Source organism: Arachis stenosperma, chromosome 1, assembly GCF_014773155.1.
Source record: "Arachis stenosperma cultivar V10309 chromosome 1, arast.V10309.gnm1.PFL2, whole genome shotgun sequence".
In the NCBI taxonomy this organism is placed as follows: Eukaryota; Viridiplantae; Streptophyta; class Magnoliopsida; order Fabales; family Fabaceae; genus Arachis; species Arachis stenosperma.
In genome coordinates this window covers 15,398,646-15,470,734 of record NC_080377.1, presented here as the reverse complement: position 1 = coordinate 15,470,734, position 72,089 = coordinate 15,398,646, and the positions used below count along the sequence as shown (strand labels likewise).

Genomic DNA, 72,089 nt, shown 5'->3' with positions numbered 1-72,089 from the left:
AGCGGCAGTAGCGGTTAGTAGAATAGTAGAGAATAGAAGGTGGTTAAGGTAGTAGCAATGGAAGTGTTTGAGATTTGGAAAAGAAGAGAGGAGGGGTTAAAGATAAAGGATGGGGTAATTCTGGAATTTTATTAAAAAGTCAACATAAATTTAGAATTTGCGTACTTTTGTCGTACGAAATTCATCTTTGATGGATACAACGTTAGTTTCCTTGTTTAATGGGTACTTTTGTCAGCGTTCGTAAAGTTCACGGGTACAAATGGTTATTTTTTCAAACTAAAATATTCTAAAATACTAATAACTCTAAATTAGAATTACACAAACAAACTCGTGGATGAATATGAAAAACTAAATCGTAGCATTTTGTTTTTAACATCTTTTATATTTTTTCTCAAGAATTTTTTTCATGTTTTTCTCTTGTTACAATTGTTATCTTTATTATCTTTATGAGCCTAGTTATCAGAATCGAATCAGTGATTAAATTAATTAAACTATTGGTCTGTTTTTCTCTTGTTACAATTGTTATCTTTATTAGCCTAGTTATCAGAATTGAATCGGTGATTGAATTAATTAAACTATTGGTTCATTGATTTATTGATTCAACCGATTCAGCCTTACGTAAATAAAAAAATATAAAATAATTAAAAATATAATTTTATTATTAAAGAAGTATGTAAAATATAAAAAAATAAGTATATAAAATTTTAATATTTTTTATAATAAAAATTTTTTAATTCTATTTTTATATTAAAATAATTATTTTTTATTTTAATAATTAACTAATTAATTTATATTTATTATATTGTTATATTTTTTATTTTTTAAGATATTTGAAATATTTAACACGCTGACACGCTGATATTATTTTATATATATTTCACATGAAGGCACGTGCAAATGATATCAGAATGCAGATACAAATGATATCAGAAAGAGAAGAAGTGGTGTGAGCTGAGAGTCTCGATAAACTATGGTATGACATGTTGATTGGAGTTCATAGTGGATGTGAATTGAGAATCCCAAATAATTATAGAATGACATATTAAAGTATTCTAAAATATCAATATTAACTCTAAAATAGAATTACATAAATAAACTCGTGGATGAATATAAAAAACTAAAACTTAGCTTTTTATTTTTAACATCTTTTTTATTTTTTTTCAAGAATTTTTTTTATATGTTTTTCTCTCATTACAATTGTTATCTTTATGAGCTTAGTTATCAGAATCAAATTGGTGATTGAACCAATTAAATTATTGGTTCATTGATTTATTTGTTCAATCAATAAGTCATGGGTTGAATTGGTAAAATTAACTTTATATAAATAAAAAATATAAAATAATTAAAAATCTAATTTTATTATTAAAAATAAGTATATAAAATAGTAAAAAAATATATAAAATTTTAATATTTTTTATAATAAAATTTTTTTAATTTGATTTTTATTTTAAAATAATTATTTTTTATTTTAATAATTAACTAATTAATTTATATTTATTATAATGTTATATTTTTATTTTTTAAGATATTTGAAATATTTAACACGCTGACACGCTTATATTTTTTTAGAGTAAAGGAAACAAGTTCTTGACCTTTTTTTTCGCGGATATTTTTGTCCTCAACGAAGGAAAAATACATTCAAGTCCCTCACCTCCGAAAAACGTGGACATTTCAATCCTTCCGTTGAGTTCAGGCATTTGGATTGGACGGAAAAGTCTGACCTGGCAGAGGTGGCGCTGACCTGGCCGTTACGGAGGCCATGTGGCAAGATTAATTCGAAACAGGACATATAAGTGCCCGTAACGAAAACAACGCCGTTTTTGTAACCTCCCCCAATCTTTCAAATTTCTCTGCCCTTTTCTTCTTCCTTCGTCTTTTTTCCCTTCCGTTCTTCTTCCTCGGCCCTTGCCTCCATTACCGCCGTACAGTCGTGCCTCCGTCAGCCACCATCAACACCGACGACCTCCTCCTTCCTCTCTTTTGAGTAGCTGTTGGCCCTGTGAGCGATTCTCAGGAGTATCCATCTCATCCAACATGTCATCCCATCCTCTGTCTTGGCCCTTGATGTTCCTGTAACGTCAATCCATACGACGCTCCAGCTGGTGTAGTCGGGCCATAAGCTTGAGCCCTAGCTCTTGAGTCATGAGACCTTGAAAATCGGAAGGTGGTGTAGTTGGTAATGAGTTAAGAGGCTGTGGTGCTGTGGTGGTAGGCTGCCCCTCAGATGTCGAGAAGTTAGATGTGTCCTCTGTCGGAACTCCCATGTCGGGATCAGAGAAGAGACCAGTGCTCTCTTTAGCTGGTTGTTTCCCTTTTCCAGTTGATTTCTTTCCTTTGGCAGGTCACAAGCAGCTCACAAGCAGGACTTCTACACAATTCACACTCATACAATGCAGCCATTCAAAACTATACAGTGGTGGAATTGAATGAAGAATGAGTGATGCACATTGACAGAAAAACTGAAGTTGATAAACCTCAAGTAAAAATTTGAATATACATGTGGCCATTCATGTAATTTACATTGCAAAAAGAGGTTAAATGAAGAAGTACACATCAAACATCAAAGCATCACACAAACACTCTTCAAAGATGAGTGGAAATAAGGAATATGAAGCAGCTTAGTGAAATATAAGAATGGGAAATCTCAACTAAACAGAGAAATGACAAGCCAAGGTAGTGATTAATTGGCCTTGACAACATTCAAAGCGAAAAACGTGCATACCATGTCAATTAATCAAAGTGAAGATTGAGTTTTGAAAACAAAACTTTTCTAAAATTCGGCAGCATCTCTGTAGTACATAGTACATTTCTCAAAGTCAAACAAATAATGAATTTAACAGCCAAATTATAGGTGGAGAGTGTAGATCAAATAATCAAGTCTCACTGAATCAAAATTGAAGTTCAATATGCATTAAGAACTCAGCATCACTAAGCAAGAACAAAAATAAGTAACATGAACCATAATCAAGCATAGTGAAAACTAAGTAGCACAATCAACATAAGTACAACACAATGGCTTGAAATAGAACACAGAGAACAAAAGCACCATATTCAAGCAGCAATTCTCATAGAATTCAACAATTATATCAAAAGTAAGCTACATGAAACCTAACAAAAGTGCATTATTGAATCAAAGGAATTAGCTCATTTTGAAACAGAGATGTGGCATCAGACAGCAAAATGAGCACATAAGAGTTCATTGTTAACCAAAACAGGCAATGAGAATTTACACAGCAATAGTGTAAAACATCAGTCCCAACAATTTTCATTAACCAACCATAATCCTAACAACTCAAGAAAAATTGAACAAACTAAATATAATGAACTACAAACAGTGATTGCACAGACAGCAGCATTAAGCAAGCAAGACCTAATCCACTATCCATGCCAGATTCTCTAACAACCTAATGTAACTAACTAATCTAACCTAATTAAAATTAGCTAAACAAAACTAACTAAACAATATTAATTAACTAATTGCAATAACAGAGTGAATTAAACAGAGAGAAAGAAGACCTGGGAAGCACATGGGTGGTAATGAGAGAGAGAGAGAGAGAGAAAATGATGGTTGGGCCCTATTAGCGATGGTGGTGCGCCAGTAGAGAGGCGGAGGCACGGCGGCAGTGGGTTGCCGAGAAGGTTGTCGCGGACGAACGGTGGGTGGAAGGAGGGTGAGAAGAGAGAGAGACTAATGGGAGTAAGGGAGTGAGAAAGGGAAGAAGACATGAAAAGAGAGGAAGAAGGAGGTCGTCGGCATTGATGGTGGCTGACGGAGGTGCGGCTGTGTGGCGGTGATGGAGGCAGGGGCCGAAGAAGAAGAATGGAAGGGAAAAAGGAAGAAGGAAGAAGAAAATGGCAGAGAAATTTGAAAGATTGGGGGAGGTTACAAAAACGGCGTCTTTTTCGTTACGGGGACTTATATGTCCTGTTTCAAATTAAACCCTGCCACGTGGCCTCTATAACGGCTAGATCAGCGCCACCTCTGCCAGGTCAGACTTTTCCGTCCAGTTCAAACGCCTGAACTCAACGGAAGGATTGAAATGTGCATATTTTTCGGGAGTGAGGGACTTGAATGTATTTTTCATTCATTGAGGATGAAAATATTCGCAAAAAAAGGTCAGGGACCTATTTGTCATTTATTCATTTTTTTATATATATTTCACATGAAGGCACATGCAAATGATATCAGAAAGAGAGGAAGTGGGTGTAAGCTGAGAGTCCCGATAAACTATGGTATAACATGTTGATTGGAATCCGTAGTGGATGTGAATTGAGAATTCCAAATAATTATGGAATGACATATTAAAATATTCTAAAATATTAATATTAACTCTAAATTAGAATTACATAAACAAACTCGTGGATGAATATGACAAACTAAAACTTAGCTTTTTGTTTTTAACATCTTTTTTATTTTTTTTCAAGAATTTTTTTATATTTTTCTCTCGTTACAATTGTTATCTTTATGAGCCCAGTTGTTAGAATCGAATTGGTGATTGAACATAGGGATGTCAATAGGGCAGGGCGGGGATGGGGATGCCTCCCTGCTCCCCATCCCCACCCCCAGATTTACTCCCCGTCCCCGCCCCCGTTTCTCGCCGTGGGGGAATATTGCTCCCCATCCCCATTTTTCAGAGGGCCCTATTCTCCGCGGGGGACCCCATTCCCCATCTATCTGATAGATCTAACTAATTATTAATTTCTATATGAATAGAGGTGTAAGTATCCATTCTATAAAAAAATAACAAGATTTTATACAAAAAGTCTAAACAACAAGATGGTGACTTCTTTCGAAATGACGCAATGGGGGATGCAACGGCAAGCTAGAGGATAGAGAAGTGGACAAGGTGGAAGATGCGGTAACAAAGAGGAGAATGGACATGACAACAAAGTTACGGGAAGGAATACCGCAAATAGAGAGTACGATGCGGTGAGGATCATGGCACGGTGAAGTGTGACGATGCGGTGAGAAGGGAGAGCGGCAAGAGGGTGGCTGCAGAGAGGTTGGATGGAGTATGGATAATGTTAGAGATTTCTGAATTGAAGAAGAGTTATGCAAATGAGGATTAGGAGTTTTGGGTTTCTATATATGTGTATGTGTGTGTGTGTGTGAAATGACTAAAAAACATATATAAGAAATAAACTATTAAGGACAATTCAATAAATTTATAAACTTCGGGGATTAGCGGGGATAGGGCGGGGATCCCGGCTCGGGTCCCCGCGTCTGCCTCGGGAGAATTTTGTCCCCCGTCTCCATCCCCACGGAAAAAATTCCCCACAATCAGATCTCTATTCGGGGCAGTCCCCGCAGGGATCCCCTCATCTCGGGGAATTTTACCATCCCTAATCGAACCAATTAAATTATTGGTTCATTGATTTATTTGTTCAATCAATGAGTGATGGGTTGAATCGGTAAAATTAACTTTATATAAATAAAAAATATAAAATAATTAAAAATCTAATTTTATTATTAAAAATAAGTATATAAAATAGTAAAAAAGTATAAAATTTTAATATTTTTTATAATAAAATTTATTTTATTTTATTTTTATATTAAAATAACTATTTTTTTATTTTAATAAATAACTAATTAATTTATATTTATTATATTGTTATATTTTTAATTTTTAAGATATTTAACATATTGACACGCCGATATTTTTTATATACATTTCACATGAATGCACGTACAAATGATATTAAAAAGGGAGGAAGTGGATAAATTATGGTATGACATATTAATTAGAATCAATAATGGATGTGAAGTGAGAATCCCAAAAAATTATAGAATGACATTTAACTGGAGTCGATAGTGAGATTTTATTTACAAATTATCGGCCGTTGTTCCAAACCGCTGCAGCTTCGTTAAATTGATGCGGTTCCTAGTGCGTAATTAAGCCCCGCTCCAATTGTTCTGACCTGAGACGGTTTTGGGCATTCACCGCATCAAATAACCCTGGGAGAAGAGGGTTTTTGTTTCCCTAAGATATACTCAAAGAAAAATTCTCAGTAACAATAACACTTCAGTCTTTGGCGCGAGAACCCCAGCAGCGCAAAAGTGAGTCAAGCACTGGTCTCCTCCTCCGCCGTCGTGGCTCTTCCCCCTGTCAGTTCCAGCTTGCACGTCCGCTTCATCGTTCTTCCCGGTCACCAGTCTCCTCCCTCAGCCGTGTAGCTCCCATGCGTGAAGGTAAAGTGAAAGGGGTCCGAATCTTCTCCTTCTGCCGTGCATGTTCGTGACGTCGTCGGCGTCCTCCCCAGCCATCCGTCCCTGTGTCATCATCGGCAGCCTTCTCCTCTTGCCCTGTTGTGCGTTGCCGATCGCAAGAGACTCCCCTCTCAGTCGTATGTTCTCCTCCATTCTCCCAATTTAATTTTGGTGGCTGTTGGTAAATTAATCTTGCATCTGATCCTTGTGACTTCTGATTTAATTTGTCCCCAATTTAATTTTGGTGGCTGTTGGCCAAATTTTTCTTCCCCAATTTAACATTCAGATTCAATTTGTCCCTAATTTCTGAACCCCACTCTTGATATGTTTGTGTTTACTGCTTCAGCTCATTTCACTAAAAACCCAAATGTTTCCCATCTCAGTTTTAATAAGAAAAAAGAGAATATGGGGGGATGCTGTAGGGTTTAATTCCCAAGTGTGTGTGTATCACTGATAAACTGATGTTGTCTTACGTTGGAAACTATGGCAGGAAGAGAAGAGAAAAATGGTTCACATCAAGTAATGAATTTGTGTCTTTAGTCATAAATTTATTCATAACTAATTTCTTTAGCTCAAGTGTCATTCATCTTTGTTACTTTGCAATTTGATATTGGAATCCATTTTTTGCACTTTCGATTTGGCTTAAACTAATGTACTTCTTGCATGACTGTGTGGTTGAATAAATTTAGTAGAATCCACTTTTATATTGCAAGAATATTAGGTGTTCTATCAAAATATTTATGAACTGTATGTTCTCTTATTCCTGGTTTGTTTTCCATCCATTCAATTCAAGCAAGTCTTTATACATAATCCTGTCTATTTTTAATGCTAAAATTTAAATGGTTTAAGTCTGCTTTTGTTCTTTGGATTTTTCTAATGACATATTGTAACTTTGGACAATGTCACCAGGTGTGAATAGTGTAAGAAGTAAAGCATATAGAATGCTAATTATTACCAAATTTGGATGAAAGTGAAATTATGTGTGTGCTTTGTAATGCTCTTCAAAAGTTCTTTTACATATTCAGCATTATGACTATAAAATTATGCAGCTCTGCCTGTGTCTCCTCATCATTTAATTTGGAACATACATTTTTGAAAGGAATAAATGGGCCTTTATTTTCATGAGCAGTCTATGTTTTTTACTTCACATGTGCTCATCTGTCTGAAGCGTGAAGTAAAGCGTCTTGTTGATCCCACTGCTGAGGAGACTTCTGATTTGTGGCTCACTGCGCAAAAAATTGGGAACCAGCTTGAGAGCTACCATAAGGCTTCATCACTTACATTTGCTATCCAAGTAATACTTATTTTTTTATTTTTTGAACATATTTTTATTTTTCAGATTGCTAATTCAGTTATATTTTTGCACTTTGGTTATGCTCTCACTTTTTATATTTAACTGGATAAGATTTCAGATATGAGATTGCTGGCCTATTTTTTCCTCCATGTCATTCTTTCAAATTGTTCACCATTTTCTCTTTGCTATTACCGACTCTCATTACACACTCTTGCTAGTTGCTATCATGTGAACAGTATGTTGAAATTTTAAAATAGTTGTTCTCTTCATTATTTGAAATTTCAAAATAGTTGTTCTCTTTATTATTTGATGTTAAGAAATTTTACTATTGATAAGATGATAAGATGATAAAATACTAAGACACACCACCTTCATTGCTAAAGGATAAGTGTTAGTTTTGCCATTTTGAGCTGTGTGTTAAGTTAACATGTTTCATATTTAAGCTAATAAGTTAGTTTGGTCATTCGTTTTTATGGTTAAATCATTCCAACAAACAAATGGTTCTGATTAGAACCTTTGCAAGTATCCTTCATTCTTCTGCTGCATAAGCATAGATTTTTTAGTTGTGGACCTTCACATTTAATTAATTAAATGAATGTTGCTTGCATAGCAGGTTTGCACCTTAATTTTATTTAATTAAATTAAGTGTTCCACAATTTGAATAAGACAATAAACCTATAGAAAAGTACACATTTTGTTGGTAACCATGCATATATAAATTTATCTGCTTCAAGTGCACGTGAAAGCTAGTTAATTAACTTAATCCCTTTATATATTAGCCCTTTTTTATTTATCTAACTATAACAATTTTAATCTCTTTATTTTGCTTTTAGACTTGATTGTTTACTTCTTTAATCTGATATATTTGTATTGCTTGAATATTCATCTAACAGGTCTATCAAAACAAAAAGGGTCACTAGAATTGAGTTGAACAAGAGACTTAGGCACAAAGAAAAAAAAGCAGAAGCTAAGAAATTGGAGGAATTGTCGAAAGAAATTAACAGGTAGTATGTTCATTTACTATGTTTTCAAACACGACAAAGCAATTTTTATTATTTGTTCAAATAGCATATCCTTTCTGCTACAAAATTTGATTTTTCAAGGTTCCTACCATTGAAACGTGAGACACATAGGACATAGTTGTCCTTTTTTTCTTATTTTTACATCTTAATCAGTTCAGATGCATAGTTGTTCTAATTCTTGGTAGACTAATGATACAAACACTTCTCAATTCTCACATACTCCCCGATGATATGATGCAAAAGCTTTGTCTAAACTTCAAGCTGAACAGTCTAGGTGTGTTGACGTGATAAACTGACTTACTGTTATAATAATAATAAATATTTTGTGCAACTATGATTATTATATTGTTAAAAGATTTCATGTAATTTTTCCCTTAGGCTTGAAAAATGGGTCAATAAGAAAGTAATGGCAATGTTTAAGAAGGCAGAAGATGAGTACAATGATTTAATGTCAGAGAAAGACATAATTGAGGTTTCTTTTTGCCCATCTATTTCAATAATTTGTCACATTTCTTGCATAACTGGTTATTCTATCCTTGTGTTATGTAGAATGACAAGTCTAAAATTAAGAAAGTGATCAAAGAACTGGATGAGAAAAAGGAGACACTAAATTTGACCTGGGTCAAAGTAAACAAGTCAGTTTTTTCCACCACTTCATATATGCCCTTTACTCCATCTATTTTACATGCTTTTCAATTTGGCAATGCCTTTTTTTTTTCCAGTGATTTTGGATCCATATCTTCTACAGTACTACCAGATACGATGGCTAAGTTAGAACCTCCAGAAGGATGCAGTTTTCTTGATGGTCTTGAGGTTCGGGTTGCATTTGGAGGTGTTTGGAAATAGTCATTGTCTGAATTAAGTGGAGGTCAACGATCCCTTGAGGTTTATATTTGTCAGTCATGACTTTTAAAGGGGCTTCAATATTTAGGATTTTTCTAAGGTTTTTACCACCTTAGTTTTGTTTATCCCCTATATATATATATATATATATATATATATATATATATATATATATATATATATGCTAGTATGTGCACAAGTAGTGCTCGAATATCATGTTTTTTTATTTTAAAAATAAGGTTTTTTTTAGTTAACATTTTGAATTTATCTATGAGTTTAATATTGTTTATTTAGTGTTTTTTATATTAATATCTCAAGTTTAATAAATATGATGTAAAGAAAATAGGTTATAGTAAAGAAAAATGGTATAAATTAATATAATTGATTAGTTTTTTTTAAGCTTGTTTAAGAAATTGTGGCGGTTTTGAACCGTCTTAACTTTTAAAAAAAACCACCCATAATTTTGTGGCGGTTTTGTAACCGCTGCAATTTTTTTTAAATCCAATCACTGAAATTGCGGCGGTTTTAAACCGCTGCTAAATCAAATGACGCTAATCCTTGGTTTTGCTGCGGTTGTGCCAGCGGTTTTTCGAAACCGCCGCAAAATCAAATTTCCACCCCCTAATAGACGACGCTTCTAGAACCGTTGGAATTTCGTTTTGCGGCGGTTTTTAACCGTCGCAAATTCCCAAAAAAACCGCCGCAAATTCCAGTTCCTCTTGTAGTGAAAAAAAATAATTTATAGTGCTCAATCTTATTATATAAGTATTTGAACTAGTGTAATTTATGAGTGAATAACTTTTAAACATCATCCATTTGTATATGTTGAGTCAGATTATACTCTATTTCATAACTAATAATAAAGGTAGCAAAATTTATTAACCTCAATGGCACAATTTATTAGTATTGTAAAGTATCTCATATTGTGCAGTTAAATTATTGGTACTTTTTCAATGAATGAAAATATTAATACCAAATTGACCTTTCATAAAATTAATTTTATAAATTTTATTTTGATTAAAAGTGAATTAAATGTAGTTTATGTTTAATAATTTTTAATATTAAAATAAATTATAATAAGTTAAATATTATTTTGATTATATTATTTAAAACTATTTTTGATAAAAATTATTTAAAAGAATATAATTTTAAATAATTATTTTATATTATTTTATTATTTTATTTTAAATATTTAAATAAATTTTAATATTTTTTTAAGTACTCTCAGTAATTTTTAATATTTTTATTTATAAATTTTATTATTTATGATTCTAATATTACTTTTATGTTAGTTTTTTATTTAATTTGGTTGTTTAGCAAGGTTAAAAAACTCATTAACAAGAAATAACAAAACTTCCATAGAAAAATAATAACATACATGAGAAAGAATTAGAGAAAAAATATTATAAAAATAAAATAAAATTCATCACATGAACAATAAGATCAAATATTTAATTATAAATTTATTTTTTGTATTATTCTCAAATATAAAAACATGGAGTGTTAGACTGAAAAATAATGGAATCATCCTTCTCACGTTGTTAACTAGAAGGATTTTACCATTTTTTTTATTTTAAAAAAAATTTGTGGAGTAAGAATGTTTATTATTTTTTTGTAAATGGATAATTAGGCATTTCTGATCCTTCGTATACTGCAAGAGTTCCCTTTATCAGATTAAATTGACTATCTCAATTTCTCATTTTGTGTAAAAAAAATTAATAATTGAATATTATTTCAAATAAAATTTTACTGTTTTGTAAAAAAAATAATTAAAAAATTAGTTTTTATTTTAGTATAAATAAATTAACCTCATAGAAGTGAATCACACCTTCATTCACTTTTTTTCTACTTTCATATTCTTACTTCTAATTTTTCTTCAAGTTTTAGAACATTCACTTTTTTTTTTTATACCTTCACATACTTACTTGTGATTTCTACTTGTGTTCTTATTTGTAATTTTTATTGAAGTTTTAGAATGTAAGAGTATTAGAGATATGAAATTTTTTTAGAAACAATAAAAATTAATGTGTATTTGTTACTATTTTTAATGGTAAAATTATACTATATACAAATAAAGGTGTGAAATTTATCTGTACGATTCCAACATATTTTATTATTCCTTGTACGATGTTGTTTGTAGAATTATAAAGTATATTATGCCAACACATATATGATATTTTTTCAAAGAGAGTTAATAGTATTTTATACAGACAGCCCATATTAGTTTTTCGTAGTGTAATACAGTTTCAAGTAATGAATGTGACCGATGAAAGCCACCATGCTAGAGATGTTAATGATCTATCGATAGAATCAAGCTCATGTGTCGATAATCGAGTTGTATGTTGAATTCGAAGAGTTGGCTATTAGTCATGAAGTGAACGAATCCTTCGTAAATGAAGGGGATAACACATACTGTAAAAAGGAAAGAAACAGTGATAGTGATGAAGAGTTCTTAACCAATAATGACATGTTGGGAGGAAACGATGAAAAAAATGAGAGCATGAATATGGAAGTTCAGACTGTAATAAACACAATAGCAAACCAACATCCTTTTGATTTGTCATAGTTTATGTGAAGTTATGAACGTACGAAAATTTCTGAGTTGGCAAACTTAGATATGTCATTATTTTATTTTTCGTTATAATAATTTTACTTTTAATCTTTAAATTACGATTATACGTTTTAAATTTAGATATTGAATTATTTAAAATATATTTGTTGAAAGTACATATTTTATAAATTTAGTTAAAGTACCAATTAAATACAACTAAATATACTTTTATACAACTTAAAAAGTTGATATTCTTCATATACAAGTATTCCTTCTGTGCAAGATAGTGAGTTTGCTATTGGAATAGAATTCAATTCTAAGAGAGCTGTAGTCATGGCAATTAGGAATTACACAATTTCTAAGGGAGTCGATTATAAGGTCTTTTGAGTTTGAGCCTTTGACATTTTATACAAAATGCCTGCAATATGGCAAAGGTTGCGATTGGCTAATTCGGGATAGTTGATTCAGAGAAAATATTGTTGGGAAATTAGACGATACAATTGAAGTCACACATGTACTATGGGTATAATTTCTCAAGACCATTTGAAACTGAATTTTGATACAATTGCAGATGCTATAAGGCCTCTAGTTGAAGCCGACCCATCTATCAAGATCCAAATCGTGGTTGCAGATGTTCAGTCGAAATTCAACTATACAATAAGCTATCGTAAAATGTGGTTGGCAAAGTAAAAGTCGATTGCAGAAATCTTCGGAGGTTAGGAAGCCTCCTATGGTGCTTGCCAGCATAGTGTATGGCAATGTGTGCACAGAACCTAGGTTCTGTGGTTTAGGTTGATGCTATACTCGCATATTGTGGATCTGAGGTAGAGGAAGGTATCAAGATAATGCGCCGAGAGTTTTTGAACTTGCATCCATGCATTAAAGCGTTCTGACATTGTAAATCACTCGTGCAAGTTGATGGCACACATCTGTATAGATAATACAAGAGAGCTCTTTTTGTTGTTGTGTCTCAAGATGAGAACTATAATATTATGCCACTTACTTTTGCCATTGTTGAAGGAGAGAACGATGATGCATGGCATTTTTTCTCGATAATCTACGTAGAAATGCCGTGAGGAGAAACGGTGTGGGTATTATTTTCGATCGACACAACTCTATTAGCACAGCAATGGCTAGAAGTAATGGTGCATGGAATTCTCCTAGGCATTTCATCTGTTTTGTGTTAGGCATATTGCGTAAAATTTTCTACGACGATTTAAGGCACCTTACTTACAGAAACTGATAATAAATATGGGTAACACATTCTTCATATACAGATAAAATTTGTTGGTTATAATTTTTTTATAAAGTAATGATTGGTGTCATGTTGTAACGAATTTTTCTGTAGGGTATTCTAAGATAGAGCAACAATACAATGAGCAGTACCAGCGGTTGCGGGAGTAAGGAGAGGCATATACTCAATGGTGTGACAATATCGATAGTTGGCAATGGGTGATGGCTTTTGATGAAGGACATCGTTGAGGTCACATGATAACTAACTTGGTCGAGTGCATAAACTCTGTATTAAAAGGTGTGTAACCTCCCTGTCACGGCATTGGTCAAAGCAACCTTTTACCGTTTGAATGAACTTTTTATTCAGAAGAGAGCCGAGGCTCCAGAGCAAATCACTACTGCATATGCCTTTTCAGAATTTTTCACTGCAAAACAGTAGGCAAATTTACAAGCATCGAGAAACGTATAAGTAGTTGAGATTCGTGAGATGCCTAGTGGTGCTGAATATACCGTTGACCTCGAGCGGATAGTATGCTGTTGTGGTAAATTCCAGGTGACTCGACTTCTATGTCGCCATATTTTTTCATCTTGTGCCAACCAGCATCTCGATTGGCGAACTTATGTTCATAATGTCTCTACAAAATGGATGAAATTCGTAAAGTTTACCAGCACGAGTTTGTACTGGTAGGACATCCAAGTACATGGTCAGTTAATACTAGACCACAGTTGATCCTTAATCCTGCACTCAGACGAGGCAGTAAAAGTAGACCGAAATCAACCCAATATTTAAACGAAATGGATGTTCGTCAGATGCGTGGTCCGTGACAATGCAACCTCTGTGGGGGAGAGAGCCATAGCCGCAGTCGATGCTCTCATTGTCCCGAGTTGAGTTCAAGTGGTACTGTACTTGCACGAAAATCAAATTGTTGAAGTCGTACAGGTTTATATGATTAATTCATATGTTAAATTTGTCTTTGATGTAATGTTGTGGTTTTTGTTAGACTATTGTTGTGAAGAGATAAAAAATTAACTAAATTTATAAAAATAAATTGAATAGTTAATTATAAAAAATTATGAAATCGATCAATTAACTCTAAAAAATTACATTGCATAACATACAAGATAGTTGGTAACAAAAAAGTTTAACACCAAAAAAAATACACGTCAAACACATACGCATCAGAATTCTTACATACTTAAAAATATAAACAAAATTTGATTATTTTATATTTTTACATGTATCTATATATAAGTAATTGACTGACAGCTGATTTTTAGTATTTATGTTCATAAAAATATTATTTATTAATAATATAAAAAAATTATAAATAAAATAAATTTATATATATTTATTATAATTGAAATTTCAAAATCCCATATTCAGAGTAAAATACTAAGATGAAATGCCTTGAATTTTGTATTGTTAATATTTAATAAGCAAACCCCAGTTTTCAAATCCTACATTGTTATACCATACTCTTTAGCTACCACTGGATTAATTAGTCAAGGTTTAATTATTCTGTTAATTTTTATAATTTTATTAAATTTGTAATTAAATTTTTATATTTTATTCTTTAGTTGGATTTTATATTATTATTTTTAATTTTATAATTAAATTTTTATTAATATAAAAAATATTAGAATTAATAAAATATTATTTTATAAATAAAAGATAACTAACTAAGATTTTTTATTTTATTATTGATGAAGAAAGTGAGATTTACAAAGATATTAGAAATAATGGTGTTTAACGGGGGTGTGTTCTTTGAGAAGCACAATACGCAAAGTGTGTATTCCCCTATAATATGCAAAACCCGTATTGCGTGCATGGTCGACACGCGTCAAACTCCTACAAGCCCATGAATAAGGTGATGGTTTTAATGTCTCTCTCTTCAATTCGCACAAACTTCTCCAATTTGCATACATTGTCATTTTCAGAGACACAACCACAGTTTCACACATTCCTTTCCTTCTACTCTTCAATGCTTCTATAGTTTCATCCTTCCATAGTTTATCCTGCATAGACTTTTGTCTTCATTTGGCAAGATTTTTGTTTCTTCAAAAATTAACAAGTAAGTTATTTTAATATTACTAATATAATTAGTAGATTAATTGTGTATTTTTTTTAATCTGAAATAGAGATAATGTGATAAAAATATGTATAGTTGTTATTTAAATTAAATAATATATATTTATTAGTAGTTAAAAAAAATACATAAATAAAAATTATACCTTTATTATATATTTAGATGAATGATGATGATATTAATTAGTAATTAGTATTAAATATATTTTAAATTTAAATATAATTTTTTATTTAGGCTATTTAAATCTGAAAATAAAATATAATTGTGATTTTAATTTATATTTTAAAAAGTTTAAATTTAAATATATATTTAAATATATTTCAGTTTTAATTTTATATTGATATTTGAATTTAAATATATTTCAAATTTACATATATAAGAAAATTTGACGTTACTATATTTTAGCTTTGTTTATAAAATTAAATTTAAATGTAAACATATTTAAATATATATTTATAATTTAAATTTAAATATATTTTAAATTTAAATATGTATTTAAATTTGACTTTAAATTTACGTTGGTTTTAATTATAAATTTAAATTTGAATTTGAATATATTTTAAATTTAAATCTATATTTAAATCTAACTTCAAATCTGACTTTAAATATATTTTGGTTCTAATTAAATATTTAAATCTAAATTTGAATAAAATTTAAATATATAAAATACATATTTATAATTTAAAATTAAATATTTTTTGAAATTAAATACAGTCCAAAAATGTCTTTAATTACATTTTGGTTTCCGGTATTTATTTAAATATGAGTAAATATATATATTTATAATTTAAATTTAGATATAAATTAAACATGTTGCGAATTTAACTATATATCTAACTTTGAATTTGAATATATTTATAGTGAAAATATATATTTAAAATTGAAAATATTTTTAATTGTTAATTTAATATATATTTAAGTTTGATTTCAAATATTTTTTAATTTAAATATATTTTAAACATATTAAACATATTTGATATTTTTTATAAATATCTAAATATAATAAATTTAAATAAGAGTTAATTTTTTAAATTCAAATTTAATGAATATTTAAATTCAAATTTAATAAAGTTTATATAATATATTTTTTCAGGAAAAAATAAACGTAGAATATGGTTCGTGACATTACGCGTCCTGAAGATCATATTGTTGAATATCTGGATCATTCACCATATGTAATTATTGTTTATCTTTGTTCATTTATTATTATTATTGTTATTATTATTGTTCTTATTGTTGTTGTTGTTGTTGTTGTTGTTGTTGTTGTTGTTGTTGTTGTTGTTGTTGTTGTTGTTGTTGTTGTTGTTGATACTTATTATATCTGTCATTTTGTTTCAGAATTCAAGAAATTTGGGATCAAGATATCTTCATCAAGATGTGTATGATCCCCGAGTTTAAATCGAGTTACGGGATAGTGAATTTTATCATATATCTCAGATACTAGGAAAATTTACTTTGTACAATGCACTTATCAATGCCTTGATTGAGCGGTGGCGCCCGAAAACTCACACATTCCACCTTCCACACAGTGAATGCACGATTACCTTGAAAGATGTTGCAATGATTTTTGGACTCCCCACGGATGGTTTACCGGTGTCAGGATTTACAGATAGCAGTAGTAGTAGCCTCAAAAATGAATTCATGATACAATTTGCGACAGTACCTACTGTAGCTGATCACAAAGGAAGTGGTATCAAATGTACGTAATGTACGTAAAGATTCATATATTATTGATGTTCGGTACAAATTTATTTTGTGACAAGTCTGGAATGACAATTTACTGGAAGTTCTTGCCTCTGCTCCGTAATTTTGCTGAGATTAGGGACTTTAGTTGGGGTTCTGCTTGACTGGCACATTTGTATAGGACATTATTTCGGGCATCACGTTATAATTGTAAAGATGTAGATGGTCCATTGGCGCTGCTTTGTGTATGGGCTTGGGAACGGTTACCGTTCCTAGCAGCTGTGCGATCGCAACCAAGCTTTCCGCATGTGCCTAACACAAAACATTCATATAGCTCTTGGAGGTTCTTATGATCCATTACTACGAGCTATTGCTGAGGTAATAGAGTCGTGACGATCAAAGACAAGCCCAACACCATCTTGAGTCATCACATGTGTGCGCAAATGAGTAAGAAAGAAGTGCCATGCATCAGAAGTTTCACCCTCAACAACGGCAAATGCAAGAGGCACAATATTGCCATTGCCATCCTGAGAAACTGCAACTAATAGAGCTCCTTTATATTTTTCGTACAGATGTGTCCCATCTACCTGTACGATTGGCTTGCAGCTCCTAAATGCTCTGATGCAAGGATAAAAGCTCCAAAATACCCGCGTCAGTATCCTTACATCCTGGACTACCTCATCCCCTTGGTATGCTGGTGCAGTTTTAATCTCGACTGCTGCTGATAGATATTTTTGTACCATTGCTTCAAATCACGACGGCAAAGCTTCATAAGAAGCTTTCCAACTACCAAAAAGGTTCGCAATTGCCTTTTGCTTCGCGAGCCATATCGCCTTATAACCCAACAAAACTTTCTCTTAATAAGACTAGCCCTAATAAGCCAATTGCAACTTGTTCCATATTGTACACACTTAGCAGAAAAAGTGGTTGGCTCAGATTCACATACCCGGTAATTCACTCCCCTGCGAATGGTATAATCTTTAATTGCTGCAATAACAGTCTCTCTAGAACTAAATTCCATGCCAACAACAAATTCACTGTCTGAAACAACAACAGGATCTACATCAATAACAACAAGAAATAATTCTAACTATTGCTTTATAATTCAATAATAATAATAATAATAATAACTACTTACTTGAATTGATATATTCAGGAAATTCTGGTCCATTCATAGCGTCTACATCCAAGGTGTGCATGAAAGAAGGATCTCTAGATGGATATTGACTTGCCAGTGCATTTGCCACATCTGCTATGTTAGACTCAACTATTATATCATCTTCACCCACTTCTTCAGTTGGACCAACAATATGGTAAGTTCCCTCAAATTCCTCTTCGCTTTCACTGTTATAAAATGTCCAGTCGATGTTAGCCTCCGGTAAATCAACCTCAACTAATTCTTCAAACTCAACATACAATTCGAGAACAGACACTTGTGCCCATGTTTGTTGGTAGATCAAAAACATCCCTTGCATACTTCCTTCGTCAACCACATGCATTATTTGAAACTGAACGAAACCACCAAACACTAAAACAGATTGTCTATAAAAAATATTTACAACTCTCTTTAATACTTGATTATCACCACATTGACAAAGTAAACTCTTAAATTCCTCATATGTTATTGCAAAAGGAATAACAATATCACGTGGATTCTCACAAACAAAACTCACACCCTCAGATGTTTGGAAAAAGATTTGACTATTATAATACATTTTCAAACTAATACCTCTCTCCATTTTTTTACTCTTACATTCTCAAAAAAATAAAACACTCTCACACTCAATCAACCTAATACCGTTCCTCCTTTTATAGTACTTCAATTATAATTTTTTATTTACGAAAAGACAATACGCAGTTTGTGTTTTTGCAATTCGCAATATGTGGATTGACAATACGCAGTCTGTGTATTGACAATACACAGATTGTGTATTGTCCCTTTAATATTAAATTACACAATACGCCTTCTGCGTATTGTTGTATAAATATTATAAAATACAATCCGCCTTTTGCGTATTGTCTTCATAACTGTGTCAGTCAGAATCTACCCGTGACAATTCGCCCTCTACAAATTGTACTATTGCTATAATTTTGTAAAACACCCTCACTTTCAATATTGAAGCATTACACTAGATCTTTTACAATAACTAAAATAATGACCCAACTAACTAACTATATTCAAGAATTTAATTAAATTTTTTATTATATATATATATATATATTTTAAAATATTTTATTAATTTTAATATTTTTAATATAAAAAATTTAATTATAAAATTAAAAATAATATAAAAATTTAATTAAAAAATTATAAATTTAATTATAAATTTAATGAAATTATAAAAACTAATTGGTTAGTCAAGTATTCTATATACTACAATGATATAGTGTATGAAACATTGACAAATATATTAATAAATAGATCAGCTAGTAGAAAATATATGCTGTAGGCCTGTAGCTAGCAAATCCAAGTACCCCTAGGCCCTAGCTTCTATGATGTCATGGAATCGTTTGAATTATTCAAATTCCTGCATTATTGGAGTACCATTATCCTTCAGCAGCCACTTAATTATGTGTCTGAGAGTATGCATGCTTATAAGTAAAATGAATTTTAAAAATATTTGTAGTAAAAATAAAAATTTAATAATTATTATTTAACTTTATTTAGATTATATTTATAAATTATATTTTGTATTTATTATAACAGCTCAAAACACTTGAACTTACTAAAGACAGACCTCATAATTTAATTTATGGCTATTTAATGTGTGTTGAGTTTTTGTTGATAGGATCTATTTTAAAAAAAATAACAGTATCACTTCTATTTTAATAATGTCTTTTTTTTTTCTACAACAATTCGTATAACTATCAATGAATAATTAATGTGTATTATAAAAAATAGGAGTGAAATTATTATATTTTCTAATTTTAATATATATATATATATATATATATATATATATACGTAAAATTTGAGTCTGTTATTAGATTAAGAATTGTGAAAACAATATAATGGAATTAGAGAATATTTGTATTGATAAATGAAAAAAGATAAAGGAAGGAAGAACGGTAAAAAAAAAACATGCTTCTATTCGAATTGGGTACTCACTCCAATTCACAATTGAATTTACTAAATTTTCTATTGAACTCTCATTACGTTCTTTTCAATATATTCCTCTCTAACTAGCTTACCAAGGTGTCACGGTGATGCCATTTTCACGCCCTTCTCCTCATGAAATTTACTAAAATCCTTCATCCAATGGGCTTTCTATATTTTTTGGTCATACTTCATCCAAGTGGGCTTGTTTCTGGTCCTGGGGCAATAGGTTCAGCTTTGGTTGGCCCAACCTTCAATTCCTTTAGGTTATGTTTGGTTGAAAGAAAAGAAATAGAAAGGAAAGAAAGGAAAGGAAAGAAATTGAGTGAATTTTTATTTTTTTTAGATGTGTTTGGTTGGAAGGAAAATAAGAAAGAAAAAAATGTTATAAAAAGACAATTTTACCCTTATATTATAATATATATTGAAAAAAGTGAAGGGGTAGTATTAGAAGTAGAGAGAGAAACATTAGTTTTCTATCTATTTTCTTTCCAATGTTGAAGAGAAAAAAAAATTGGTGGGCCCCACCACTTTTTTTTCCATCCATTTTCTTTCCCCTCAATTTTCCTCTTCAACCAAACAATAAAAAATAATCATTTTTCTTCCCATTTTTTTTCTCCCTTTTCTTTCCTTCTATTTTCCACTCAAACAAACATAGCATTACTGCTGCAGGAACATTTTCATATTCATTTGGGCTATAGCTATCAACATTCGGGTATCAGTTTCATATCAAAATTAAAGAATAGGATTTCAATTTTTTTTTAAACAAAAGCAGTTTTTGTATGACGTTGGTGCGAGATTATTAATCACTACCCCTTTGATAATTTCTTTAAACTGCAATAAAGTAGTGTAATTAGTGTGACACAAGCATTATCTAGTTTTTGCCTTGCAATAGTTATTGACAAGCACAGGAATCATGTATATTATAATTCAATTCAAAGATTTGAGTCCCATTTACGGTGTGATTAACATGAAACATGCCAAAAAACATCATTTGAGCGTTAGTTCAATTTATATAGATGTATATATAATGTTAGTTGCAATAGTTAATTGATTAGTTAAAAAGTCTTGTTAAGTTTGTTAGCTCATACATTTTTTTAATCTTTTTTCTGAAAAAGATTATACCAGTGAATTTAATTTTAGTGGACTATTATTAATTTTCTATTACATTTTATTTTATCGTATAATAATTGTAAAAATTGAAAATTTTTAAGTTATTAATTAACTAATGTGACATTATACAAAATTTGGTTTAAATGGGTTGTTGTTCTCTATACATAAATTAAAAAAATGAACATACCCTATCAAATTGTAATTTTAATTTTTATACAATGTTAGCATAGAAGAATTTTATATATAACTAATAATTGTGTGAATCAAAATCCTTAATATTCATCGATTAAAATAGTTATCTTATATAAAAAGGCTTAAAAAACAAATAATTAATTAACATAAAAATGGGCATAAATTGTGTTACGATGGGTATCCGGGGATTAGTGAGCTGGACTCGTTGGGTTGGCTCAATCGTCTGGAGGAGGGAGTCTCCAACTAGATTTGCGTCAGTAAGCCTCCGTCCAACTTGTACGTATGAAGGAATGGGGAGTGGTACTTGCAAAGACACTCCGATGCTTAAGTCAGCAAGGGCCTAAACAGGTTTAGAGAGTATTGAAATTTAGAGATACCTGAGGAGTGTCAGTGTATTTATAGTGGTGAACCAATAATCACCGCTGGAGTAGTTCCACCTTTTAAGGAAGATAACCGTCCCTTTATCTTAGGAAAGTTGAGATATGGCTCCTGGAAGTGGGTTGAGAGATTTTAGGGGCAGTTACTTATTTGAATAAGTGTTATCTGCCAGCTAACCTTCGATGCCGACTTCCTTGGAGTGAAGTATGTGTTGAATCCGACCTCTTGGGAGGAGGTCGGTTGCGGGGGAAGGCCAATCTATGGATTGGGTTTTTTTTATCTTATTTGGACCTGTGCCTTAGTATTGGGTCAGGGTATGAACATTGCCCCTACTCGAGTCCGATCTCTTTTGCTTAAGAGTTGGATTCGAGTATTTGAACTCGGGCTTGTAGCCGACGTGAAGTGGGAACCGATGTGATTTCTAGAACCAACGTGATTTAAAAATTTCCAATAGTCGCGTCTAATCAAACGCCGCGTCCGTTAGGGTTTTTCGCATTTGCACATGGGGTGGCAGTTACATTGGTAACAGTGTGTCTTTTTAAGGATCGTGTCGATTTACCACTATGCCCCTAATGTGTTTATAAATGCTTTTTCCTCTCTTTCTTTGTTTTCTTTCTGAAAAGCTTTTGGCCTATACTCTCTGTTCTGAAAGAAAACTTCTTCCTTCTTCGAGTACCTTAGTTGCTGTCGCACCTGTCCTTCTTCGCAAGCAAAGGTCAGTTCTTTCTCCTCTCTTCTCTTATTAATGAATGCTTTTGTTTGCACGTTTTGTTTAGAGGAGCGTTTTATAACATGTTCGTAGTGAACCGGATTATAGGCCTAGTGACTCTATTTTATTGAAGAACTTACTTAGGCCTTTTTAGAGACCTGTTTTTGATCCTTCCCATTTTTTCTTTGTAGGTTTCTTTGTCTTTTTACCTACTATAAAAGATGTCTTCCCTTGAGTCCCTATCGCTATAGGTGGATGTTACAGTTCTTGGGGAGGAACCCTTAGTGGACACCAACTATCTCTCCGGCTTCGCGTTCATCATAGTATTTTCCTTTTAGAGGAGGATGAGTTTAAGTACGAATTGATTGCCTCGGGTCTTGAAGACCCGGTCTGTTTTGGGAGGCTACTGATGCTGACCCTCATTTCTTTTTCATGTATGAGAGTCTTTTCACCCGTGTTGGGGTGTCTCTTCTTTTCTCTGACTTTGAGATAGAAGTTTTGAACCATTGTCGAGTTGCCCCTACTCAGCTCCACCCCAATTCTTGGGGTTTTATGAAAATCTATCAACTTGTCAGCCGAGAGTTGGACTTTTCGATCTCCACCAAAATCTTTTTCTATCTTTTTCATCTGACTAAGCTCTTCATTGGAAAAAATAATAAGCAACAGTGGGTGTCTTTCCGGGCCATCCAAGGTCAGAAAGTTTTCAACCTTTTTGATGAATCCTTTCATGACATCAAAAACTTTTTCTTCAAAGTTCAAGCCGTAGAGGGTCACCATCCCTTTTTTCTGGACCAGAATTCTTCTCCTTGTTTTCCCCTTTATTGGTTAGAGGTGTCCCATATGGATAAATACGGCCTGGATTACCTGGACAAGATCGAGGAGGCAGTTGTAGTGTTCCTCCGAGAAGTTTGGGGGAGGGCCCCTTATCTAGATACAAAGAAGTTTCTCTAAGGGTCTCTGAGTCTTGTTCGGGCCCAAAAAAGTAGATTTGACTTTCGATAATTCCCGACTTAATTTTGGTTGCTTTCGACTTTAAAATCTCTTCGAGTTACTATTTCCGACTTCTTCTGATTTGTGGATTTAATTCTTTGTTTTTCTTCTTTTTCAGAAATGGTGAAGAAAGCTTCTAACTCCTCTTACCAAAAGGTCCAATATGCCAAGAAGAAGTCTCGGGCCTGAGTTGATACCGCCAGGGCTGCTGGCACTCTTCTTCCTCCTCCTCCTTCCTCTCCTCCTCCTCACAACTTGGGGACCTCCTCTCGTCCCATTGTGGTATCTTCTTCTTCTGCCTCTTCTCTTCCTTCTCCTCCGCCCCGATCTTCTCCTGAACCTGAGAAGAAGAAGCGCAAGACTTCAGAGTCTGGCTCTTTTTTTGCTGGGAAAGCTAATTTTGATGGCCCCAAGTTCGTTCGGAACCACATCTATCCTTATATTGGAATTAATATGGATGATGTTTTCGTTCGAAACCATCTTAATTTCTTGGTTCAGGGGAGTGTTCGGGCGACTGGAGTGTGTACGAAACTTCTTGATATTTTGTGTAAGAACCGTAATTAATTGAACCGGTTAATTAAGTGGTTATGTTGCCCAAATTTGATTCCAAAAAGCTAGAATGAGAATTTGAGATTTTAAACATTATTTTAGAACTCAGTGGGTCTTTTTGAGTCAGAAAATGTATTTTCTGTGAAAAATCGTGAAAAACCGCAAATTGACAGTTGAATCGGTTGAACCGGTTCAAGTCTATCCGGTACTGCGCGAGAAAAAGTAGAGACAGTCAAAAACCTTAGAAAAACAGTAGAAATAGAAAACCGGGCATTAATTTTAAAAGTTTGGCCCAAAGTTGGGACAAACGGGCTAAAAACGCTAATGGGTTGAACCGGGCCCAAATTGGGCCCATGTCCAACATATATAAAGGTTCATTTAATGAACCATACCTCATAAATACACACACTTCAGAAATTGAAAGAGGGAGAGAAGAAGAGGTTGAACCCTAATCACCTCAATCTTCTCAAGCTCATATCTTGAGTTCTAGACCTCCGATTTGCGTGTTATCAGCGGCAACACATTCCTTGTGAAGAGCTCTACAAAACCCATTCAAGAATCTTTAGAGGTGAGATCGAAATATCCCTAGTTCTTCTCTACAAAAATTTGGGTACCTTGGGTTTTTGAGTAAGTGAGTTTTTGTGATTCTTAATGTTTAGGTTCACTCTAATCCTTGCTTGGCTTTGGGTTTTGCTATCCAAATCTGTTGGGAAAGGTAAGAGCCTTTGATCACTTGTGAACTTTTGATTTATGTTGAGCCCTAGGTTGATTTTATGGTGATTTATATGTATATAGCTTGATTATTGTGAGTTTGGAGCTTGTTGGTGCTTGTTGGAGCTATATTGGATTTTGGTTGAAAGCTCATTTGGTTCATATTGGGAATCGGCCAAGATATGATTTCAGTTTTCTCTATGTAGTATATAATATTCATGGACACTTAGGCTAGTGACCCATAGGATAGGATTGGATTTGAGTGGTTGTTGAACTGTTGGATGTGATTATACGATGACTTTTGATGAAATAATGATTAATAGTGATATGATGAGAATAAATGAATTGTGAAATTGAGAAATGAATTATGTTGATACATGTGATATTGGTGTTGAATGATTGGTAATATAGTTGGGAAAATTGTTAATGAAGTTTGATATATGAGGTATATTGATATGGATGTTGTGGATGACATAGAGGGTTGATTTTGATGAAAGGTGGAGTTTGGAAATGGCTTGGTTTGGTTTTGGTTGTGTTTTGCAAAGAAATTGTAAAAGTTGTGATTTTTGGGTAAAAGTGGAGTTTTGGTAAACTTTGTTTGATCATAACTTTTGTCTCAGTTTTCAAAATTGGTTGAAATTTATTTAGAATTAAAGATCTTTGAAAAGCCTTCAAATCGGTATAAAGATTATGAAATTTAGAATTTTGTAGAGGAAGTTATGATCATTCAAAAATTGGTGTTGAAAACTAGAAATTCTACAAAGTTACAGAATTCTGAGTTTTCTGATATGTGCGTCTGCACACGCACACCAAAGAAAAAATTGCAAACTGTGCGTACACACAGACCTGTGCGCACACACACGATGGGGAGGCCAGTCTGTTGGGGGTGCTCGCACAGGTTGTGCAAGTGGACAGACCCTTTTATGTTTTGACACATGTGCATACGCACACCCCTGTGCGTAAGCGCACTTTTAAAAATTTCCTGGGCGTGCGCACGCACACCCCTGTGCGGACGCACACGCTCTATTTCTCAAATTTTGCTTTGTTTTTATTTATTTCACCTTTCCGGCGAGGTTGTAAGCTTCTATAACACCTTTTTAAGTCTTTTGGGCATATTTTTGGGTGTTCAAACATGGAAATGGGTTAAGGGTCTTAGGCACTATTATTTGGGAAAAGTTAGCAAACGGAGTGCTAGATTCCTGTTGTACTGGGGAAGGTTTGCTGATGTGTGATGGATGGTAGATGAGTGAGATGCGAGATCAAGGAACTAAAATGTAAAGGAACAGTGGTTGAAAAGAGTCGAGGACTCTGAATGAAGTGATAGATCCATTTTATACTAAAAATGTTTTTGAAAACAACTGTACAACTGTTTTATACTGAGGTTATGAGATGCTATGCGCCCGGCAGGGACGGTGGTTAATCCCGCCTGTCGAGGTAGCGGCGGTGGCGTAAAGACGATGGTTAATCCCGCTTGTGCTTAGATGTGAGGACAGAGGCAAGAGATCCCGCTCACATCCCTTCGGATCATCAGAGCGTACAGGCGTAAAATCCTGGATAGTGATCCGAGCACTATATCTCAATGGTTCCCACACCATGATTCCGAAGGGCAACATCTCCATGGGGATGTATCGGGTTGGAAGTTGAACCGACAATGTGATATCACAGCCAGTAGGACAGGCATTCATCATATGCATTTTCTACCTGCTTGTATGCTTTTGCAACTTGATATTGTTTTCCCTATCTATTAAACATGTATAATTGCTACTTGTATTAATTGCTGTATATGCCTCTACTTGTGTTTTACTTGTACTGTATATACTTGTGCTTTACTGGAGTTGAGGAGGTTCGGAAGGTGGTGGCGATGGGATCGCATGACGGATCAGTTGGTGAAGGCTGTGGGACAGCGGTGTTTGATTAGAGTAGAAATTTTCTAAGATAGATTACCCTTTTATGGTACTATGGCTTAAATTGTATTAAGGTATTACATATTATGCTGTTTGTTTTAGAATGCTTTAAGCTTGAATCTTCTGATGGATATGGAGTCTAGGATTGCCTTTGGCGTCCCGGGGTCTTATATCCTACATTACTGAGAACTGTTACCATACTGAGAATCTCCGGTTCTCATACCATATTCTGTTGTGTTTTTTAGATGCAGGTCGCAACCCACCTCAGTGAGTTGTCTGATTGGTGACAGAAGCGGAGGATCTGGATTATCTTTTGGAGTCTTTTGATTTATCATATATATATGTCTCTCACTTTTGTATTTTACTTTGGCCTGGAGGCGTGTTTTGAGAGAACAAAACTTTTATAAGCTGTTTTTACTGTCTAGTTTTATACATGGTCTGTATATGGCTAGCCGGCTTAAACTCCGCAAGTCGTGGCTAGCGTCTTATGATATTATACTATTATACTATGATGTTTTATTACTCGATACCTGTTTCTTGTGCTTTAAGCTAGAATCTTCGCTAGTATATTTTGCGCTTTTCAAATCGAGTTTTTGAGCTATATTCTCCATCAAGCATCTAGATATTATCAATTCCTTCTATATATAATATATGTATAAGCTTAGAACTGCCGTAACCTTTGATTAACCTTTGCTTTACGACGCGAGGTAAGGCTTAGGCTAATTAGGGTGTTATGTAAGACCCAAGACTTTTGAAAAGTCCTATTTTGAATCAATCTCAAATTATATATTTATTTATGGTTTTAATTTCAGAAATTATTTTTATTGAAAATAGTTAAAGGCAATTAATTAGACTTGAAATTAATTAAGGTTTTTGTCCAAACTCTACTCCTATGGATTATTTTCCTAATTATGATTTAAAGTTCTGGAAATTTGAAAATAATGGGGTTTGGCTATTTAAATTAGAATTTTGTCTAATTTTATAATTATTGAATTATTTTCTATATTTAAATTATAAAATTGGTAGTTATGAAATAATAAGAATTTTATATGATTTGATTTGTGATAATTTATATCATTTAATACTTTAAGTTAAAGATAAAGAGAAATTAATTATATTACCATGGATTTTCAATTAGAGTAATTTATTGAGAATCAATTAGTACTTTTATACCACAAATAATATTTTAAAGTAATTTTAGAGATTAAATCAGTTTTTCAAATATTAATACTTTATACTTCAATTTTATTAAAATTATCAAATTATCCCTATACCTAATTTTTACCAAAACCCTAAATCCCCAAAATATCACCCTAACCCTAATTTTCCCAAAAACCTAGCCGCCTTATCTCCTCAGCCACCGAATCCCTTTTCTTCCCTAAACCCAGCAGCAAATTAATGGAAAGAAAGAAAGAAACAAAAAGAAAAGAAAGGGGAGAAGTGAGAGGGGAAGGCCACAGGAAGAAAGGAAGGGGAAAAAAGAGGGAGGCGGCGCGGCGAGTGTCACTGCCGCCGTCGCCGCTGCTGTCGACAGAAGAGAGGGAGATCGGACAGAGAGAGACGCGAAGAGGGAGGACTCGCGCTGTTGCTTCTGTTCATGCCGTTGCGGAGGAGCGTCCCTGTCATCGCGAGCTGTCGCCATCGCCGACCAGGACCCATCGTCGTCGCCGTTCCCTGCGCCACCATCGCGCCCAGCCTTGCCGCCAAGTCACTGCGCCATCACACCAAGGGAGAACGCTCGCGGGAAGAGAGAGAAGATGCCGCCAAGGATCCTGTCGCCGCCGTCCATGGATGAAGTAGAGGAGAGAGATCCGCAAGGAAGGGAGGACCGCGACCTGTTCAGCCGCCGTGCTCAGCCGCCGCTCGTGACGCCGGCGCCGTCCTCATTCGAACTGTCACCAGATCCACCGCTGCTGAAGCTTCTGGCCGCACCTCTGCGTCGCTGATGCTCCTCGCCGCCGCCACTGCCACCAAAAACCACCACTGAAGTCTAAGTCTGTTTGGGTAAGCGATGCGTTCTGAAATCTTTAAAATTAGTATTTCTGTTTTAAATTGTTTGCAGATCTGAGGTCTTGGTGTTGTAGGATCGAGTCACGGGTCTTGATTGCTGAATTCTATGGCATCGGGGCTGTTGTTGCTCCGTTTTCTCGATCATTCGTAAGCCCAGTAAGTCGTCCCTTGTTCCAAACTCCTTTTAGTTGATGTTCTGTTATAGATTAATGAGTTTTACGCGACATTAATGTTTTAGAATTGAGCTAAGGCTGTATTTAGAGGTTGTGGCTGCTGCTGGGACAGTCAGTATTGATGTTGTTGCTGTGGGATAAGAATAGAAATACAGTTTGTCGCGTAGTTGAATCGCGAACGAGGTAGGGGTTTTCTTAAAATTCGTCTTACAGAGTTATTATAAATAGATATTAATGTGAGAAACATATATCTGTGATTATGATTGTCTGCTGGACTGAATGATTGATTGCTTGACTGCTTGAGTAGTTTGTGATAGATGAAAAGAGATTAGTCTGAAAGGTTATTTAGTAGATTATTATGAAAAATGGTTTTCTTGGTTTTGAAACTATTTTTGATAATGTAAACAAATTGGCTTTGGAAATGATTTGGAACACGAAACTGAATTAATTTTGAAAACGGTTTAATTTTGAGTTAGTCTGACTTTGTAAATGACTTCATAAATGATCTAGTATTTGAGCTGGTTTGATTTGAAAAAGAGACTTAATATTAGCACTGATTCACTTTGAAAATAGTTTGATATTGGAAATGGTTGAATTTTGGAAATGGATGAGATTTGGAAAGGGTTGGGAAAATGTTTGAGAAATGTTTGGATGGGACTCGAAAAGGGTGGCAGAATCCGAGTTTTAGAGGAGATGCTGCCAAAATTTTATAAAATTAGAAGTTTCATTTGAAGTAGTTATTTTAAAAAGTTTAATTTTAAGCGTTATATGATTTAAGATTACTTCATTTAAGATTACTTCATTTATCAAAGGAAAAGTTATATTTTGGATTGAGAATAGCTGGTGAATGGAATGAAAAGAAGGATGATGAGGATTTCTTTGAAATATGGTTTTTGAATGAATTTGGAAATGAGATTCAAATTGATGAATGATTATGATGTTAAGAATGTTGAGAATGTTGAGATATGAACTTTAATTATTCACATGGCTTATGAATTTGAATTATCTGAGATACGAGGTTCCCTGGAATAAGTGTCGTGGCTTGCCACCACGTGTACCAGGTTGAAAACTCGATACTCTGTTGACCCTACGACGTAAGTGTGACCGGGCACTATATAAATTCCCGAGAATGTTACCCCCATTGAGCAATATTGATTATTTGAGAAAAAGCTATGCATAGACTCTTGGGGATGCACGTTGCGGGACAGTCTAAGGACAATTCAGACTTGTCGGTTGGCTGAATAACCGACAGATGAGCCTCATCAGCCATAGGATAGGCATGCATCATATGCATTTGTATGCTTTGCTTGGGTGTGAACTTGTTTTGGTTTGCCTAATTGCTAAACTGTTCTTAACTGCTACTTGAACTATTTGCTATAACTGCTACCTACTTGTGCTTTCCTTGTTTGTCTTGCCTGTGTTTGTCCTGGCGTGCTACATTTGAGAATAAACTTTGGTGCTGAATTGATGACTGTGTTGTTTGATTGTGTGGTTGGTTTCTGATTGAGATTTTCTTATAAGAAAGGAAAGGTTTTGGATTTCTGAAAGATTAAATGTTGTTTCTTTGAAGAAGTTTTAAACGATTTCCTATGGGTTTTAAATGATTCATAAGGCAATGATAATCACTGAGTTTGAGAACAATTTTCTTATTAAATATCTTCTTATGACAACTTTGAAATTCCGTGGTGAGACCGTGTGGTTAGGTTCTCACCCCCTACAGCTTTACCTTTTCAGGAACCAGATAAGGAAGCATTCTGGAGAGTTATACTGTGTTTGATTTATATATGTTGATGTATTAACTAGATTATTTTCTTCCCTCGTCTTTGTTATTACAAGTTTGTAAGAGGGATAGGAATTGTATGTTTTATATGTATAATATATTGAGTTATTATGTAAGGAATCTTGTATATGAATCTATGCCTGCTTGTATTTTTCTTAAATTTAGTATTTATTACCGGTTATCAAGAAATCAGTGATACAGTGTCAAGTCACAGGCTCCTATTTTATTATTTAATATGTAAAGTAGTCGTAATACTTCTTGATATCAGAGTAGCGCAGCCGGAAGCGTGACTTCTGATAGTGAGGGTGTTACATGTTACATTTTGGAGAAGACTCCCCTTAGCTCTTTGGGTTCTACCCAAAAGGTTGAGGAGCTAGAGGGGATGATCTTCCTTTATCAAGAGGAGGAGAAAAGACTTAAGGGAGAGGTCGCCAAATTAATGAAGGAGAGGACTCGACTTAGGGAGAGGAAGAAGAAATTGATGGGCCACTGTGCCATGGCGTAGGGCCTTAAGGAGAAGGCGGAGCAAAACTACATCAGGCTCTTTGGGGAGAACCTTGACTTAAAGATGGAGCTGTCGGGATGTCGGGAGGCTTTTCAAAACCTGGAGGATTCAGTGGCTGAGGGTGCGGAGGAGGCTTGGACGGTTTTTAAGGAGCAAGTCGGAGTCATTGCTCCCGACTTGGACCTTTTTCCTCTTGATCCGGACAAGAATGTGGTGGATGGTGCCATTGTTTCTCCTCTCCGTCCTGAGACTGATTCTAACTTGAAGACTCTGGGACAGAGGATAATAGAGTCTCCTCCCCGTGGGAAGCGACAAGATGGAGATCTCCCGAGTTCTTCTGGGGTTCCTTCTCAAGGTCAAGAACAGCCTGCTCCGTTCTCCCCTGTTACTACTACGAATTCTCTCCCTGCTGATCCTCCCTCTGGTAGTGGTGATCTTCCTTATGATGGTGCTGATATTCTTTCCAATTGACGTTTAGTTATTGGGGCCCAGCCTGTGGGCCCCTTGTTTTTTAAACAATTTGGTATTTTTGTTTGTTGTTGTGGTGGTTTGCTCCTAACATTTCCTGGCCTTTTGTGGCCGTAAATGAAATTAGAAATACCATTTTTTGGATAAGGGTTTAGCATATCTTTGGTGTGTGCATGCTTTTGACTTGTATTCTGTTAGGTTTTTTGTAAAACCTTTTTGATCTTTTTCTTTTGGAAAAAGCCCCTTATCTGGGCGAGCTGTGTTTTGTCTTATTCGTTTTTTTTTTTTTGGATTTTCAAAGACTAGACACAGCTTCTGTCTTTTCTCTTTTATCTCTTTTTGACATTCCTTACTCACTCAAATTTTCTTTATTTGAATTGTTTGTAACTTAGGTTATTTTCGTGATGCATTTTCATTCTTCTCGGCTTTTCCGACTTGTGAGTCGATAATTTTCCGAGTTTATCATGATCTACTTTCATAACCTCTTTACACCGACTTGTACCTCGTCGTTTTATCCTGACGACCTGATAGGTCGGTTCATGGAATTTTCACGTTTCGTCGAGCTTAAGTTGGCGCGTTTTGTAGAAATAACAACTTAATGGAATTTACAAAGAGATGTAGAAAAAGATCTTTTGCAAAGGTACTTTTTTGCTACCTAGGGTTTAGAAATTGTTGCCCCTTAGCCTCCACTTTGATGCCTTGTTAAAAACCCCCTTCAGGAAAACCCTTTCTTTGGAAAAAAAACCATGAAGTCGGGAAAAGAGTACATCAAGAAATGGAGTTCGCTTTTAACTATAGTACCTTTTCATACTACAAGCATGCCACGACCTAGGTAACTCGGTGCCGTTTAAGTCGGCCACCTTGTAGTAGCCTTTTCCTAAGACCTCACTAATTTTGTATGGTCCTTTCTAATTAGCAGCAAGCTTTCCTTCCCCAGACTTGTTAACTCCAATGTCGTTTCTGATCAAGACTAGGTCGTCCGGAGTGAAGCTTCTTTGAATGACTTTCTTGTTATATCTATTTGTCATCCTTTGTTTTAATGCTGCTTCTCTTATCTGTTCTCGGACTTCAGGGAGTAGCTCGAGTTCTTCTTTGTGTCCTTGTATGCTTCCACGTCGTAGAAGCTCATCCTTGGACTTTGCTTGTTGATTTCAACTGGCATCATGGTTTCTATGCCATAAGCAAGTCGGAAGGGTGTTTCCCCTGTGGCAGACTGAGGTGTGGTCTGATAAGTCCATAGTACTTGAGGAAGCTCTTCAGCCCATGTTCCATTTGCATCTTGCAATCTTTTCTTCAACCCAGCTAGTATGACCTTGTTAGCCGCCTCGGCTTGCCCGTTTGCTTGTGGGTGCTCTACTGAGGTGAACTGATGCTTGATCTTCATGCTGGCTACCAGGTTTCTAAAGGTACAGTCGGTGAAATGAGTGCCATTATCAGTGATGATGGAGTGAGGTACCCCATACCTTGTGATAACGTTCTTGTAGAGGAATTTTTGACTACTCTGGGTGGTGATGGTGGCCAATGACTCTGCTTTGTGAAGTAGTCTACCCCCACTATTAGGTATTTTACTTGTCCAGACACTTGGGAAAAGTGTCCTAATAAGTCCAATCCCCCATTTTGCGAAGGGCCATGGAGAAGTCATGCTGATGAGCTCCTCGGGGGGAGCGACGTGGAAGTTCGCATGCATTTGGCATCGCTGGCACTTCTTCACGAATTCAGTGGCATCTTTCTGTAAGGTCGGCCAGCAGAACCCAACTCGGATGACCTTTCTAGCCAGAGACCTTGCTCTGAGATGGTTCCCGCAGATGCCATTATGGACCTCCTCTAAGACTTCTATTATCTTTGAGGTCGGGACGCACTTTAACAATGGTGTTGATATCCCCCTATTATAGAGGATATTTTTCACCAAAGTGTAGTTTTGTGCTTCCCTGTGGATTTTCTTAGCCTCTTTTTCCTCTCCGGGTAGGATGTCGAATTTTAGGTATTCGATTAATGGGTTCATCCATCCAAGGTCTAGTCCAGAAACATCAAGGACATCTTGTTAGGCCTCTGCTTTTGCCATAGAGGGTTCCTGAAGAGTTTCCTGGATCAGACTTTTATTGTTCCCCCTGGCTTAGTACTTGCTAGCTTGAAGATGGCGTCCACCTTGCTATTGAGATCCTGAGTTATGTGTTTGACCTCGGTTTCTGTAAAACGCCTGAGATACTCCAAGGTTTTATCTAAGTCCCTCTTCATATTGGGGTCTTTAGCCTTATACTCTCTATTTATTTGGGAGGTCACTACCTGGGAGTCGCTGAACACAACTACTTTGGTTGTGCCGACTTCCTCTGCCAGTTTTAACCCTGCAATCAAGGCTTCATATTCTGCCTGATTGTTAGAAGCTGGAAATTTGAATTTGAGGGAGACTTCTATTTGTGTTCCCTCTTGGTTGACTAGTATTATGCCTGCGCCGCTTTCGATTTTGTTGGAGGATCCATCTACATATAGTTCCCATGCAGTGGAGGCTTCCTCTTGGTCTCCTGCATATTCTGCCACGAAGTCGGTGAGGCATTGGGCTTTAATTGCCGTCCAAGTTTCGTACTTTAAGTCGAACTCGGATAGCTCTATTGCCCACTGAACCATTCTACCCGCAATATTCGTCTTCCGGAGGATTTGCTTCATGGGCTGGTTTGTTCAAACTCTTATTGTGTAATCTTGAAAATAGGGTTGTAACATTCGAGAGGCTACAATTAAGGCGTATGCAAACTTCTCAAGTTTTTTATACCTCAATTCAGAGCCTTGTAGGACTTTGCTAGTGAAGTATACATGATGCTGCCCGACCTCGTCTTCCCGTATTAGAGCTGATGCTACAACTTTGTCGGCTACGGACAAATACAAGGCGAGTTCTTCCTCGAATGTAGGTCGGGTCAGAATGGGAAGTTGGATTAAGAACCTTTTGAATTCCTGGAATGCTTCTTCATACTCAGGAGTCCATTCGAACTGGCATCATTTTCTTAGTATGGAGAAAAGTGGTAGGGATCTTAATGCTGATCCTGCCAAGAATCTGGAGAGGGCGGCGCGTCGGTCATTCAACTGCTGGACCTCCCTTAAGCAAGTCGAGATTTTCATTTCTAGGACTACTTTGCACTTGTCAGGGTTGGCTTCAATTCCCCTTTGTTTTAGCATGAATCCCCTTTGTAGCCCCTACGTGTTTTAACCCAAAAGGCATGGCCACATAGTAATAGTTTACTTTTGGTGTGATGAAAGATGTCTTTTCTTGATCCAGCTTATACATAAGAATTTGATTATATCCCGAGTAAGCATCCATAAACGACAAGTATTAATACCTTGAGCTGGAGTCTACTAGTGTATCAATGTTTGGTAGCGGATATGGGTCTTTGAGACACGCCTTGTTCAGGTCAGTGTTGTCAACGCACATCCTCTACTTGCCGTTCCACTTCTTGACTAGCACCACATTAGCCAGCCATGCCGGGTATTTGACCTCTTTGATGAAGCCGGCTTCTAGGAGGGCTTGTATTTGCTTTTCCACCACTTGAACCCGTTCAGGTCCGAGCTTTCGTCTCCTTTGCTGAACAGGTCGCGATCCGGGGTATACTGAAAGCTTATGTGACATGAGTTCGGGATCTATCCATGGCATGTCGGAGGCTTTCCAGGCGAAGAGGTCAAAATTTTCTTGTAGGAGCCTTATAAGTTCCTGTTTCAGATCTTCTTTCAAGCTGGCTCCTATATTAGTGTTTTTCCTTCCTCTTTTCCGATTTGCACCTCCTCAGTTTTTCCCCCGGGTTGTGGTCGCAACTCTTCTTTTGCTCTGACTCCTCCGAGCTCTATGGTGTGAACCTCCTTGCCCTTTCCTCTCAGGTTTAGGCTTTCATTGTAGCATTTTCTTGACAGTTTTTTATCTCCCCTGATGGTTGCTATTCCCTCCGGCGTCGAAAACTTTATGCAAAGGTGGGGAGTAGACACCACTACTCCAAGCCGATTTAGGGTAGTTCTGCCTATTAGGGCATTGTAGGTTGAACTCACATCGACGATTATGAAGTCGATGCTCAGAGTTTTGGATTTTGCCTCATTTCCAAAAGTTGTGTGTAGGGGTATAAATCCTAGTGGTTTTATTGGTGTGTCCCTTGGCCCATACAGAGTATCGGGATAAGCTCTTAACTCTTTTTCATCCAGTCCCAACTTATCAAATGCTAATTTGAATAGGATGTCGGCTGAGCTTCCCTGATTCACTAGGGTTCTGTGAAGATGGGCATTGGCAAGGATCATGGTTATTACAACTAGATCATCATGTCTAGGAATGATTCCTTGCCCATCTTCTTTAGTGAAAGAGATGGTAGGAAAGTCGGGAGCTTCGGCCCTGACTCGGTAGACTTCCTTCAGATACCTCTTGCGAGATGACTTTGTGAGGCCGCCTCCACCGAATCCCCTCGAGATCATATGTATATGTTTTTCCGGGGTCTGCAGTGGTGGATCTCTTCGATCCTTGTCGTCTCACTTTCTCTTATCATGATGATCTGACCTTTCTACGAGATATCTATCTAGCCGACCTTCTCTGGCCAGCTTTTCTACCACGTTTTTCAGGTCGTAACACTCATTTGTTGAGTGACCATATATCTTATAGTACTTAGAGTAGTCGCCACGACTCCCCCCCCCCTTTATTTTTTTTGATAGGCCTTGGGGGAGGCAGTCTTTCAGTATAGCAAATTTTCCTATAGATATCAACTAGGGAAACTCGCAGAGGAGTATAGGAGTGATATCTCCTAGGCCTTTCTGGGCCGACTTCCTCCTTTTTCTTGGGCTCTTTCTCTTTCTCTTTTGACAAGTGTGAGAGCCTAGGTCGCCAGCTTGACTCTCGGAGCTTGGCGTTTTCCTCCATGTTGATATACTTCTCGGCTATTTCCTATACATCACTGAGGGAGGTTGGGTTCCTTTTCGAGATGGACTGGGAGAAGGGGCCTTCTCGGAGTCCATTTACTAGGCCCATAATTACTGCCTCTATGGGTAGGTCTTGAATCTCCAAACACTCTTTGTTGAACCTTTCCATGTAATCCCTTAAAGGTTCTCCGACCTCCTGTTTTACACCCAGGAGGCTCGGTGCATGCTTTACCTTGTCCTTCTGGATAGAGAGCCGCATGATAAACTTTCGAGACAAGTCGTCGAAAATAGTGACCGACCTTAGAGGGAGGCTGTCGAACCACTTCATCGCTGCTTTAGTAAGGGTTGTTGGAAAAGCCTTGCAGCGAGTAGCATCAAAAGCATCAGACAAGTACATACGACTTTTGAAATTGCTTCAGTGATGTTTTGGGTCAGTAGTCCCATCGTATAGGTCCATATCAGGGCTTTTAAAGCTCTTTGAAAATTTTGCTCTCATTATATCCTCACTGAACGGATCAGTTCCCCAGGAGAGAATCTTCTCGGTCACTGCGAGAGCTTCGACCTTTGAGAGCAGATTCTAACTTCAGAAGCTTTTTCTCAAGCTCCTTTTGTTGCTCGATCTCGTTCCTCAAATTTCTCTCTGTCTCTCGTTGTTGTTCCAGTTCTTGTTCTAACTGCTCCAGGCACCCTTGGTGGCCGTAGAATAATTCCATGAAATCAGTTGCATGGGGTTGTTCGTCCTTTCCTGATTCGCGCCCTTCAGAGGAGTTTGCCTTTGGGTCTTTCAACCCAGAAGTGCCCTCTCTATGCTAATTGGTCACCCCTTGGTGGGTGACTATATCCGCGTCGTTGTTTCCAACATCCTGATTCTCTTACTCAGAATCAGACGCTGTGTGGCCATCTTCGTGTGAATCGTTCGCCATTACTGGTTGATCTCTCGGGTCCCAGCAACGGCACCAATGTTACGATGGGTAACCGATGATTAGTGGTTTGCCCAATCGTCTGGAGGAGGGAGTCTCTGATGAGCGGATAATTTATACGCTTTTTGGCATTGTTTTTAGGTAGTTTTTAGTATGTTCAAGCTACTTTTAGGGATATTTTCATTAGTTTTTATGTTAAATTCACATTTCTGGACTTTACTATGAGTTTGTGTGTTTTTCTGTAATTTCAGGTAATTTCTAGCTGAAATTGAGGGACTTGAGCAAAACTCTGAAAAAGGCTGACAAAAGGACTGCTGATGCTGTTGGATTCTGACATCCCTGCACTCGAAATGGATTTTCTGGAGATACAGAACTCCAAATAGCGCGCTCTCAACGGCGTTGGAAAGTAGACATCCAGAGCTTTCCAGCAATATATAATAGTCCATACTTTATTCGGAAATTGATGACGTAAAGTGGCGCTCAACGCCAAGTACATGCTGCTGTCTGGAGTCAAACGCCAGAAACACGTCACAACCCAGAGTTGAATGCCAGAAACACGCTATAACTCGGCATTCAACTCCAATAAAAGCCTCAGCTCGTGGATAGATCAAGATCAGCCCAAACATACACCAAGTGGGCCCCGGAAGTGGATTTATGCATCAATTACTTACTCATGTAAACCCTAGTAGCTAGTCTAGTATAAATAGGATAATTTACTATTGTATTAGACATCTTTTGATCACTTTAGATCTGAGGAACATCTGAGGACGATTAGTTCTTAGATCAGGGGGGCTGGCCATTCGGCCATGCCTGAACCTTTCACTTATGTATTTTCAACGGTGGAGTTTCTGCACACCATAGATTAAGGGTGTGGAGCTCTGCTGTACCTCAAGTTTCAATACAATTACCATTACTTTCTATTCAAATCTCTTTTATTCTTATTCTAAGATATACGTTGCACTTCAAACTTGATGAATGTGATGATCCGTGACACTCATCATCATTCTCACCTATGAACGCGCGTGACTGACAACCACTTCCGTTCTACTTTAGGCCGGGCGCATATCTCTTAGATTCCCCAACAGAATCTTCGTGGTATAAGCTAGATAGATGGCGGCATTCATGGGGATCCAGAAAGTCTAACCTTGTCTGTGGTATTCCGAGTAGGATCCCGGGAATCCGGAAAGTCTAACCTTGTCTGTGGTATTCCGAGTAGGATTCCGGTATTGAATGACTGTGATGAGCTTCAAACTCCTGAAGGCTGGGCGTTAGTGACAGACACAAAAGAATCAAGGGATTCTATTCCAACCTGATTGAGAACCGACAGATGATTAGCCGTGCTGTGACAGAGCATTTGGACCATTTTCACTGAAAGGATGGGATGTAGCCATCAACAAGGGTGATGCCTCCAGACGATTAGCCATGCATTGACAGCGCATAGGACCATTTTCCCGAGAGGATGAAAAGTAGCCATTGAAGACGGTGATGCCCTACATACAGCTTGCCATGGAAATGAGTAAGAAGAATTGGATGAACGTAATAAGAAAGTAGAGATTCAAGAGGAGCACAGCATCTCCATGCACCTATCTGAAATTCCCACTATTGATTTACATAAGTATTTCTATCCTATTTTATTTGCTGTTTATTATTAATTTTCGAACTCATCATAAACCATTTAATCTGCCTAACTGAGATTTACAAGGTGACCATAGCTTGCTTCATACCAACAATCTCTGTGGGATCGACCCTTACTCACGTAAGGTATTACTTGGATGACCCAGTACACTTGCTGGTTAAGTTGAACGGAGTTATGATCACACCAGGGATTATTAAGATCCCAATTCATCACACCATGATCTCTTTGGGGTATTTTTGATTTCATACAAATACAAAAAGACCAACTTTGAGGATCACAATTTCGTCCACCAAGTTTTTGGCGCCGTTGCCGGGGATTGTTCGAGTATGGACAACTGACGGTTCATCTTGTTGCTCAGATTAGGTAATTTTCTTTTCAAAAATCTTTTTCAAAATTTTTCTTTTCTTTTTCGTTTTTCCTAACTTTATTTTCGAAAAAAAAAATAATAAAAATCCAAAAAAATTAAAAAATCATAAAAATAAAAAAATACTTTGTGTTTCTTGTTTGATTCTTGAGTCAATTTTTAAGTTTGGTGTCAATTGCATGCTTTAAAAATTTTTCTTGCATTTTTCGAAAATTTCATGCATTCATAATGTTCTTCATGATCTTCAAGTTGTTCTTGATAAGTTCTCTTGTTTGATCTTGATGTTTTCTTGTTTTGTGTTGTTTGTTGTTTTTCATATGCATTTTTCGTTTGTTAGAGTCCATGCATTAAAGATTTCTAAGTTTGGTGTCTTGCATGTTTTCTTTGCATCAAAAATTTCTCAAAAATATGTTCTTGATGTTCATCATGATCTTCAAAGTGTTCTTGATGTTCATCTTGACATTCATAGTGTTCTTGCATGCATCATGTGTTTTGATCCAAAATTTTTAAGTTTTGGGTCATGTTTGTGTTTTTCTCTATCATAATTAAAAATTTAAAAAATAAAAAAATAAATATCTTTTCCTTTTTTCTCTCAAAATTTCGAAAATTTGAGTTGACTTAGTCAAAAATTTTCAAAATTAGTTGTTTCTTACAAGTCAAGTCAAATTTTCAATTTTAAAAATCTTATCTTTTCAAAATCTTTTTCAAAAATTATATCTTTTTCATTTTTTTCTATTTTTCGAAAAATTCAAAAATCTTTTTCTTATCTTTATATCATATTTTCAAAATTACACTAACAATTAATGTGATTGATTCAAAAATTTGAAGTTTGTTACTTTCTTGTTAAGAAAGGTTCAATCTTTAAGTTCTAAAATCATATCTTTTAGTTTCTTGTTAGTTAAGTAATTTTAAAAATTAAATCTTTTTCAAACATATCTTTTTATCTTTTATCTTATCTTTTTTATTTCATCTTTTATCATATCTTTTTCAAAAAAAAATTTATCTTTTTCAAAATTTGATTTTAAAATATCTTATCTAACTTATTATCTTCTTATCTTTTCAAATTTGATTTTAAATATCTTTTTCAACTAACTATTTGACTTTTTGTTTGTTTCTTATCTTTTTCAAAACCACCTAACTACTTTTCCCTCTTCAATTTTTGAAAATATCTCACCCTTTTTCAAAATTCTTTTTAATTAATTAATTAGTTTTAATTTAAATTTAATCTTATTTCTTATCTCTAATTTTCGAAAATTTCTAACCCTTTTTAAAATTATTTTCGAATTTTCCCTCTCTCTTCTTATTCTCTTTAATTATTTATTTACTAAACACTTCTCTTCACCTCCCCTATCCTTACTCTTTATACAGACTATTCATTCTTCTTCACTCTTCTCCCCTTTCTTTTTCTACTAACATAAAGAAATCTCTATACGGTGACATAGAGGATTCCTCTTCTTTTCTTGTTTTCTTCTCTTTCATATGAGCAGGAACAAGAAAAAAGGCACTCTTGTTGAAATTGATCCAGAACCTGAAAGGACTCTGAAGAGAAAATTAAGAGAAGCTAAGTTACAACAATCTAAAGGTAACCTTTCAAAAATATTAGAGCAAGAGAAGGAGATGGCAGCCGAAAATAATAATAATGCAAGGAGAATGCTTGGTGACTTCACAAAGCCAACGTCCAAATTTGATGGAAGAAGCATCTCCATTTCTGCCATTGGAGCCAATAATTTTGAGCTTAAGCCTCAACTAGTTGCTTTAATGCAACAGAACTGCAAATTTTATGGACTTCCATCTGAAGATCCTTACCAGTTTTTAACTGAGTTCTTGCAGATTTGTGAGACTGTTAAGACGAATGGAGTAGATCCTGAAGTCTACAGGCTCATGCTTTTCCCTTTTGCTGTAAGAGACAGAGCTAGAATATGGTTGGATTCACAACCTAAGGATAGCCTGGACTCCTGGGATAAGCTGGTCACAGCCTTCTTGGATAAATTCTTTCCTCCTCAAAAGCTGAGCAAGCTTAGAGTGGATGTTCAGACCTTCAAGCAAAAAGATGGTGAATCCCTCTATGAAGCTTGGGAAAGATACAAGCAGCTGGCCAAAAGGTGTCCATCTGACATGTTTTCAGAATGGACCATATTAGATATATTCTATTATGGTTTATCTGAATTTTCGAAAATGTCATTGGACCATTTTGCAGGTGGATCCATTCACCTAAAAAGAAAACGCCTGAAGAGGCTCAAGAACTCATTGACATGGTTGCAAATAACCAATTCATGTACACTTCTGAGAGGAATTCCGTGAATAATGGGACGCCTCAGAAGAAGGGAGTTCTTGAAATTGATGCTCTGAATGCCATATTGGCTCAGAACAAAGTGTTGATTCAGCAAGTCAACATGATTTCTCAAAGTCTGAATGGATGGCAAAATGCATCCAACAGTACTAAAGAGGCAGCTTCTGAAGAAGCTTATGATCCTGAGAACCCTGCAATGGCAGAGGTTAATTACATGGGTGAATCTTATGGAAACACCTATAATTCATCATGGAGAAATCATCCAAATTTCTCATGGAAGGATTAACAGAAGCCTCAACAAGGCTTTAACAATGGTGGACGCAATAGGCTGAGCAATAGCAAGCCTTTTCCATCATCTTCTCAGCAACAGACAGAGAATTCTGAACAAAACACTTCTAATTTAGCCAATCTAGTCTCTGATCTGTCAAAGGTCACTTTCAGTTTCATGAGTGAAACAAGATCCTCCATCAGAAATCTGGAGGCACAAGTAGGCCAGCTGAGTAAGAAAGTCATTGAAACCCCTCCCAGTATTCCCCCAAGCAATACAGAAGAGAATCCAAAAGGAGAGTGCAAGGCCATTGATGTAATCAACATGGCCGAATGCACAAGGGAGGAGGAGGACGAAAATCCTAGTGAGGAAGACCTCCTGGGACGTCCCTCAAGCAAGAAGGAGTTTCCTATTAAGGATCCAAAGGAATCTAAGGCTCATATAGAGACCACAGAGATTCCATTAAATCTCCTTCTGCCATTCATGAGCTCTGAAGACTATTCTTCCTCTGAAGAGGATGAAAATGTGACTGGAGAGCAAGTTGCTCAATATTTAGGAGCTATTATGAAGCTGAATGCCAAGTTGTTTGGTAATGAGACTGGGAAAAGTGAACCTCCCTTGCTTATTGGTGAACTAGACACCTGGATTCAGAAAATTTTACCTCAAAAGAGACAAGATCCTGGCAAGTTCTTAATACCTTGTACCATAGGCACCATGACTTTTGAAAAAGCTCTATGTGATCTAGGATCAGGGATAAATCTTATGCCACTCTCTGTAATGGAGAAGCTGGGGATCATTGAGGTACAACCTGCCTTGTTCTCATTATAATTGGCAAACAAGTCATTGAGACAAGCTTATGAAATAGTAGAGGACGTGTTAGTAAAGGTTGAAGGCCTTTACATCCCTGCTGATTTCATAATCTTAGACACTAGGAAGGAAGAGGATGAGTGTATCATCCTTGGAAGACCTTTCCTAGCCACAGCAGGAGCTGTGATAGATGTCAACAGAGGGAAATTAGTCCTTCAATTGAATGGGGACAACCTTATGTTTAAGGCACATGGCCATCCCTCTGTGACAAAAGAGAGTAAGCATGAAGAGCTTCTCTCAGTTCAGAGTCAAGAAGAGCCCCCACAGTCAAACTCTAAGTTTGGTGTTGGGAGGCCACAACCAAACTCTAAGTTTGGTGTTAAGACCCCATATCCAAACTCTAAGTATGGTGTTGGGACTATACAACATTGACCTGATCACCTTGTGGCTCCATGAGAGCCTACTGTCAAGCTATTGACATTAAAGAAGCGCTTGTTGGGAGGCAACCCAATTTTATTTATCTAATTTTTATTTTATTTTATTTTATTGTTATTTTGTGTTTTATTAGGTACATGATCATGTGGAGTCACGAAAAAAATATAAAAATCAAAAACAGAATAAAAAACAGCAGAAGAAAAATCACACCCTGGAGGAAGGACAAACTGGCGTTCAACGCCAGTAAGGAGCATCTGGCTGGCGTTCAACGCCAGAACAGAGCATGAATCTGGCGTTGAACGCCAGAAACAAGCAACATTCTGGCGTTTGAACGCCAGGAATGTGCCTTAAGAAAAGCTGGCGCTGAACGCCAGTAACAAGCATGAAACTGGCTTTCAACGCCAGAAACATGCTACATATGGGCGTTGAACGCCCAGAACATGCTTTACATGGGCGTTGAACGCCCAGAACGTGCATCACCTCGGCGTTTAAACGCCAGAATGGTATGCAAAGGCATTTTACATGCCTATTTGGTGCAGGGATGGAATTCCTTGACACCTCAAGATCTGTGGACCCCATAGGATCACCTCAGGATCTGTGGACCCCACAGGATCCCCACCTAACATATTCCCACCTTACCTCCTAATCCTATTTACACTCTCCCCCATATCACACTTCCCAAAACCCTTCACCAATCACCTCAATCTCTCTTCCACATCACCTATTCACCACTCACATCCATCCACTCTTCCCCATAAACCCCACCCACCTTCAAAATTCAAAAACACTTTCCCACCCAAACCCACCCTAAAATGGCCGAATCTACCCTCTCCCCTTTCCCTATATAAACCCCTCCATTCCACTTCATTTTCACACATCACAACCCCCTCTTCTATACCTTGGCCGAAACCCACACTCCCCCTTCTCCTCAATATTTTCTTCTTCTTCTTCTTCTCTTCTTTCTTCTCTTGCTCGAGGGCGAGCAATTTTCTAAGTTTGGTGTGGTAAAAGCATAGCTTTTTGTTTTTCCATAACCATTGATGGCACCTAAGGCCAGAGAAACCTCAAAAAAAAAAAAAGAGAGAGAAAAGGGAGGACAAAAGCTTCCACCACCGTTGGAGTAGTTCCACCTTTTAAGGAGGATAACCGTTTCTTTATCTTAGGAAAGTTTAGATATGGCTCCTAGAAGTGGGTTGAGAGATTTTAGGGGCAGTTACTTATTTGAATAAGTGTTATCTGCCAGCTAACCTTCGATTCCGACTTTCTTGGAATGAAGTCTGTGTTGAATCCGACCTCTTGGGAGGAGGTCGGTTGCGCGGGGAGGCCAATTTATGGATTGGGCTTTTGTATCTTATTTGGACTTGGGTCTTAGTATTGAGTCAGGGTATGAACAAATTGTATATAATTCTTCCTTTTAGATAGACCAAAAAGATTTCATGCTTCAAAATACTAACAGAATTTATCATATAAATTACTTATAATATATTAATTTTTTTGTGTTTTAACATATTATAATTTAATAATATATATGCTCGAATACATCTAAATGTTAACATTTATTTATCTTGACATTTAGTTTATTTAAAAGAAAAATATATGTATATACACAAATTGATGTTTTTTATTTTTTTTATCATACTATTAGTGCTAAATAAACTAGACTAAATTACTATTTAATTCTAAAAAAATTTAATTAATTAAAAAATAATATATTTTTTTAAAAAGTATCAAAGATTGAAAAGAGTATTAAAGAATGATATTTTTTATTGATTTTTTAATTAGTTATTTAAATATTTATATAAAAATGAGATAAATTACATTAACAGTTTGCCACCAAAAAGTAGGGTGTATTTTATCTAATTAAAATTGGTTTTAGAAGATTAAAATATTATTATTTTTTAATATTTTATTAAAATATAAATTTTTTATTAGAACGATCTAAAACAATAATTTACGACCGGATACAATACCAAAAATATCTATATCTTTTACAATAAAAAATAATTAATAGAATCACTCGGCCTAAATTAAAAATTAACTTTACTTATATTTTTATATATATTTTATATGAATGCGCATAAAAATGATATCAAAATGAGAGAATGGATATGAACTAGGAGTCCCAAAAATTATAGTATAACATGTTGATTGAAGTTGGTTGTAGGTGTGAATTAAGAGTTCCAAAAAATTATGGTATGACATGTTCATTAGAATGATGGTAAGACTTTATTTGTAAGAAATAATTTGTCGTACTCGATTTTATTATTTGAATATATGAATGAGTATAATTTGAGGTACGCTTGTCACCCATTTGTATATGTTGAGTCGCATACTCTATTTTATGCAATAACCAACAATAAAAGCACAAAATTCATCTTCCAAGATATAACTTATTAATATGGTAAAATATTTAATTCTGTGCAGTTAAATAATTGGTGTTTCTCCGATGAAAGAAAATATCAATATCAAAGTGACTTTTTATAAATTTTATTTTGATTAAAAGTGAATAAAATGTGATTTATATTTGATAATTTTTATATTAAAATAGATTATAATAAATTAAATATTATTTTAATTATATTATTTAAAATTATTTTTGATAAAAATTATTATAAAAAATATAATTTTAAATAATTATTTTATATTATTTTATTATTTTATTTTAAATATTTAAATAAATTCTACTTTTTGTAGTACTCTTAGTACTCTTTAATATTCTTTTAACTATAAATTGTATTACTTATTATTCTAATATTATTTTTATGTTAATTTTTTATTCAATTTAGTTTTTCTAATGAAATTAATAAAATTACAAGACAAAACCAATTGTATTACTTATTATTCAATTTTTTACTTTATTTGGAACATTGTGTGAGAATGATGGTAGAATGATGGTAGAAGGTCAGTGCTTCTAGCAGACCTTGAGTGAAAATGGTGGTGAATGGTCAATATTTTTTATAGAGTCAAGAAGAAAAGTAGATTTTTTTTGTTTTAAAATTAATTTTTTTTAAGGAAGTGGTAGAATGACTTATCGACAAGTAGAGAAGTCATATATTTCTACTTCTTCAAAAAGTTATAAATTAACTTTTCGGGAAGTTAGAAGTTTTTTTTAAAATGGTGCCGAACACGCAGATTGTGACTTTTCATAATTTAAAAGTAAAAAAAAGTAGCTTCTGCTACTTCCCAAACGGACTCTTAGTGCCAACATGACAGAATCACGTTTATATTTAAAAAGGGAAAAAACAGTCCAACAAAAAATAAATAGAAAATCTCTACATCCATGTAATTTTTTCATCCAAGCTATTCAAGAAAATTCAATCAGACGCACCTCCCCAACCTCTTACGCGTTTGTTATACACGCACCTCATATAACGTAAACCTTGTTCTCTTCTCGCGTTTTCGTTCTTCTTCTTCTTCTTCTTCTCTGTTCGCGTTCTTCTTCTTCTTCTTCTTCTTCTTCTTCAACCTAATAAAATTTGTCGTTCTCTTCTGTTCGCAGTTTTCTTCTCTGTTCGACTTCTTCATTACTGATATATATTGAAATAAACGTAATAAGGTTCGTCATTCTTCTTCTTTGTTTTCTTCTTCGATCTACACTTCTGAATGGAAACAATGAATGATTCAACTTCAAATCAGTTGAATGAGGTTATTACGTTGAGACAGCTAGGAAATGATTATCACAATAATCTTAAACACTGAATAAAGTAAAAGGAGGCCACCGAACCAAACAACATTCATTTGGTGAATCAAAATCACAAAGGCCACCGAACCGAACAATGTTCATGTCGTGAATAAATGGTGATCAACTTTCAATCAACAAGAATAGTATTTCTTCTTCTTCTTTTCCTTCTCCTTCTCCTTTCCTTCTCCTTCTTCTTCTTCTTTCGTTATAATCATCACCAACAACACCAACATTTTGTTCAGTTAAGAGGAGATGCTCATTTCGATTCACTTGATTGTATATGTATTCAGTTGAGTCCTTGTGCATGCAAAAATATTTTTTTTACTGATTAAATGTTTATCACATTTTATTCAGCACATGTTGGTGTTCGATTTAGTGGTGTTGGTCATTTCGGTTCACCTGATTGTTATGTGTTGAATTGACTTCTTTTGCATGAAAGAATGCTATTCTTGATGATTGAATGTTTATGACGTTTATTCAACACATTAATGTTACTCAGTTCAGTGGAGTTGCTCAATTTGATTTACTTGATTGTTAGTGTGTTCAATTGAGTCCTTGTGCATGTAGAAATATTTTTCTTTGATGATTAAATGTTTATGATGTTTTATTCAGCACATGAATGATGTTCGGTTCAACGGAGTTGGTCATTTCGGTTTATTTATGTTCTGCATAATTTAAAACTCTTCCTCTTCACCTTCTACTACTTCTTCACTAGGAAAAGAAAGAGGAAAAGAAAAAAATACTGCAGCAATAACAACAAAAGAATGAAGATAAGGAGAAGACACGTGAAGAAGAAGGAACGCGAAAAAGAAGGAGAATGAGGAGGAGGAGGAGGAAAGCGAATCTCTGTTGCTGTTTTCGTTCGTTTCTGGTTGTTTCTTGCCAAATCTTTTCGTGATTCTTCTCCAGTAGTAGTTTTCGCAGAGAACATGACTAAAGTTTGAGTGATTTTGAGAGAGATTCGAAGAGAATGAGCGGTTTCGTGTTAAGGAAGAAGTAACGTTTTTCATAATGAGCGCGAAATAACGAAGGGTTTTCGAGCGCGTGTTTTTACTTGTCATTAATGTGCGTAACTCTATTTAAACTTGAGACAACTTGGTTATATGGTTACATGAATGTGCAGCGCGCCCGATAAATAAAACTCCAAAATTTAAATGCTAAACCAAACACATTCTAAAATGATTTTGAACAAGTTTTTGTTTTTAATTTAAATAGAAAGATAAAACATAGAACCATCTAACATGTATTTTAATTTAATTCAACCTTCTTGTTTAATAAAATGGTTAAAATCTATATCCGGTTATAACCATAATAACGGTAGAATATAATTTTAGTATAATAAAATTTTATTGCATTCACTGATAGATGCCAAAAGAAAATAGAATCAAATTTTTATTCCTACATTAAGATGGGTAAAGCGTTAAATTAAACCAAAATATTCTAAAATACTAATATTAACTCTAAATTAGAATTACACAAACAAACTCGAGGATGAATATGAAAAATTAAAACGTAGTTATTTGTTTTTAACATCTTTTTGTATTTTTTTATGAATTTTTCTTGTATGTTTTTGTCTTATTACAGTTGTTAACTTTAGGAGTTTAGTTATTAGAATGAAACTGGTGATCGAACCGATTAAACTATTAATTTATTGGTTTATTAGTTCAACTGATAAGTCACTAGTTAAATAAAAAATATAAAATAATCAAAAATCTAATTTTATTATTAAATATATATATATAAAATTTAAATATTTTTCATAATAAAAATTTTTTAATTTTATTTTTATATTAAAGTAACTATTTTTTATTTTAATAACTAACTAATTAGTTTATGTTTATTATATTGTTATATACTATATGTATTTATTGAAAAATAATTATATTGTAATTAATAAAAATATTCGATGTTTTTTATTTATATATTTTTAATAACACTTATATTAATAATTATGAATAATAAAAAATATGATTAATTTAAATATAAGTGAATATAAAATTAAAATAATATCTAAAAATTATTATATGTTTTTACTATATAATTAATAATTAGCATATAAAATAATAATGAATAACATAGTTTAATGGCAAGTGGAGCATGTAGTAATAAAGAGGACTAAATACAAACCACATCTTCATTAATTTTAAAAAAAAAATTTTAACGGTTCGGTTGAATCGTTTTTTGTTGGTTCTTATCGGCTCTCATCTTTAAACTGTCCTAGAATTGGACCGGATCGGTTGGGAGTTCGATTTTGATCCGACTTTTACAACTGTGTTATGAGATTTATTCAAATCCTATTATGCACTGACACGGGCATGGCCACATGGGACACGACGCACGCGGACATGCGAATTTAAAATTCTTATAAGATACGAAAACATGACATAGATATAAAATATAAAGTATTTTTTAGATAAATTATAATAATATTTTGATATTTTATTGATATTAAAATAAAAATTAATTTTTAATTATTTTAATGTCTTTTATTTATATAAAATATTTAAAATATTTTTATTTTAATAATTAATAATATATAATATTTTTAAATTTATTTCAAAAATACATATTAAGAATAAGATTGGATACGTCGACACGTGATAATATTTAATTGAATTTACTTTTTATTAAGATATAATTGAATTTTTCTTTCTTCGTTACATTAATATTTTCATGAATAATTGTTTTTAGTATAATCTTATTTACAATACTTTTTTTTTAATACGAAAGTGATTACTGAATTTCTCAAAAAAAAATAATTCTTTTTATAGTTTATACTTCTTTTAAAATTTTTTCATGATACAAGTAGTTTTTCAAATAATTAAAGAGACGATAATAATATCATTCATGTGCATGTTATATTAAAAAAAAATACGTTTAATTTTATATAATAATTGTTCAATAACAGACTTGTCAGTAACCATCTTATAAGTTATAACTATTAGAGTGTGATAAAAAATTTCTTACTTGTTGTGTCTTTCTATATATATACCTCTAATTTGTCTCATCATTCTTTTGCGTTTCCAACATTTTGGAAGATATTAAACACTGTATCAGTCATGCCAAGAAGAATGTAACTAGTGCATATATAAAAATAGATTCTCTCAATTTTTTTTTAACCATCGAGAGAATAAAGTATAATTTTTTATTATTAATTTTATAAGTAAAACTAAAAATAAATATAAAAAAATTAAAAATTAAAAATTACAGTTTATATTTTTAATTTTTTTTAAACAATTAAAAAAATCTATTCTCGTACATATATAGTCATTTGTTGTTTCACTTTTATCAGAGGCCTCCTCTACAACTTCTTGAGGTTTTGATGTAGTATGAACATATACAACTATTAATATTGTGAGATGAAATTGCATTTTTTTTATTTTTTAATAAAATTATAAAAATTAATAGATTAATTAAACCTTGACTAACTAATCCAGTGGTAGCTAAAGAGTATGGTATATATAGGCTAGATACTTAAGCGAACCTCTTGTGTTTAGTGGCAATTATTATTAATCAAAGAAGTCCGTCAATAAACAATGTAGGATACTACTGGGTTTTGCTTGTAAAAATACAAAATTCAAGGCATTTCATTTTAGTATTTTACTGTGAATATGGGATTTTGAAATTTTAATTATAATAAATACATATAAATTTATTTTATTTATAATTTTTTCATATTCTTAATAAATAATGCTTTTATGAATATGAATACTGTTACGGTGGGTAACCGGAGATAAATGCAATGGATGGCGTTGAGTGGCCCAAATGTATGAAGGAGGAGAATCCCGAATAAATCTGCAACTCGGGAGGCTCCGTCCGACTTGTGGGCGTGAGCGAATGGGGGGTGGTACCTGCAAAGACACTCCGATGCCTAAGTTAGCAAGAGTGTGAGCAGGTCTAGAGAGTATTGGGCTTAGAGATACCTGAGGAGTGTCAGGGTACTTATAGTGGTGAGCCAATAACCACCGTTGGAGTAGTGCCGTATCTTTAGGATATTAACCGTCCCATTATCTTAGGGAGGTTAAGATATGGCTTTATGAAGTGGTTAGAGAGATTTTAGGGGCGGTTACTCATTTGAATGAGTGATTATCTGCCAGCTAATCTCATATCCGACTTCTTCATACTAAGTCGTGGTTGACACCGACTTCTTAAGTGGAGGTCGGTGCTTTGCTAGGCTTAATCTATTGGATCAGGCCTTTTGGTTGGACCTGGGCCCTCAGCATTGGGCCAGGGTATGAACAGTGCCCCTACTTGAGCCCAAGATCCTTTCAAGGCTTGGGTTCAAGTATTCAACTCGGGTTCGTAGCCGACTTTCACGGGTTTTGAAACCGACGTGATTTTCGCGACCTTTTGTTTCTGACAGTTACGTCAATTCAAGCGTCGTGTCCGTTGAGGAAGCGTTTAGGGATTGAGGGCTTTGGTAACGGTGCAATCTCATTAATGACTGCCTCGTTTTTACCATTATGCCCCTTAGTATGTTTATAAATGCTTTCCCTCTCTTTCCTTCTTCCGTTTCTGCAATCTTTCAAACTTCTTATTTTCTTGCTCGTGCTGTATTCTTGTGTTCGAAGATTTCCGTTCTCTCCAGCCTTCATTTCTTCGGATAAAGGTTAGTTTTGTTTCTTCCATGTCATGCCTTATGTTTGCATGTTTTGTGTTGTGAGTGGATAGGTTAGCCTGTAGATTCTAGCTTCGTATCTCTCCTCTTTAGGGGCCGTGTTTTTTGATTTTTCTTTTTCTTTTTCCTTTTGTAGGTTTCTACCACTTTTCTTTATATATAAAAAATGGCTTCCGTGGATGTTCTTTCTCTGTGGGTTGATGACACTGTCCTTGGGGAGGAACCCCTGGTTGATGCTGAGTTTATCACTCATCTTCGTACTCATCACCGGCTTTGTACTTCAGAGGAGGACGAGCCAAAATACGAACTGATAGTCCCGGGTCCGGAAGACCGGGTTTGTTTTGGGAGAGTTAATGAGGCAGCCCCTCATTTCTTCTTCATGTATGAATGTATGATCACCCGTTTGGGTGTTTTTCTTCCCTTCTCAGATTTCAAAATATCTGTTTTGCACCACTGTAGAGTTGCCCCTACTCAACTTCACCCCAATTCTTGGGGTTTTCTGAAGATTTATCAATTTATAAGCCATGCTCTGGACTTTCCGACCTCTTTGAGGATTTTCTTTTTTCTCTTTCATATGACTAAGCCCTTTAGTGGGCTAAACAACAAACAGCAATGGGTATCCTTCCGAGCCATACAAGGTCGGAGGATTTTTACCCTTTTTGACGAATCCTTTCATGACTTCAAAAACTATTTTTTCAAAGTACAAGCTGTAGAGGGTCACCATCCCTTCTTCCTTGATGAGCACTCTTCCCCTCGCTTTCCCCTTTATTGGTTGGCGGCCTCCCCTTGTGAAAAGTATGGTCCAGATGACCTGGACGAGGTGGAGGCGGCCATTGTGGGGTTTTTTCGAGAAGCGTGGGGGAGGGCCCCGTACTTGGATACTAGGAAGATCCTCCAGGGGACGCCGACTTTCGTTCGGTCGCAAATAGGTAGTGAATGGTTTTTCATACTTCCGACTTGTTTCTGCTGGTTTGAGTTTTTACCGACTTGTAGCTTTTGCTGTTCATTTTGCAGATATGGCCAAGAAGAATGCTCAGGAATCTTACCAACGAGTTCAGGAGGCTAAGGCAAAGTCCCGAGCCAGGTCGGGTGGTGCCAGGGTGATCACCTCTCCTCCTCCTCCTCCTCCTCCTCCTCCTCCTAAGAACGTGGTTACTCCCTCTCGGCCTATTATAATTTCTTCTTCAACTTTGTCCCGGCCACTCTCTTCTGCCCAACCTCTTCCTGAGCCAGAGAAGAAGAAGCGTAAGACTTCAGAGTCTGGCTCTTCTTCTTTTGATGGTGGGGTTAAGGCGGATGCTCTGGCATTCGTCTGAAAGAACATCTATCCTTTTATAAGTATGGATGATGTTTCTGTTCGAAACCACCTCACCACCATGGCCGAGGAGAGTTTTAGGGCAGCGGGTGTTTGTGGCAAACTTTTAGATCTTTTTGAGGAGACTCCCCTCAGCTCTTTGGGGGCAACCTCAAGGGTTGAGGAGTTGGAGGGGAGGCTTCTTATTTTTGAAAAACATGAGAAGGAGTTGAAGGAGGAGAGAGATAAATTGAGGAAGGAGAGGGATCACCTTAGGGAGGAGGAGGGTAAGCTGCGGGCTCAATGTACTTTGGAGGCGAATTTGAGGAAAACAGCACAAGACAGCTACCACAGTTTATTTCAAGATATTGTGGCTGTGAGGAAGGACTTGCTGAATTCTCGGAACGCATACGCCGAGTTGGAAGACTCTATTGCTGATGGGGCCGAGGAGTCTTGGAGAATTTTCCTAGAACAAGTCAGAGTCATCGCTCCCGACTTGGATCTTTCTCCTTTACATCCTGACAAGGTAGTTATTGATGGCGCCATCGTCGATCCTCCTGTCCCCGAGGTTGTTTCTGAGTCAGATCTGAAGACTCGGGGGCAGAGGATTATTGAGTCTCCTCCTCGTTCTAAAGATGCTCCGGGTTCTTCCTCTGTTCCTCCGACTGGTCCTGGCGGCGCCCCTCCTGAGTCTGGCGGTGATGATTCCTCTACTCCTTTGAAAAGATAACTTTATTTTTTATGGCTATATGGGGGCTCGGCCTGTGAGTCCCCCCTTTTTTAAACTCGTTTATGTGTTGGTGGTTGTGTGAACAATTTTCCTTTGGCCTTTTAAGGCCGTAAACAAAAGCATTTCTGTCGAATGCCCTTTTAAATAAGGGTGTGAATATAAATGCCCCTTTTTTGGATAAGGGTTTTTAGTTACTTTGTGCGTGTATGCTTTCAAAAAATCCTTTTGATCTCTTTCTGAAAACCTTTTTGTTGGCTTGTATCGTTTTCGTTTAAGGGCTTTCATGCAGCCTTTAAACTCTTCTCAGGTTTTCTAATCTCTTTTTGTTATCCTTTATACTCAACTTTGCTTTGGTGAGTTTTTGTGACTTAGATTGTTTTTGTGATGCGTTTTTCATCGACTCGGAGTATTTCCGAGTTTGTTTTACTCGGGTTCATCTCTTGACTTAAGAGTCGGACTGTCCCCGAGTTTTTTACGATCAACTTATACAACCTCTTTACGCCGACTTGTACCTCGTCGTTTTATCCTGACGACCATCTAGGTCAGTTCATGGGATTTTTACGTTTTGTCGAGCTTAAGTCGGCGCGTTTCGTAGGAAAACTTAGAAAAAATAAAGTAGGATATTATATAAGAGACACTGTAAATGAAAAAAGATCTTTATTAATTAGGAAGGTACCTTCTTGCTACTAAGGGTCTTGATAGCCTATTTTCCCTTAGCCTCTACTATGATGCCTCGTTAAAAACCCTTCTCCAGAAAAAACCCTTTTTGGGAAAAAATCATGAAGTTGGGAAAAGAGTACATCAGTGAGTAGAGTTCGCTTTTAACTGTAGTACCTTTTCATATTACAAGCATGCCACGACCTTGGTAGCTCAGTGCCGTTTAGGTCGGTTATTTTATAGTAACCTTTTCCTAAGACTTCATTGACTTTGTACGGTCCCTTCCAATTTGCGGCGAGCTTTCCTTCTCCCGATTTGTTGACTCCAATGTCATTTCTGATTAGGACCAAGTCATCTGTAGCGAATGTTCTTCGAATGACTTTCTTGTTGTACCTTGTAGTCATTCTTTGCTTCAGTGCAGCTTCTCTTATCTGGGCATTTTCTCGGACTTCGGAGAGCAAGTCGAGCTCCTCTTTGTGTCCCTGTATATTTCCGACCTCGTCATGGAGAATTACCCTTGGGCTTTGCTCATTGATTTCTATTGGAATCATGGCTTCCACGCCGTAGACTAGTCGGAAGGGTGTTTCTCTTGTGGCGGATTGGGGGGTTGTCCTATAAGCCCATAGCACCTGAGGGAGCTCTTCAGCCCAAGCTCCCTTTGCTTCCTGTAGTCTCTTCTTTAATCCTGCCAGTATGACCTTGTTGGCTGCCTCGGCTTGCCCATTGGCTTGTGGGTGTTCCACCGAGGTGAACTGGTGCTTGATTTTCAGACTGGCTACTAGGTTTCTGAAGGTGGCATCGGTAAATTGGGTTCCATTGTCTGTAGTGATGGAATAAGGTATTCCATATCTTGTGATGATGTTTTTGTAGAGGAACCTGCGACTTCTTTGAGCGGTGATAGTGGCTAATGGTTCTGCTTCTATCCACTTTGTGAAGTAATCTATTCCCACGATCAAGTATTTAACTTGTCCTGGTGCCTGGGGAAAAGGACCTAACAAATCCATTCCCCATTTTGCAAAGGGCCAGGGAGAAGTGATACTGATGAGCTCTTCTGGTGGAGCTACGTGGAAATTTGCATGCATCTGACATGGTTGGCATTTTTTCACAAATTCTGTGGCATCTTTCTGCAAGGTCGGCCAATAGAATCCTGCTCGGATTACTTTCCTGGTGAGTGACTTTGCTCCTAGATGATTTCCGCAGATCCCACTGTGTACTTCTTCCAATACCTCGGTGGTTCTTGAGGTCGGTACGCACTTTAGCAATGGCGTTGATATCCCTCTTCTATAAAGGACATTTCTCGCCAAAGTATAATGCTGTGCTTCCCTTCGGATCTTTTTAGCCTCTTTTTCCTCTTTAGGGAGGATGTCAAATTTTAGGTATTCGACTAAGGGATTCATCCATCCGAGGTTTAAGCCGACTACCTCAAGTACCTCTTGCTTATCTTCTATTTTTGTTACTGAGGGTTCTTGGAGGGTTTCTTGAATCAGGCTTCTATTGTTTCCTCCTGGTTTGGTACTTGCTAACTTGGATAGGGCGTCCGCTCTGCTGTTTAGATCCCGAGTTATGTGTTTGACCTCGGTTTCTGCAAAGCGCCCAAGGTGCTCCAGAGTTTTTTCCAAGTACCTTTTCATATTTGGGTCCTTTGCCTGATACTCTCCACTTATTTGGGAGGTCACCACTTGCGAGTCGCTGTATATTATCACCTTTGTAGCACCGACTTCTTCTGCTAATTTTAGCCCAGCAATCAAGGCTTCATATTCTGCCTGATTATTTGAGGCTGGGAATTCAAATTTTAGAGAAACCTCAATTTGGGTCCCTCTTTCATCTACCAATATTATGCCTGCGCCGCTTCCCGTTTTGTTGGAGGATCCGTCTACATAGAGTTCCCATGTAGTCGGCTTTTCCTCTTGGTCTCCTGCGTATTCTGCTACGAAGTCGGCGAGGCATTGAGCTTTAATTGCCGTCCGAGTTTCATATCTCAAATCAAACTCGGAGAGCTCTATCGCCCATTGAACCATTCTCCCTGCAACATCCGTCTTTTGGAGGATTTGCTTCATGGGTTGGTTTGTGCGGACTCTTATTGTGTGAGCCTGGAAGTAAGGTCGTAACCTTCGTGAGGCTATCACTAAGGAGTAGGCAAACTTTTCAAGTTTGTGGTACCTTAGTTCAGGGCCTTGTAGTACCTTACTGATGAAATAGACCGGGTGCTGTCCGACCTCGTCTTCTTTTATCAGGGCTGAAGAGACAGCCTTGTTTGCTACGGATAAGTACAAAACGAGGTCTTTCCCTGGTACTGGTCGGGTTAAGATAGGAGGTTGGCTTAAGAACTTTTTGAACTCTTGGAACGCTTCCTCGCATTCCGGAGTCCATTCGAATCGGCATCCCTTTCTTAATAAAGAGAATAATGGAAGGGATTTTAGTGCCGATCCTGCCAAGAATCTGGAGAGGGCTGCAAGCCGGCCATTGAGCTGTTGAACCTCTCTCAAACAAGTCGGGCTTTTCATTTCTAGGATGGATCTGCATTTATCGGGATTGGCCTCAATTCCCCTTTGTGTTAGCATGAACCCTAGAAATTTTCCTGCTTCGACCGCGAAGGCGCACTTTGCAGGATTTAGCCTCATCCCATGCAACCTTATAGTGTCAAAGACTTGTGAGAGGTCGGTTAAGAGGTCGACTTCTTCCTTGGTTTTTACTAACATGTCGTCGACGTATACTTCCATCAAGCTCCCTAGGTGGGGAGAAAACACTTTATTCATCAATCTTTGATATGTGGCTCCCACATTCTTTAATCCGAATGGCATGACCACGTAGCAGTAGTTGGCTCTGGGTGTGATGAACGATGTTTTCTCCTGGTCTGGTTCGTACATCGGGATTTGGTTATATCCCGAGTAAGCGTCCATGAATGACAAGTATTGGTACCCCGAGCTGGAATCTACCAGGGTATCAATACTTGGTAAGGGATAAGGGTCCTTAGGACATGCCTTATTCAAGTCGGTATAGTCGACGCACATTCTCCATTTGCCATTCTGTTTTTTGACTAGCACCACATTGGCTAGCCATGTTGGATACTTGACCTCTCTAATAAAGCCGGCTTCCAAGAGGGCATGTACTTGTTCTTCCACTATTAGAGCTCGTTCCGGGCCGAGTTTGCGTCTTCTTTGTTGTACGGGTCGGAATCCCGGGTAAACCGAGAGCCTGTGGGACATGAGCTCGGGATCAATCCCGGGCATGTCGGAAGCCTTCCATGCGAAGAGGTCGGAATTAGCTCTCAAGAGTTCAGTCAACCTTTGTTTTAGGGTTTCCCCTAGGTTGGCTCCTATGTAAGTGTTTTTTCCTTCCTCTTTACCGACTTGCACCTCCTCGGTTTTTCCTCCCGGTTGGGGTCGCAGCTCTTCTCTGGCCCTTGTGCCGCCGAGCTCTATGGTGTGGACTTCTTTGCCCTTTCCTCTCAGATTTAGGCTTTCATTGTAGCATTTTCTTGCCAATTTTTGGTCTCCCCTCACCGTTGCTATTCCCGCTGGGATTGGGAATTTCATGCAAAGGTGAGGAGTGGATACCACTGCCCCGAGGCGATTAAGGGTAGTTCTGCCGATTAAGGCATTATAGGCTGACCCTTCATCAATGACTATGAAGTCTATGCTCAGGGTCCTTGATTTTTCCCCTCTTCCAAAAGTGGTATGAAGGGGCAAGAATCCCAGTGGCTTTATTGGCGTATCCCCTAATCCATATAAGGTGTCGGGGTAGGCTCTCAACTCTTTTTCATCTAACCCTAGCTTGTCGAAGGCGGGCTTGAAAAGGATGTCCGCCGAGCTTTCTTGGTCTACTAGGGTTCTGTGGAGATGGGCATTGGCTAGGATCATAGTTATCACCACGGGATCATCATGCCCGGGAATTATCCCTTGCCCATCTTCTTTTGTAAATGAAATAGTGGGGAGGTCGGGTGACTCTTCCCCGACTTGATAGACTCTCTTGAGATGTCTTTTGCGAGAGGATTTAGTGAGCCCTCCTCCCGCAAATCCTCCTGAGATCATATGAATATGTCTCTCTGGAGTCTGCGGTGGTGGATCTCTTCTATTCATATCATCTCGCTTTCTCTTTCCGTGAGTGTCCGACCTTTCCATGAGATATCTATCAAGCCGACCTTCCCTAGCCAGCTTTTCTATCACATTTTTGAGGTCGTAACAATCGTTGGTGGAGTGACCATATATTTTATGGTACTCGCAGTAGTCGCCGCGGCTTCCCCCTTTTTTGTTTTTAATAGGTCTAGGGGTGGCAGCCTTTCAGTGTGGCAAATCTCTCTGTATACATCCACTATAGAAGTTTTTAGAGGAGTATAAGAGTGATATTTCCTGGGCCTCTCGAGACCGAGCTCTTCCTTTTTCTTGGCTTCCCTTTCCCTCTCCTTAGATGAGGGAGGGGGTCCAGGTCGCCAACTCAGGTTTCTTAACTTTGCATTCTCTTCCATATTGATGTACTTTTCCGCCCTTTCTTTTACATCACTTAGAGAAACGGGGTGTCTTTTAGATATGGACTGCGAGAAGGGACCTTCTCTAAGTCCATTGACTAACCCCATTATGACTGCCTCTGTGGGCAGGTCTTGGATCTCTAGACATGCTTTATTGAACCTTTCCATATAGGCTCGTAAAGACTCTCCGACCTCCTGTTTTATTCCCAGGAGGCTCGGTGCATGTTTCACCTTATCTTTCTGAATTGAGAACCTCATCAAAAACTTCCTTGAGAGGTCTTCAAAGTTAGTGATTGATCTCGGGGGGAGGCTATCGAACCACTTCATTGCCGCTTTCGATAAAGTGGTCGGGAAAGCTTTGCATCTCGTAGCGTCGGAGGCATCAGCTAGATACATCCGACTTTTGAAGTTGCTTAGATGATGCTTCGGGTCTGTGGTCCCATCGTAGAGGTCCATATCAGGGCTTTTGAAATTTCTCGGAACTTTTGCCCTCATTATGTCCTCGCTGAAAGGATCCTCTCCACCCGGGGGTTGATCTTCTTGATCGTCGCGGGAGTTATGACCCTTGAGGGAGGATTCTAGCTGCAAGAGTTTTCTTTCTAACTCTTTTCGCCGTTCCATCTCCTCTTTGAGGTACCTTTCAGTTTCCTTCTGCTTCTCCCGCTCTTGCTCCAATTGTTCTAGGCGGCTGTGGACTAATCCCATTAATTCAACTACGTGGGATGGTCCGCCTTTCTCTGATTCGCGCCCATCTGAGGAGTTTACCTTCGGGTTCTTCACTCCGGAGGTACCCTCTCTGTGTTGATTATTGTCTTCCTGGTGTAGGGCCAGGTCTTCCTCGTTATTACCCATGCCTAGATTCTCTTGTTCAGAATCTGTTTCTGCATGGCCTTCTTCGTGGGATCTGTCCGCCATTAATGGATGCTCTCTCGGGTCCCCGGCAACGGCGCCAATGTTACGGTGGGTAACCGGAGATAAATGCAATGGATGGCGTTGAGTGGCCCAAATGTATGAAGGAGGAGAATTCCGAATAAATCTGCAACTCGGGAGGCTCCGTCCGACTTGCGGGCGTGAGCGAATGGGGGTGGTACCTGCAAAGACACTCCGATGCCTAAGTTAGCAAGAGTGTGAGCAGGTCTAGAGAGTATTGGGCTTAGAGATACCTGAGGAGTGTCAGGGTACTTATAGTGGTGAGCCAATAACCACCGTTGGAGTAGTGCCGTATCTTTAGGATATTAACCGTCCCATTATCTTAGGGAGGTTAAGATATGGCTTTATGAAGTGGTTAGAGAGATTTTAGGGGCGGTTACTCATTTGAATGAGTGATTATCTGCCAGCTAATCTCATATCCGACTTCTTCATACTAAGTCGTGGTTGACACCGACTTCTTAAGTGGAGGTCGGTGCTTTGCTAGGCTTAATCTATTGGATCAGGCCTTTTGGTTGAACCTGGGCCCTCAGCATTGGGCCAGGGTATGAACAAATACTAAAAATCTGCTATCAGTCAATTACTTATACATAGATATATGTCAAAATATAAAATAATCAAATTTATTTATATTTTAATCAAAATTTATAAATAATATAATCAAACTTATTCAGACTCATAATCAAACTTCAAAAATAATATAATTAGTTTAGCAACCCACTTCTAAATACTAATCCTACTTAGAAAATAAGAATGGTATAAATTATACCAAATTCATATATATCCAAAAATAACATTAAAATTTAAAATAGAATTTGTGAATTTTTTCAACCTATCTCTCTTTATTTTTTTTATTAGTGACTTTTTTTTATTCTTCACATATTCAACGTTGCAATATTTTTCATTGTAGAAAAAGATAAACATAAAAAACAAAATTACTCAAAGAAAATTACATAAAATGAGAGAATAAATGATATTTTTTATGCAAGCATGAAAAAAAAAAGAAAAAAACTTCTAAGAGAAAGAATAATACTTAAAAAGATATTCTCTTTCGCACCTTCAATTCTAAAAAAGTGCAGGCTATACAATGGATGTCAAATTTTCAAAATTAAAATTTGCGGTTCCTTCAATTTTGAATTCGTTACTGTCTTTTCTCTTATGACAGTTTTTGAATTCTGCATGGTTTTAAAAACCAGACCGAACTGGTATGTCCGACCAGTTTAATCACGAACCAGTGACTTTACGGTTTGGTTCAACATAAAAAACTGCCAAAATCAAAATCGTTCTTAAACTGCTAAATCGGCCGAGAACCGGTCGGTCGGATGGAACTGGGACCCGGCTTGTTTTAAAAAAGGGCGTCGTTTTCCATTCGGTTAGAAAATAAAATCGCCAGGTCTCTTGAGCATCAACCCCTCGAGCCATTCTTCAATCTTTCTCCCTAAAACACAACCCTAGCTTACAAGTCCCCCACCGCCACAGGGCTCAGCGCCGCCGTTCGTTGCTCTCAAGCACCACCGTGTTTTCGTTCGATCGTCCGCGCTTCTCTCTCATTTAGAAATCGGTGCATCTTCCTCGAGCTCGCCGTCATTCGCTGTCTCGCTGGTCTTCGTCTGCTCAAACCCTAGCCTCCATCACTCTCCTCTTCAAGCTGTATCACCACCGCCGTCGAATCTGGTCCAACCGTCGTCCCTACTATTTCAGCGTCATCGCAGCTCGTCTCTGCTGTCGCGTCGCATATGCTCTACTCTCCTCTGCCGTCGCGTCGCGCTGCGAAGGGGAAAGAAGGGGTGGAGGTCGCGGGAGGAGGCGCGCGAAGGGTGAAGCCTTTGCTGCTTCCGCCATGTTTAAGCTCGATGACGGCCGCCAGTGCTGCTACCTCTGTTGCTGCCTCTGTCGTGCCTTGCCATCATGTTACCACTGATTTCATCTGCACTCATTCTTGTTTTACTTCAAAATCATGCTAAATTTGTGAGTATCCGTCCTTTTTTAATATGTTTATGAATAATAAGATTCGACATTGATTTTTTTTTTTTGAATTCTGATTATGGTTTTGGTCTGTATTTGATATTGTTCAAATTTCATGATTTTGTTACTGGCTCCTGAAAGTTGAGTTTCTTTTTCTAATATGCTTAACTTCAGAAAGATTTAGAAAAATTTGTTACTCTGTATTAAGAATGTGCTGAAACTTTGTGTAAAAATTGGCTGAAAATTCTGTTATAAGATAGATAAATACCACACTGAAACTTGAACTGTGAAGGATACCCTGTGTTCTAACTTCTAATGCTACTTTACTTCACATCAAGTTGTTAAGAGAATGTCTCTGATGTCTAGTTGTTTATAGGGAGTGGAAATAGCATGTTACCTTAAAGAAGAATGCTGGCAGTGCCAAGAATGACAAGCAAAGGAGCTTGATGAGGCTTGTCACTCTTCATTGGCCCTTTTCATGTATGAGATCAAGATTGGATGAAATCAATAACAACAACATCAATAGCAAGAGTTCTTTGCCATTTGATTCAATGATGACTTGGTATCTTCCCATTGAGACTGAAAATTTCTGGTTACATTATTGGTTGTTGCTGATTTGTCATGCTATGATGCTGAGCTTAGCTATGAGTAGATGATCGAATATTTGTTATTAGTTAAATCAGTGAATTTTTTTGTGACTATTTTAATAAGTTCAATAGTGACATATAATGACTAATGAATGATAAATTGTTAATAATTATGAAATTAAAGGTTATATTAGATTTTGGTTGATGTAATACTTTATATTTGAAAGACATTAAAATTTATATTAGATTATAATTATATTTTAGGATGTTTATTTATAACTTATTTATTATTCTATTCTAAAACGATTTTTTCAATTAAACCATTGGTTGGATCGATTAGACCAATAAACTAATAAATTAATAACTAGAACGATTTGATAATCGGTCCGATTTTCAGAACGTTAAAATTTTGCCAAATGAACCAGTAGCCAAATCAGGTTGTCCTTACTTTCTTCTGATTTTGCCAAGTGTGCTTTCTTGATTCTCTTTTTTTTCCCTTTGGATCATTTGTACAAGGATTTATTTATTCTTCTTTTCTTAGGCTCCAAATAGCATGGGCTTATTCTGATTTGCCTTGGAATCTGGACCTACAATACTAAACACACATCAAACTACACTAACAATTATGACAAAAAAAAAAACTATACTAACAATTGGGTTATTAACTCATAATTCAATCTATGGCTACTTAACGTGTGTTGAGCTCAAGACCCATGACCAAAAAGAGAAGCTCAAGACCAAAAAAAAAAAAACGTGTGTTGAGCTTTTGTTGATATGTTGTTAGGATTTATTTTAAAAAAAAAATAATAATCTCACTCCTATTTTGATAATATCTTTTTTTTCCTATAACAATTCGTATAACTATACAATGAATAGTTAATGTGTACTATAAAAAATAAAAGTGAAATTATTATTTTTCCTAATTATAATATATATATATATGCACGTAAAATTCGAGTCTGTTAAATTAAGAATGGTAAAAATAATGTAATGGAATTAGAGAAGATTTATATTGATAAATAAAAAAAATAAACAAAGAAAAATCGGTAAAGAGAATATGTCCTATTCGAGTTAGGTGCTCACTCCAATTCACAACCAAATCCACTAAATTTTCTACTGAACTCTCACCACGTTCTTTCCAATATATTCCTCTCTAACTAACTTTCCAAGGTGTCACCGTGATGCCATTTTCACGCCTTTCTCCTCTCTTCAATTGAGTACAAAATCTTTCATCGAAGTGGGCTTGTTTTTGGTCATGGGAGTAATGGGTTCAGTTTCCGTTGGCCCAACCTCCAATGCCTTTACTGCTGCAAGAATATTTTCATATTCATTTGGGCTAGAGCTATCAGAGTCTCATATCAAAATTAAAGAATAGGATTTCAGTTTTTTAAACAAAAGCAGTTTTTGTATGACGTTGGTGCCAGATTATTAATAACTAAGCCTTTGATCATTTCTTTAAACTGCAATAAAGTAGTGCAATTAGTGTGACACTAGCATTATCTAGTTTTTGCCTTGCAATAGTTATGGACAAGCACATGAATGATTTGAGTCCCATTTACGGTGTGATTTACATGAAACATGCCAATATATATATATATATATATATAATGTTAGTTGCAATAGTTAATTGATTAGTTAGAAAGTCTTGTTAAGTTTGTTAGCTCATACATTTTTTAAATCTTTTTTTCTGAGAATGATTATACCAGTGAATTTAATTTTAGTGGACTATTACTAATTTTCGATTACATTTTATTTTATCGTATAATAATTGTAAAAATTGAAAATTTTTAAGTTATTAATGAACTAATGTGACATTATACAAAATTTGGTTTAAACGGGTTTTTGTTCTCTATAAATAAATTAAAAAAATGAACATACCATATGAAATTGTAATTTTAATTTTTATGCAAAATTAGTATAAAAGAATTTTATGGATAACTAATAATTGTGTGAATCAAAACCCTTAATAGTTATCGATTAAAATAGTTTAATAATCAATTTATATTCTAAATTAATGGGACTAAAGTACAAACAGAACGAAGTTAATGGGTCTCTTTTCAGATCCTCCCCCCTTTTTTTAATTCAATATTTTCCTAATTAAACATAGGACGATAAATAAATAATGCACGTTTTCGAAATGTTATTATTATATGATCAGCATTTCCCCGCGAGATGCATTAGATGCGCGTTTCGCGAGTGTCGGCTACAAGTTCTACAAATCCAGCTTCTATTATTTTAATAATTACAAATTACAAATGCAAAACATGAAACAATCATTAATTAGTTGGAGGATCTGATCACATTGGATTCATTGTGTTTTTTAAAGGATATTACAACCGCTCAATAGTAATGTGGCCTAATTCTTATTTAGATTGATATGCTCTCAACACCAATTAATTCAGCATGCACCTCACTGATTTCGGTACTATTAATTTAGATTAAGACATGTTTTTTTACAAGCATAAAGTGAAAGAGAAAAAAAAAGGGGGGGGGGGGGGGGGGGGGGGGGGGAGAGAGAGGGGTTATATATTATATTTTATATTAGAATTGATTGATAAAAAATTATTAAAAAGACGTATTTTTTATAACATAAAAATATATGCAATGTAAACATCGTTATCGTTATTTATTATAAGATTTGATTCCAGGTTAATAGGACACTGATATGATAGGAGAGGAATCCATATTTATATTTTCAATCCATGCTTTATTTGCATATGCCAATGGATTTTCAATTAAATAGACTGAATGATTAAACATGTAAAATAATGTTTCTTGTAATGGTGTATGTCAAGCTTTTTATTTTAACATTAATTTGGCATGAGGTTGTAATGATGCTCATGCTTTCAAATTAATAGAAAAATCTAACTTCAGCGAATGAGAAAGAGTTTAACATTAATATTGAAGCAAGATTCAAAGGGTTGAAATGAGAATTATACCCTGTGATGATGACACAAACATAATACGAGACACAAATTTTAAAATGAGTAATACTCTAAACAGGTTTTTAAAGAATTTACGATAGGATAGATTTATTTTTAACAAAATTTAATTAAAATTTTTATCATAACATTTTTAGTTATATATCAAATACGTCTCCATAAAAATTTCACCCGATCAAAATATTTTATGTGAAAGTTAATGGACTGACATGTTAAATTAACTGTCACGTATCACATACATAATAATTTGGTCCCATCCAATTTAATAGTTTTTATTGAATCTGTACAACGAGTTATAAATTTACAAACTTTGATTTTAAAAGTGGACTAATTACAAAGGAGCTGATTTCTTTTTATTTTTATAGTTATTTTATTGTATTACAAATTAAAATTTAATTTTTATTTTTAAAATCTAAAAACTCCAGAGTTATTTAAAAAATTAAAATATTTTTTTACCAATAAACTTAAAATACCAAAATATCTTTTATGTAATAATTTTAAAATTACTAAAATATCCTTATAGGAATAATTAATATTGGTTGATTTATTAGTAATTATGAATTTTAATTTAATATTAAAAGATTAAAACACCTATAGTTGATTTTTAAAATACTAAAACAATTTTTTAGCATTAATCTTAAAAAGACTAAAATACCTATTTAGAATAAAAGTTAGTTAATTGTATTAGAAATAAAACTACAAATTTAAAATTTCGAAACAACTAAAACATCCTTATAATTAATTTTTAAAACAACAAAACTTTTAAGTTTGATTTTTAAAAGACTGAAATACCATTATAGAATTTTTCATATAATTTATTCATATTAGAAATGAGAAATTTAATTTTAATTTTAACAAGACTAAAATATCTTTTTAGTTTATTTTAAATGACTAAGATTTTTTCTTTAAAACTCAAACGAAAACAAATTTTTAGTATTAATTTTGAAAAAGACTAAAATATCTTTATAATTGATTTCAAGAAAACAAAACAATCTTTGAAGGTTAATTAAAAAAAACCATCTTAGACTAATTCATATTATTTGAATGTGTTAAAATTAAAAATTTGAATATGACTTAAAAATAAAAATAAAAAAACTCTCGTAGTTCATATTTAGAATACTAAAATATTCTTTTAATCATTTAAAAAAAACTCTTGTTATTTTGTTAATGAAATTAAAATTTTAGGATTTTCATAATTAGATTAAAATAGACACATATAAAAAAACACTAAAAAATAAAAATAATCAAATTAAGATTATAATGTCTAACATAATCAAGCATCGTTAAACTTAGTAAGATCTTTTAGTCATTTAAAATAAAGTAAAATGATATTTTATAATTTTTAATATAAAAATCCAACAAATATACTTGATTTAGGTCTAATTATAAGAATAAAATTAATTTTAAATATAAATAGGATAAATAAAAAAAAACTAGTGTAACAGATTATTCAATTTATAAAATGTCAATATGATTTTTTCGACAAGTGTTTAAATATAAGTTGTGTCATTATTATATGAAAGATACTATTTAAATTATAAAATTGTGTGTCACTAATACATGAAAGGGGCTATTTTAATTATAATTCACTTTTGTAACATAATTTTAATTTATAATTGGATTTGTCAAAAAAATGAAAAAACTGGAGAATAAATTAGATATAATAGAGATTTATTTGTATGGAGGGTGGAATGGTCATTTTGACAATTAAAAGAGTGAAATGTGGTTGTGCAACATGTGCAAACGAGTAAAAAAATATACTCTAATTCTAAATTGATTTAATATCAAATAAGCACTAAAATTAAAAAAATTATATAAATATCCTGATCTTTTAAGAATCTTAATATTCTTTTATCATTGTAGAATTTTTCTTAAAAGAATACATCTCTTTAATGCAATAAGATTTATTATTTTATTATTCTTAATTACCTAACAACTCTCCCTCTCTTCTTTTGCAACTGTCATCTTATATAAAAAGACCTAAAAAACAAATAATTAATTAACATGAAAATAGGCATATATTATATGTAGTTCTTCCTTTTATATAGGCTAAAGAGATTTCATGTTTCAAAGTACCAATAGAATTTATCATATAAATTATTTAAAATATATTTTTTTTTTTTTGTATTTTAGTATATTATAATTTAAATAATATATAATCACATGCATCCAAATGTTAATATTTATTTATCATGACATTTAATTTGTTTAAAAAGAAAATACATGTATATATACAAATTGATGTTCTCTAATTTTTATTATACTATTGAAGAACCTAGCAGCAGAAATAATACAAATATTTAATACAAGAACAATATGAAAGCACTCACAATACAATATGACAATAATTATGAACAAGCAAATAAAACAAGTAAAGCAATAACAAAATACACTGAAATTTTAACATGGAAAACTCCCCTCAATATGAGAGGTAAAAATCACGGGTTATCCAAACCAATAAAATAACTCCACTATAATCAAATAAGGTATAAGAAAGTCTCAAACAAAGCACAAAAACGTGCATATGGCTGGCCAAAACATCAAAATACCAAAGCTTACAAATGAGAAGCAAGAAGATGAAAAGTACCCACAAATAGAGTTGCAGTTCGAAGCCTATTTCTCCCTCTACAAACCTCCAATCAGAATCTCCTCCCTTCAGAATAAAGAACAAAATGTGAAAAATCTACAGTCCAAATTTCACGTCGATCCAACGGTAAAAGAATGAGAAACTGCTATTCAAAGAATGTTGCTCTGTGTAAAATCGGAAAACCTATTTTCTCTCTTGCGAAGCCAATTTCTCCTACTGCAGACTTTCAATCAACATCTTCACCATCCAGAATGAAGAACAAAATGAGAGAAATTTGCAGTTCAAATTTCAAGTCGATCCAACGGTTAACGAATGAGAAAATGCCATTTGAAATTTACTACTTTGCATAAAAACAGGAATTCTGTTTTTTCCTCTTCTCTCTTACTTTGGTGGCTATATTCTCTACCTCTCAATGACCTCCAAAATCTAATTAGGGTTGTGACATAATGGGTGCAAAGAGACACCCCTCAAAATGTTGGGCTTGGACCTTACAAAAGACAGAAAAAACCCAACAAATCTCCCCCTTTTTGACTAGGTGGAGGTCCTCGTCATTTCGGCGATCAAACAACATGTTTCAAACTTATCTCTTGACAATGCTTTTGTCATTATATCAACACCATTATCATCAGTGTGAACTTTCTCAAGTTCCAATAACTTAGAATCTAACACATCCCGTATCCAGTGATACCTAACAGCAATATGTTTAGATCTTGCATGAAAAGTAGAATTCTTGGCAAGATGAATAGCATTTTGACTATCACACAACAACACATAACGGTATTGGTTAAAACCAAGTTCTACAATAAACTTCTTCATCCACAACAAATCTTTACATGCTTCATTTGCTGCAATAAACTCTGCCTCTGTGGTAGAAAGTGCAACACACTTTTGTAGCCTTGATTGCCATGAAATAGCTCTCCCTACAAACTTGACCAAATAACTTGAAGTAGACTTTCGAGAATCAATATATCCTGTCATGTCTGCATTAGTAAAGCCAACTAATAAATATTTTTCACCACCAAAATTTAAACTCAAATTAGTTGTATTTTTGAGATATCTCATAATCCATTTAACAACATTCCAATTAGGGACAAAGCTTCGTATATTATAGGGAAGGTAGTGGCCCCCTCCAAAAAAAAAATTATTTACAAAAATAATAAAAATAAAAGAGTGGTCCTCTTAAAAAAAAACATATGGCCTCCCCCTTTGAAAAATTGTTTCCCTGTCCATAATGTTCATTCAAAATATGGGTGAAAAAAAAATAATTGAAAAGTAGTGTATTATTTGAAAAAAAATCTTAATCCATATTAGAAGTGAAGAATTTAAAAGAGTAACAACAAGAAATCAATAAATCACTTCTTCTATTCTTTCTTCTTCTTTTAATTAAAAAACAAAACATGACTCCATATTTTCATTATCGTTACAATTTAAAAGATAGCAAGAAGTCTTTGATCTTTCATTATCATCTTTTATTCTTCTCTCTTTTGTAAGTTATTTCTTTTATTTGTTTTTTTAAATAATTTATATATTTATTTATTTATCTAGTTTATAATCTTCTAATAATAATTTAGGTTTTTGAAAAAAAATTGAAGATGATAATTATGTAATTATAATGTTATCTTTATATTGTTTTTAAATTTTTTCTCATTATTAATTATTTGTGACATTGATATGATTGATTTGCAAAAAATAAATAAATTGAGTTTAGTTAAGTTGCATAATATTTATCTTATTATTTATGTAAATTCTCAATTGTAGTAATTTAGTTGAATCATGAGTAAGATGAAAATAATAGACATTTTTTCTAGAAAGACTGGCCAGAAGAGTGAAAATGTTTCTAATGTTGTTACATCAACACCAACCTCTTCAATACTTGAGGTATCAAACATAAATACTTTAGCTCCTCAACAAGATAGTTCAAAGTCAAAGCGCCCACGACTTAATCCTAAACAAATAGAAGTATGTTATTTGGTAAGAGATCCAAGAATTCGACTAATGATTTGGAAGTTTCATTCAAATAAAAGAGATGAAATTCGTCGAACTTATCTTAAAGTTGGACCAAATCAACCAAAACTTGATAATTATCCTTTCTTGAGCAATAATTGGCAAATGAATTTCTTGCAGATAATTTAGTCATTTACATTGAGAAAGAAATTACAGCTACTTTCAATACAGATTCAATAATAGATGACTTTGAATTAAGGAAAAAATGTCGTGGTCAATTGTCTATGTAAGTTACAAATTTCAATTTATTTCAGCTCTAACAATATTATTATTAATTTTTTTATTGCATAAGTTATGGTTGTGATTTAAATTATTTACATGAAACATAATACATTTTTTTAATAATTTTGCAGGAAATATCTAAAAAGGAATTAAATAGTATTTGAAGAATCTAAAAACAAATATGTAACAACTTATCTTTACAAGATTTGAAATTAGTTTTGAGATATTTGTGTTTAAATTTTTTAATATACAATATGTTCAGTTATCTTATAAAAAGTAAATTTTAAGTCTTAGTTGTTATTTTTAATAAAAATTATATATATAATTATTTTTAATTTTTTGTTAAAATAAAAAACTAAAAAAATATTGCCCCCTAAATAATATTGTCTAGCTTCACCCCTGATTCTAATGTTCTTTACCTGGATTAGAGAAAAAATAATTTATAGTACCAACCGCATGAGCAATGTGTGGTCTAGTACACACCATAACATACATCAAGCTTCCAACAGCTAGGGCATAAGGAATTTCATCCATTGCTTATTTTACCTCATCAGTGGTTGGACACTGCTTGGTACTCAACTTAAAGAACTAGTAACGCATTTGGTATTATTCATGCCAAACCTTTGAAGCACTTTTTTTATGTATTTCTCCTGTGACAAATAAAACTTTTTGGAATCTCTATAACGAGTAATAGTCATGTCCAAAATCTGTTTGGCAGGACCCAAGTCCTTTATAGCAAAGAACTTGTTCATCTGTTTTTTCAACTCATTAGTCCTCAAAACATTCTTGCCTACAATCAAAATATCATCCACATAAAGCAAAAGAATGATAAAATCACCATCAAAAATTTTTTGCATAAATACACAATAATCTGAAGTTGTCTTACGGTAACCATGTTGTCCCATAACATATTCAAACTTCTTGTACCACTATCTTGGAGCTTGCTTCAACCCATAAATACTCTTCTTAAGCTTGCACACAAAATCTTCCTTTTCTTTAACAACAAAGCCCTCTCCATGTAGATCTCCTTATCTAAATCACCATGAAAAAAAGCTGTCTTCACATTCATTTGCTCAATCTCCAGATCAAGAGACGCTGCTAATCTAAGCACAGCATGAATGGATGACATCCTCATAATAGGAGAAAAGATCTCCTCATAATCAATACCTTTTCTCTGGCTAAAGCCTCTAACAACCAATCTAACTTTATACCGAGGTTTAGAATTGTGTTCTTCATTCTTGATTCTAAATACCCATTTGTTTTTCAAAACTTGCATACCATTTGGTAGCTTCACCAACTCATAGGTATCATTATCAAGTAAGGACTTTATTTCTTCTTGCATAGCTTCAAGCCATTGAGCTTTGCTTTCATCTTCAACAGCCTCTTCAAAGCATTCAGGTTCTCCTCCATCAATCAACAAAACAAACTCATGTGGAGAATATCTTGAAGAAAGCTTCCTTTCTCTTGTAGACCTTATGAGTGCATTTGCAGAAATTTCCAAAGCTAGTTGTTCATCTGAATTATCATCACCAACTTCATCAAGTATCGGATCAACTGTTTCATCTTCACTTGCACTTGTATCATGCTTATTATTTTGAGCTTTAACTCTACCATCTTCTACCATAGGCATAGAGGGAGTAATATCCAAGTCAGAAAAATCATCACTAGGCTGAACCATTGGCTTCTCAGCATTATTAATATCGTTTAATGTTTGGTCTTTAACAAAGACAACATCTCTACTCTGAATCACCTTCTTGCTAACAGGATCATAAAACCTGTAACCAAACTCATCCATGCCATAGCCAATAAAAATACACTGTCTAGTCTTTACATCAAGCTTAGATCTCTCATCTTTGGGAATATGAACAAAAACTTTACATCCAAAGACTCTTAAATGATCATAAGAAACATCTTTACCTGACCATACCTTCTCTGGCATTTTAAATTGCAAGAGAACACATGTTGTCCGGTTTAAGACATGAACAACAGTGCCCAAATCTTTACCCCAAAAGAATTTTACCAATCCAGACTATGACAATAGGCACCTAACTCTTTCAACCAATGTTCTATTCAATCCTTTCAGCCAAGCCATTCAACCGAGGAGTCTTCGGAGGAGTCTTCTGATGTTTTATACCATGCTCTTTACAATAAGCATCAAATGGACCGGAGTACTCACCACCAATGTCAGTACAAATGCATTTCAACTTCTTCTCAATTTCTCTTTCAACAAAAGTTTGAAATTGCTTGAACACATTCAAAACTTGATCTTTGATCTTCAAAGTGTAAACCTATAATTTCCTAGAATGATCATTAA

The 72,089-nt window shown here is 35.2% G+C and overlaps 1 protein-coding gene and 1 pseudogene across 1 annotated transcript; one reads left to right on the top strand and one right to left on the bottom strand.

Moving 5' to 3' along the window:
- Positions 1-8,930: 8,930 nt before the first annotated feature.
- On the top strand, positions 8,931-12,608 carry LOC130975987 (structural maintenance of chromosomes protein 2-2-like; annotated as a pseudogene).
- A 23,792-nt stretch (positions 12,609-36,400) lies between these two features.
- Positions 36,401-36,772, bottom strand: LOC130975981 (uncharacterized). The gene has a single exon (XM_057900693.1). The coding sequence runs from the start codon at positions 36,770-36,772 to the stop codon at positions 36,401-36,403; it is 372 nt and encodes a 123-aa protein (XP_057756676.1).
- Between the last annotated feature and the right edge of the window lie 35,317 nt (positions 36,773-72,089).

What these genes read in the sequence shown, in the direction of transcription:
- LOC130975981 (XM_057900693.1), bottom strand. Translation starts at nt 36,772, where the DNA reads ATGTACTTGTCTGATGCTTTTGATGCTACTCGCTGCAAGGCTTTTCCA.